This window comes from Ruditapes philippinarum, unplaced genomic scaffold, assembly GCF_026571515.1.
Source record: "Ruditapes philippinarum isolate M1 unplaced genomic scaffold, ASM2657151v2 ctg4763_1_1_1_1, whole genome shotgun sequence".
In the NCBI taxonomy this organism is placed as follows: Eukaryota; Metazoa; Mollusca; class Bivalvia; order Venerida; family Veneridae; genus Ruditapes; species Ruditapes philippinarum.
The window spans coordinates 1-65,189 of NW_026852532.1; the positions used below are offsets into that span (position 1 = coordinate 1).

At 29.2% G+C, this 65,189-nt stretch overlaps 1 protein-coding gene across 1 annotated transcript; it reads right to left on the reverse strand.

Moving 5' to 3' along the window:
• Positions 1-461: 461 nt before the first annotated feature.
• LOC132716320 (orexin receptor type 2-like) lies at positions 462-24,063 on the reverse strand (the record flags this gene model as incomplete). The annotated part of the gene is made up of 7 exons (XM_060699571.1): positions 23,788-24,063; positions 18,788-19,233; positions 7,866-7,987; positions 3,474-3,597; positions 2,947-3,149; positions 2,418-2,544; positions 462-539 (listed from the first exon to the last, which is right to left on the reverse strand). Coding segments are annotated over exons 2-7 (936 nt in total), but the record flags the coding sequence as incomplete, so codon positions are not given.
• Positions 24,064-65,189: the final 41,126 nt, after the last annotated feature.

Here is a 65,189-nt window from a genome sequence, read left to right on the forward strand (position 1 = left end):
GGGGCATGGGTTTTTTTTATAGCAAACGCACCATAAAATGCAAACAAAACCAAAGATTTAAACATTAATTATCTTTTTTTTAGATTCAATTGACTCTTCATTATCTAAATTGTGTCTTTCCTGTTTGCGTATCTTTGCACTATCAACAAATGTATATCCTTAAAATTGACCCTGGTGTTGCTTTAAGTTTGTCACACATTATGTTAGCCAAATCATCTATAGTACCCTATTTCGGCGCCATTTGACCTAAATTGTGTCGTTACGCCGTAAAACCAAACAAGCAGGCATGTAGAATTTCCGTTACAAAATATGTAAACAGTTGCCATTATTTATTTTCACAAATTATTGAATATTAGGTATTCTTACTTCATAGATTTAGGTTTCAAACTGAAGGTAACAATATATCTTTAACTAATGGAATATACAAAACATTTAACACTTTTTATATATGACAAACTTACCCTTTTCATCTCACAAACCTCGTCGTTAAAAATATGGCAACCACGAAGATCAAAAACAGAGTTGAGGCTACCTTTAAACTTAAACAAAAACGAACAAAATCTAAATAAAAATACTAAAATGCTATACGATAAGGGTAAAAACCTATGATAGGGTGTGTTATAAACAGAATATTGTTAATATTCATATCCAAATACCTATGGAAGGATGGTGGAAGCGGGTGACACATGCGCGAAATCATTAGTTTATCAACTAATAATGGCAATCAAAATGTGTGAATGTAATAGCTTTAGAGCAATTAAACATAAGAAGAAGCAAGATAAATAAATGATCTAAAATGCTAGCCTTTAACTTGGTAAAATGCAGTTTGAATCTCAGTAGTAGTAAGTTTTCAGACCTTTCGTCTGAGCTTGACAGTAGGCTTTCTTTAAACTAATCATGTGACCTTTATTGATATTACAAATTGATTTTATTTACGTTTTCATCAGTATAATTCAATAGCACTAACTTGACATGTTTAAAAAAGCAGACAAACATATCAAGCGTATCCTTTTTATACGCTATAAAGTTTAATATATATAATCTAAACTGTTCTGTTCTGCTTCTATTATTCACATTGATTTATTGATTTGATTGTTCGTGAAAGCATCTCTGAAGATCTTCAGTATCACAATATACTTATGTTACAAACTTTAAGCAAATCTGAATCCACAGTCAGAATACTGGGGTATTATACATTATCCCACTGATTTATTTTTCTGCTTCATCCAAGGGAAAATTTGATTCTGAATGAATTATGTAATTATGTGCAACTATTCGTCATCTACATGTATTTGTATGCATGAGCAACTTGAAGTCGTGTAAATCGACACGGTTTTTAAAAAAACGTGTTGTGATCGGTTGCAAAACTGACCCTTGCTTTCTTCTAATGCAAATGTAAAAAAAAAGATCGTACAATAAATAAGACTGAAAAACTAATATTGAAACACAAAAATATCTGTATGCTTTGGCTATCAACACAAGCTTTAAGACATCGAATATATAAAATATACTGTTTCTTATGTTTGAAGATTTCTACCAACAGTAAAACACATAATCATCACGTATTTTATCTTTATAACATTTTAGCTTTGCTTTAGACAACAAGATAAATAGCAAATCTTGAGACATGTTTAGTTCTGCAAGCTGTTATTAAAAAGTATCTAGCTTCCAAAAAAACACTTAAAACAACTGCAGAAATGATCTAGTTACATAGAATATCACTATCTTTCTATCTACATATTTTGCCTTGTGTGTGCATGATATCAGTTTTAGATAATTTTGTGTGTAACTAACTAAATTTTGAATTACCTAATAATGCAGAATATTTCTGAATTATCCCTTTCGTTTCTAATCATTCTCTGATATAGCGAGTGTTTGTCTCAAGTACGATGTTCATTAAAAGCTGCATGACTCCAGATAAGCCAAACTTTTTACATGATAATCAAACTTAAGGGAAACTTTGCTTACATTTTAAAAAAAAGTATAAACGATTCAATTTTCATGTTACGATCCATTAAAGACTGATTTTGCAGTATTTATCATCATATTTCTACTGGATGACTGACGCAGTTGGTGCCATTTCTGCATATCTTTAACCTCTTTTGTTAATTGGCGTGGATTTTAAGTGCCGATTGGAATGTGTAAATTGCTTTTTGTCCAGTTCACAATAATTTACTTTAATTCTATTTTCAAAATTTTCATTATGCATGGAAGCATGCTGTTTTAACATGTACAAATCTTCTATTTTAGCCATATCTGCCATTATTTATGGATAAAAACAATAATATTTCAAAACAAATTTTTGACAACTTAATTTTCGACCAACACAAAACTAAATGTTATTTGTTAGATGAAAAGGATTTTCTACATGTTCTAAAGGCATTATAGGCATACTAATACAATATATATTGACCAACCTGTTTCTTTGTTTTATCATCCTCAGAAAATTTCACTTTGAGGACTGGGGTGCTTTCACTTGCAGTAAAACGTAAAGGTGTACCGTAAGGCGAGCTCTTACTTTGGCTTGGAGAAGCCCTATACGACCTGAAAAGGGTAGTTTAAAATCTTCTGTGGTAAAACCTCTTATCTCGTTACAAGTCTTTTATCGAAAGCATTGTAATTAAATGATTTAAATGGTATATAGCATAAATACAGGCGTGCGAAAACGAAATAGTAAACTTCTTACGTAGAATAAATTGCATTGATATTTTATATAAAAGCAATACAATTGGAAAGTCTTATTCTACCTGAAAAAGGTTTATTTGTAAAACTATCTTATACAAAATGTCGTGGTCAATATCATTTTAGTACTGTGTAAACAAGTCAACTGATTTCGTTGAAGAAATTACTGTTATTCTGTTAAATAAAAATGAAATACAATTGGTTATTATTTTCGCCCATGAGTTATAAGTTTGTAAGGAAGTAAATGATTAGTAAAGAACTTACGTAGGAGCTCTAAGTTCACATCGATGGCGAGACATAAACCAAAGTTCTCTACATATTCGATAGTAGGCGAATGACATTATAAGAACAGGCAGAAGCAATATTAAACAGAACATGTACACTTCATACAACTGACTAACAATTTTATTCTTAAACCATTTAACACACCACGTGGCATTCCGGTGAATCCCAACAGTCAGGTGAACCTGAAATTAAATAATGACAATCTTATGTTACTGTAATTATTTAATTATTAACGCTCTTGTGCAATGAAATGATTCTTAAATATGACAAAATAAAATGTATAAATAGTGTAATAAATGATTAAAAAGAATTCGCCTGTGTCATTTCCTTTATTTCATATTTATCGTCAATTATATATTTGCAGTATACTTGAACTATTGCTTGGATTGTTGATAAAATTTTTTAAAAAAGCTTGAAATTCAATTGCTTAAATATGTGAGTTGTATTTTATAAAGAAAGTTTAGACAAGTGAAGAAACCAAATATCAAGTAATAAAAGCTGATTACCCTTCCGATTAAAATAGGGATAGCTAAAATAAATGACGCCAACCAGAGACAAATGATTGCCCGTCTTGCTCTACTTGCTGTACACACATATTTCGATCTTAGTGGGTGAACTATTGCGTAATATCTGAATAAAACACATAATATCTCATAAAAAATGTGCGAACAAATGTCCCACACTACGGGAAAAAAATAAAACATTAAACACTGTAATAACAAACAAACGTTTAATTTATGTAATTCAATTATACCTCTACCAGTTTCACAATATCATCCGGAGGATAATGAAAATATTAATATGGAAACATGTCAATGACGTCAACGTTATATCATTAGTTATAAAGATTTTTGACAGGTTATATGGCCCTATATAAAATGTTGTTTAGAAATATGACCCGGGCCGCTAGGCGATGGCTATATTGCAAACAACCGTTTATATACGGTCATATAACATATACGAAATATTAATAACGAATTTATAATACAGCAAGCATCATTCATTTTTTGGAAAATTAGAGAGATTTTTTCATAAGTGACAACAGCAGTGTATATAAAACTATATTAACATCAAGATTGTCCAATGAAAAGTGACGTTACAAACGTGCAGTATTGTAATAATATTTTCATTATCCTCCTGATGATATTGTGAAACCGATAGAGGTCTAATTACATTACATATAAAATAGAATATAATTTGTTAAAGTGTGTATTTTTTGTTTAATAATGTAATGTTACATGAACATATTTCAGAGCTTTCAATTTTTATCAGCTTTCTTAGCACACCTTTTTAATTTAAACTTTCGGAAGTAACAGAAACTCATTTCAGTTTAATTATGATATTACACAAATGGTAATTTTTCAGATATTTTCTAATATATCAATTTGAATTCATTCTATTGAGCTCAGACTTTTATTAATGCAAAGGTCGTCGACTTTAAATCAAATGCTCATCGCTGTCGTGGGTTCGAACTCTATCAGGGAATTTAGGTTCTTTCATTTGAGACAGTATCCGCACCGGTGTGTTACGAAGGTGCCCGTTTGTGCCTGAAAAATCGCTATAATGACGATGTCGCAAAAACTTCCAACAGAACAAACAAATAAAATTAATGATTTAATCAATAACAGAATTTATTTTTCTAGACAAAAGTGTTTTAATATATTTATATATTTTTTTATTTTAACAAAAAAATAATTTGTTTAAGCGGAACAAATCGTTTTATATGTTTTATTTGTTTTGTCGAGCCGCTTGTTATCACAACATTAAACAAAAAATAATTGTCACGATGTTTGTAACAGAAAAACTGTTTTAAAATCATTACAAGATTATAAAAGGCATACATTTAAAATCCCTGGTGTGCTTTTACTGCATGATGAAATGTACATTCCGTTGCTTTGAATTAAAAAGCATTTAGGATGGGTATGATTGATATTGAAACAAAAAAGCAAAAAAAAATGTTTTTTTCCCTTAAAATAAACATGTAAACTGAATAATGATTAAAATTATATTGTGGATACACAAAAGAGCATATTTATTTTAAAACGTTTTAAATTTCGAAAGTCTTTGAACACTGTTAAGTGTTGAAAATTTAGTACCACTGAAACTGATTCTGTGGGCGTGAGGGATGTTGCTCTTTTCATTATCCCTCATGTGCCGAAGCCATGTTCATGTAATTTTCTTGTTAATATCTGCCATATGTTGCGGTTCAGATCGGAATATCTGTCCCGAGGGGACCCGCCCATTCGGCGGTAACGAGGCTTGCCGAGTTACGGTCCACAGGCGGGTTCCCGAGGGACGGGTATTCCACTCTGAACCGCAAACATACTAGTATGTCTGATATTTTTCTTGTATATTCTACCATATTCCATCATATTGTAAATTCTTCCACTTGATGAAACATTTTTTCAATGCGTCTGAAAGAAATAGTTGTACAATATCGTCTTTGTAATAATGCAACAAAAATATCCTTATCATAAACCCGCGGACAAGAACGAACTTATTATGTCGCTTCTTTATGTCATGTGCAAGAACGAACGTTATTATGTAAGAACGAACATATCTATATCATGTGCCAGAACGGACTTTATTATGCCATGTGCCATAACTCCACTGAGGTTTATAAGCCTAAAAACATAAATTTTAATTTTTCACATAGATAAACATTATTATAAAAAACAGAAATACAAATAAAATATAACCAAGAAATATCCAAGACATACATTGAAAATCATATGTTTGTGCTATGCTCAGTCCGATTTGGGTGAAAAGCGTTTAAACGCTTTTCAATTTTGGGTCATTTTTCACTATTATAATAATTATTCTGGAAAAACGGAGCGAGCTAATGATCTGATATTTTGCACATAAGTTATTAGTATAGATCTACATCAAATAGAGTAATAATCTGAAAAAATTATTTCCAGTCCCGTCATGTCAAAAAAACCTCAGTTGAGTCCCTTTATATTGTCATATGCCAGAACGAACTTTATTATGCTACATGTAAGAAATATAAGTCTTTATTAACTATGTATGAAATAATGGTGAAATTTAGAGCCTTTTATTTGAACAGTCTCGATAACAATTAAAACACAGCTAAAGTGTTGAAACTGAATTACACATAATTTATTTTAGTAACCACAGCAAATGTGCAAAATATATATCTACTAATGGAAACAAGTAATAAGTCTTAAAAACATTGGTTCATTTATGAATCATTTGCACGCAGTAAATTTATTAGATATTAAATTGCTTTTGCTTCTTGCGGGCATACTTTTAAGATCGAGTTTCGTCTACGTAATTGATATCTTATAAATATTTGTGGAATTAAACGTTCTTATTTCACTTGGAAAGTTTAAAGGAGGATCGAGAAATGTTGTAAGTACGTTTCTCTTCGTCTTAAATCTTAATTTAGTGGGAAGAATATGACATCGAAAATACAATTTCAGTGGCAACTTCGGAAAACAAATACGCACAAGATTTTCAGTCAAAATAAATATATTTGAAACATCATAACAATGATTTCATATAAAATCTGGAGATAGTGTGATCCCTCAGAAGCACTTATCACAAAATAACACACGAATTGCAGACTCGGTTTTACTGAGTCTGTACATAAGGGATAATAAAAATAGTGCAACATCTCTCCCCCTAGCACCGGCTTAAGCAGTACACAATTTTCAACACTTAAAAGTTTTGGAATCAATTATTCTGGAGGACCAGAAAAATAGAACAACACTGAAGTGAAGTACGGGGCATTGTTTTACATATGCCACACATAACTTGACGCCTTGTTGCGAAGTATAAAATCAGGATAAAGTTTGATCCCTCGGTATCTCTAATCACAACAAATTTACATGAGAATTGCATACTCGGTTTGATTGAGTCCGCACATGAGGGATTATGAAAAAGTGCACGATTCCTCGCGTCCCCTAGCACCGACATGAGCGATACTCTATTTTCAAAACTTAAAAGTGTTAGAATCGATGATCCCGAAGGACCGAAAAAAATATTAAAGTCAGATCTAAAATATAATATGAATTGATATTAATATGATACATTTTAAAAGCCATTGATTTGTAGATATAGGAAAATGAGACTTAAAGTTATGATGGAAAGGAATTGTTATGTAAAATTTTCACAAAGGTTCAGTTTAAATAATTTTGTGTCATCGCAATCGATGTATGATAAATCCGCTGTCATGTGAAGAAATATTAATAGGTTATTAAAATATTCTGCAAGATTTACGTCTAACGTGTGTGTCCGCGTGAGAGATGTTGCACTTTTCCACAGTCTCTCATGACCCTAGTCAGCAATTTTCATAGTATAATGGTGTTTTCAATGCTTCTAGGACCCTTATACAGATTTTTCTTTACATATCCTATGACTTTAATCTGAAGGATTTTAATTTCGCTGAATTTGTTTCACAATAGCGATAGACTCTTACATAAAAGGAAATTGCTTCTCCAAGCCTTTGTTTATGTGTGTTTATCGTGAATATTCATCCTGATTTAAAGGCTCCTCTGACGTGCACTTATATATACCTTTTTAGAATATTATGTATACAAATTTCAAACAGATTGTAAAAGAATGGTTAAGTTATTATCAATGTATTCCATTAAATTGTATAACGTTTTATCTGTTATCAACGTAAAAATTTGAACTAAAATTACTTTTGATATCAAATAGTGTTTTTTACACAATGACTGTATTTCTAGCTGGAACAAAATATTGTTGGATACATTTTGGAAAATATTGGTTGTTTAGTTATACATTTATGATGTATAACTAATCAACTTTCGTTTGAATAAATCCTTTCTTTCAGCACATTAACATCATAAAATGTTTCTACGTGAACATTCTTTACTTTATGTTCATTGAAAGAGAATGAAAAATTTACTTACCTTTCAAGACTCATGAATGTTAGCGTAGCGACTGAGCATATTGCAGATACATTCTGTATGTAGTGAATTAATTTACATAAGACCTCCCCAAAACGCCAGATGAAGGAAAAGAAAGCAGCCAGCTACAATGAAGAGAAAAACTTGTTGAATATCTTGAAAACAACAACCATATATGAGCCGTGCCACGACAAAACCAACATAATGGGTTGGCGACCAACATGGATCCAGACCAGCCTGCGCATCCGCGCAGTCTGATCAGGATCCATGCTGTTCGCTTTCAGTTTCTCTGCTTGTTATAGAGTTGGTAAGCGAACAGCATGGATCCTGATCAGACTGCGCGGATGCGCAGGCTGGTCTGGATCCATGCTGATCGCACTCGCATTATGTTGGTTTTGTCGTGGTTGGTTTTGTCGTGACGCGGCTCATATATAGTTTTATAATATTTCATTACAACTATTATTTACATGTTACATGAATCATACAAAACAAATATTCATAAAAATATAACGCAAAAGGATCGGGCTTCAAGTAATAACAACGTTAGCAAAAACGGTACCTTTCATGCAGTTATTTATTTCATTATTTTAGCAACCCTTTCTTTAACCCATCTTGCAAAGATAAATACCAGAAATACCATAACAAGTACTTGTTGCTGTTGGTGTAGTAAAATTATTTTTAGAATTGGTTGTCAAGCAAAGATCTATATATAGTGTTATATGTAATCAAACATTTATGATAGATAAAAAAATGTTACGTTATAAATGATCAAGATCTGAATTATACGACATTTATGGCCATAATGCGAAAAAAACTAATACGTAATTGATATCTACAATACCATTAATCAAATATTTACTCGTGGTAGACAATAAAAACACATTAATTTTATGTAGATGTCATTTGTGTTAAATCACAGAATTTTTTTTTAAATAACATGGAAATTTTGTAAAATATTTATTTTGGAATTAGGATAATATAATAAATTGAAAGTATTCATTTTCCACACGGACTGCCAGAATTTGAACATTTTAAAAAGGAAATTTCTACGTTTAAATTTAAACAGATTTTAATCATCATTATTATTTTGGATTTTAAGTCTCAGTAACACAAGAACGTATAGGTCATATGGCGACTTTCTAGTTTCAGGATCGGGAACCTGAGTAGAACCACCAACGTTCTGTAAGCTGGCTGGGGTGGTTGCCTCGAAAAATATCTCGTATCTTAAAGATTTGACTAAGTGTACGGTATTGATAAAACGAAACTAAGTTGGTCTTGTTTTATTGTATAGGAAAGCATCTTAACATTTCCATACGATGTCGTATATGCTATGGTGACTTGGCGTAATTCTTACATGACATTTTTTTCATTTATTAACGCATAGAATATTGTTGAGAAATTTTGAGAAGAGTGACAAAATCAAGAAAGAGACGGTTAAATGTTTCTACATTAACTTGAGATGTTTGTAATGAAGTTGAAGTCTACACAAATAAAAAGAAGAAAAAATGGGTACAAATATCAGCCAAAGTTAATTCTGTTTCTATGTCACCGCTCCTGTTGATACGATTTTATGGCACATTTAGCTAATTATGGCTAATTTAGAATAAAAGTTTGCTAAGGAAAAAATTAAAGACGTTTTTTTTTAAAAATGATTGTCTTTAGGTCTTCTTCTTATGAGTTAACCACTACTGTAAGACATTTACATTTTTACAAGTTCTTTATAGTTTCTAGTCGGTATGTTGGCTTTGAAAATTTGTTTGAAAAAGATACGGACGTAATTGAGGAATGACTTCTTAAGTTTTGGCATTCATAGACGCATATAGGAGCAGTGTTTCTGAACAATATAGATTAATGTAAACTGATTTGCGTGTATTCATTTTAAGGTTGTGTACGTCAGATTGATATACAAAGCAAATAAATTCTAGCCAAGCACTGCTGAGTATTATCCACTATATTAATATCAAAGGTTGGCTGCATTTAAGTATGTTTCATATTCGCCATATGAATTCAGTGGGAAGTCTGTAACTTATGGCTTACAGTATGAATACTGTATAAGCTGTTTATTTATATATTTGTAAACCACTGCGAGTATATTTTTGTAAACATCAAATGTATACCAATTATAATATTGAAATAAAGCACTGATAATTCTCGATATTTTAAACTACTAACGGGTTTCGAAGGTCGTTTCATCGAATATTATCGTCTAAGGCAATAATGGTATAAAATATTTATATGTATAACTCTCTTCTTATCATTTGCTTTAACATACACACCATTATTAGCTTTTAAAAGCTTCTAATGGTAAAATGTATTGTTGAGAAATATGAAAGAATAAATGTGTTAAGACATAAAACATATAATGCTTTTAGTTTAGTGAGCTAGTAAAGAACATACACGTGGTTCATTAAACATGTTCTATAATAACACAACGAAGAAAATGTCTATTATCATTACCGTATATATATAATTTACTTTTCTTTCTTCTTGTTCTACATGTGAAAATCAGAACAACATTTTTAACAATTAAACATTTCTAACAAATACAAATTACAGCTATAGTAAAAACATTATGCTAAAGTCTTTCACAAACATTTTAATAAGGGACTGAGAATGACAATTGGTGCTCCTTCATCAATTAAGATGGTTATGTTTTATAGATGAGGCAAACATGTAATTGTCTCATGAATCAAACACATTGCAAGATTTTCTTCAACATGGACTATTACTTTTATCCATCTATAAATTTCACCACAGTGTTTTCAAACAACTACCAAATAATTTTCGACACAGTGTCACAGATACAGGGAACACAAATAACTGATTTGTACCCTTAACTAACATATAATTCAAACATTTGTCAAAAGCAGTTGTCATCCACAAAAACTGTTGCAGAAATGTACATGTGCACTAATTTGAACGTAACACACTATGGTCAGGTAGAACATCATTAATATGAAATGTACTGGACCTGCCGAATAAATTCACTTAAGCCAGCACTATATAATAAAGAAGATTTTATCTAAGAGACTAACTTAATTCCGTACAACTAGGTGTTTTAGAGTGCATTCACCAAGTGCTAAGAGAGTACCCCTGGTGCTGACGGCAAATGTATCTATATAGTTTATATAAGGGATAAATAAGAGCATGTCCGCAACATTTTCGGACCGCAACATATACAATTAGCACAATTCCAGCATTTATTCCTGTAGACTACCTACAATAAACTAATCACAATGGAGAATGTAATACCACATGATAAAAAATGGATGACAGAAAAAGAGGCGCCTATGTCGAACGCTGTCAGCTATTGAATTTTTTCTGGTTACCTATACATAGAAATACCATTTTCATGTGAGTTCGAAACCACTTTGTATGTCCCTATGGAGAAAATAATATTAAGAGTACACTGTATTTATCTTTACGAAGAAACAATAGCGCTATTATCCAGGAACGAGTTTTTAGAAAAATATCTTTTAAATTTTAACATGAAATGAAAGCAAATTTTATTAATTATATTATTTGTTTCTGGTGCCAGGTGAACAGCGATTGTACCGACAGAACATTGCCTTACATTTGCTCAGTCGGAAAAGTGCAATATCGTAATGTTTTACCTAATGATATAAAGTATTTTTTACTTGGCATATGTTTGGTATATGTTTTTTTTAAACTGCAAAACTTACACCCAGCTTGTATTGAACATGCCTGATTTTAACTTACAAAAACATGATAATTACGAAAATGGCTAATCAATTATGATTAGACTGGTTTACAGTATAGCAATAGGATAATGTTTTTTCTTATTCCTGTAAATTCAGCACCAGACATAAAGCGCGCGAGGTTTTCCGGAGTTAATATCAGCATGCATTGTTTGATTTGAATGTTTGTGAGTTTTGCACGCATAAACTTTTGTTGTCTTGACCGTGTGCATGCATATAAAACATGAAAAGAAAATCTATAAGCTGAAAATACTTTTCTACTTTTATAATTTGTACTGTTTGAACGGTCGTTCCCTTAAACACACAGTCATATATAGATTTGTGAAATTATATACATACACATACAAAATGCATTTCAAAAACACTTGACAACAAAAAAAGAAATACATTTATTTACTTTAATTGTTCTTAAGCGTACAATATATATGCCTACAAAATTGAAATGTATAATGCAGGTTAATCATGAATAATTGAGATTATTTGTTCAGAATATATACTCTCGTACATTTTACTTTAAAAACATTCGAACATGATTAAGCATAATTTCTTGCTTTGCTTAAGGTTATTTGTGATGTCATATTTTGTCAGTTGAACCAATTAGACATAATAAATGAATATCTAAAATAAATCATCTTTTTATTTTTAAAAATTTCATAATTTTCATGTAAAAATTCATTTATACCTACTTATCTTATTAAAAAACAGTTACTTTGTCGATGTTTTAATATATTTAAATACTTATTTCGAAAACAAAAGAAATAATACATACAATGTAATTATTTCTTATTCATGAAATTTATTATCTTATTTTCAAAAAAGACCAGTTTTATTTTTCTTATTTATCCTAAAAAATCACTATATTTTAATAACTGCAACATTTTCGTGTCATGTACCATGTAGTTCAATAGCCACTCAGTACCCCGTTCAAATATCATATGACAACAATAGGAAGGGGAAGGAAATTATCAGTACAAACACAATTGAAAATGTCTCAATATTCTTCTGCCGACAAATATACGTTTTTTATGAAATGAACCCAAGTTCACATGACATTATGGTTCCTGAATAGTTCATGAGAATTTTGTAAGACAAATGCAATATACCACATTTCATATAGAAGTCTGAGCAAGAAGAAATAAATCATATGCCACGATATAAAAGGCCAATTATTCCACGGAATGCTTTTATTCTTATTTCTTTATTTCTGAAAGGTTTGGGGTTTTAATATTTTTTTTGCTCTGATGTAGTTTCTAATATGCTACTTTTTGGCAAAATGCACATCTTTTGCTTTTTGCCTCAATTGCTTCTTGAAAATAAGTACTTTAATAGGTGGTAAATATTTTGTATGAAATGCAAGATATAACTTTCTTTACATTTTACTACTTTTATGACACATAATTTCACAGAAAGCGTTTGTTTCATCTTACAATGATCATCTAACATGCTCTTAAACCATTATTAAGATGTTATAAAACTCATGTTTACATTTCTATAGAAGAACATTTCTTCGTGTCTAGAACCTAAATGCCCTTACAGGAAATATCAATCATTCTTGTTTAGAAATTGCTATTTAAATTCTAAATGTCAGACAGTATTATTCTTTTGTGATTAACAATTGCCAAGTGATAATCAAGACGTGTTCCTCTACAAAAAATTAAATAACATTAACATGGTATCTTAAAAGTTTGAAAACCTTCAAGTACTCGTACATTTATGGCAAAGAAGATATTTAATACAAATCGATACTTTCATCGTCTATTTTCTATTTTGTAGAATTTTGTATTGAATGTTTTCACAGCGAAATGTCACCTTATACAATTTCGGGCTATCATTTAATTTTTTGGTGGTAATTAGATTCGTGTTGCGGTTTCATGTTTCCTTATTTATTTTTTATATCAAGAAAGAGACTGATTTAGATATTTTCCCTACCCCATTGTGAAAAGATAATTTATTTGAAATTAAATATAGTAAAAATTGTAAACATTCGGGAACAATATATCTGACAATGTAAACAGATTGATGGAAAAGTCAATTTAAGACGATTAAAAAATAATAAAACATTTTTATCAGCTAGCAGTCTGGAAAAAGTATAAAAGTATGCATTTTTTCTACGCTCATTGTTTTCCTCAAAGCTGTTAGAAAAATATCAAAAACAAACATTCAAAATAACAATAACCTCTTATTGAACCATCTTCTTTGATTGAATATATACATTGCCTACCTGACGAATATGTACAACAAATCACTGCTGTAATATGATATATTCTAGTTCAAAGTCATTCAGTTAATAAGGTCAGATATACTAAAGTGTATACAGATCGTTTTGGCGAATATGTAGCCTCGTAAAATAAAGCATTAATTATTATTATTATTATTATAATAATTAATTATTATTATCATTATCATCATTATTGTTATAATTATTATTATTATCAGTATTATTATTATTATTATTATTATCATTATTATTATTATTATTATTATTATTATTATTATTATTATTATTATTATTATTACTATTATTATTATTATTATTAAGTACTTTTAAAACGTACACCTGTATTAAAATAAGACGTAAACGAAATTCAATAAAAAACATTTAATGAATTATACATGTATCAGTTCTATCCCATGGCCTAAAATAATTTGACGAGAGCTGTCTATAAGTGACAAATTTAAATTAATTAAAGACAGTGAAACTTTGCCGAGACCTACTTTAAAAATCTTTATCTGACAAATATGGTATAGGCAATATTTACAACTGGGACATTATTATAAACAAAGTAAACTATGTTCGTTAAATTATTATCCATTACCCAAACATATGCGGGTGTAATCGGACTTTGTCGTTATGAGGTAACTGTTGTTTGTTTAAATCCAAAAATGTTTTGTATTTATATGCAATAATGGGACAAAAACAACAAGAACATATTGTATAGTATTTTTATCATTTCTTTATTTGGCAATACACTTACATATGATAATGAAAATGCAAATATACGTTCAGCATCCTTTGTAAGTCATTGCTCGGTTTATAGGATCCTGAACAGGTGAAGGGGGCATTGAGAATACCGGACCGCTGAGAAAACCGGACAAAACCCTCGGTCCGAAAGCCGTCCGGTTTTCTCAACTTTCACTGTATATTATTTTATTTTTATAACACATAATAGTTAAAGGTATTCAAAGATGTTTAACAGTGAGAATAAACATGACTATCAAATAACATCAGATAGATTTAATTACATTAAATTTCACTTTTGAGCAGCTTACGGGTCTAGTCTGCATGTTGTTTTTTTATTCTGGAGTCCTTGAATGACCATTGACATTCCTGTTGGTACCCGAAAGGACTTGGTAATGTGTTGTAGACAAATAATGACAGACGCAATGACATCACACATTACTGTCAACTTCTTTTCGGTCGTTTTGGGGGAAGCTGATGAACGACAAAATGGTTTGTATTTTCTTGATAAGTACACCCAGCTGTATCAGTTGTGTTGTGTATATATATATATATACAAGTTCTGATCATTCGGAATAACTTTAATCTATGAGGCATGTATTTCTAACAAAATCAATTGACAATACTAAGTGATTAATTCATCAAGTATATCACAAAATGAATTATGCATTGTAAGCATTATATTCGTATTAATAAAAACGTTAATTACTTAAGTCTTATGTTTGATTACTGTGTGTAATTCTATTGCAGCCAAGCGCCGTTATGGAAACTATTTGACAGTGTAGAAAAAAAATTCAGTAACCGTGAAAAGAGTTGCATTCATTCTTCATTCAATCAAAATGTGTTGGTGTCTAAACAACCGCAATGACTAGGTTGACACGATGGTGTATGACTATAATGATATAATAAATGTTTTTGTTCCAAAACATGCGTTGATAAAGTCATTAAGTATATTAATGCAATTGTGCCATCATCACCATGCTTTATTTTCTTTATTTAGAGTCATTAACTAACTTACATTGTAATGTTCCGTTTCTTATCTCAATATTGTGTAAAAGAAATTACAGTTTATGTATAAGACTTATGGTGTTAGACGCTCAATGCAGAATATATTTCATTTTCAGTGACGACACAGAGTTTCAATAGGGCGTAGATTCAAACCTCAGAAAAGGCATTTTTTTTCTTCATTTATTTTTACTTTCTGTTTGGCCAGATTTTGAATAATTTTCTTATTTTTTTATATAAAATCTGAAAAATTAAAGTTTTATTTATTGTGCGAAATTGGATAGGGTAACAACTTAAAATGATTATAATTTAAAATCGGCATGGTTAACTTCCTTTATATATTTCACAAATGTTTAGATTTGTATAGATATAATCATTATTAAATAATATGTTGATGCCCCTAATTTATATCACAAATCTAACAGGTTTTCGAACCCCACCCTCTACTCATTTGATGTAAAAAAAACAATTGCATGTCTCAATAAACCAATTAAATCTTTTCCATAGACATTTGCCATTGGTTTTATTTGAAGTTATTTAAAAGCTATGGTTCTTTATTAGTGATTTTAACTAAGCAAAATATGAATCTAGCAAAACTTTTTCTTCAGATAATGAAAACGTATTCTTTATTGTTGTTGTTATAATTGTTGTATAAAATGATACAAAAGTTATATTTCAATTGTCAAAATTTTTCAAACAAGAAGGTAAACTTTTGTAATTTTTTCTTTTCATGTCCAAAATATAATACAGTTCATCAATTCTAAGTTTGAAATGCTTTTTGAAAATGTGTTAATTATAAATCTAATACCTTTAACTGATATTCACAATGCTTATGCAAGGTCATATTTCTAGAACTGCACTTGCACACAGAGACAGTGATCAATGATCTCATAAAATTTTCAATGAGAGTGAAGATTAATATAACTAGTAAATTATCACTAAAATGAACATTACAATTTGTGATTGTTGTGTTAATTGTCCCAGTTTTAGAAGTGGGAACATCATTTATTTTAATATCTAAACAGTTTACGGTACCTGCAATTATAAACAGCAATTATTAGTTAAAAAACAGAATCTGTTTTCCCTAAATAATGTGCAAGATCGATTTAATGTTTATCACAAACCCGAAAAATATGCGTAGAATTATATGACATTAAATAAAAGACCAATTGAATTCATTAAATAAAAACACAAATACATGTATATACAAATGCTATTGATTTTAGTGTATTAAATGTAAAGAAAACACTTTCACAAATAGTTTATCAAATTCTCAATTATTTCATCCCTAACGTTACCGTTTTCCCATTTTGTTTTTGAATGCACATTTAACATTTCGAACAAGTGTTATTTTTCAGGTTGGTCTTGTCTGAAAACGTTGTTTTGTTTTTGCGCTCGTATAACGGATTAAACCAGACATTGATGAAGTATCAGTCTAAAAATAATGGACATTTGCGTCCTAAGCCTATACCAAAACAAAACATTAATGTTGATTAATTAAATAAGGCCAGTATGATGTTGTATCAGATTGCGTAAGCAAGTAATCTTTCTACTTTATTTTTGTTTGTACTCTTAAATGGGAGCCTGGTGAACTATGACAATTTATCAATACTACATTAATAATTGCAGCCGTGTGTTTAGCATAATCTCTTATCAATGATGCCCAGATCTCTTAAAGATAATCTCATAACCCTTAGAAAAAGACAGGCATATATGTGGAATTAATATAGAAAGCATTATCGACAAAACTGCTGTATATATTGGATGGCATACATTTGTACTTATAAATCATTCAAATCAGCTGTGGTGTTTTTTGATTGGTTTGTGATAGTATGCAGCTATTCAATTTTCTTAAGTATAAACTAAGAAAACATTTTCCCCGGGACAAATGCCTATATTACTTTGCATTCTGGTCATGTTTTAAAATAAATTTTCATATGTTTTTAAAATCTAAAATTTCATACGTTTCACACGCTAATTTGGTTTTTTTCTCTGAAAAAAAAAAAAAACAAACAAAAAAAAACAAAAAGAAAAAAAAAAAAAACAAATTAAAAACAACAATATAGTTTTAGAAAAAAAAATTAAAATATTATTTTCAAGGACTTTCTGACTTTCACAAATTATAAGGAATATGTTTTGTAAGAGGAAAAATATTTTGGTAAATGAAAATAAAATTGTGACATAACAAATACTGAGAAGCTGTAACCTTGATAATCATTTCAATTTTAGGACTTATTTTGTGGAAAGGGACATACGCCTGTAAAGAAACAAGAATGTCAATATATTAAGAAATTTATATATAAAATACACAGTGTTTATAGCAATGACAAATACGAGAATGTTTAGTCATTTCCGGTAATGTGCGTATTAAAGTTTAAGATATGTGAGCAGATAAACGTACAAAAGACTACTTTGCATGTTTATTTGAACAAAAACAACACGCTCATATATATATAAATTTATATGTAAGCTGATTATTTTTTTTATATAAAAACTAGTTTCTATAGGCCATTGCTATAATATCCAATTGATCGAATGGTTGTTAATGGAAAATGCTTATTTCAATGTCTTCAATATATCCGTGAACCGGTCTGGAAGTGAATCAAAGAGACGTATTGGTAATTTTAACACGGAAGTGCATCAATTTACTTGACATTTTGGACAACATTGCCAGCGAATGCATTCTTGTCTAAAGATAGATTCACTTTATATTGACGGTTCTTTCTGGCGCATATCTTTGTATATTAGATTTGTAAAACTTAATCAATAACAGTGAAACATGAAAAGTGACATCAGTGCTGTATTTTTTGGATATTTTAGTTTTGCTTTAAGTTCTTGACTTATGTTTCACTCAATGTATTCTTACATAACCAGTCCTGTATAATTGTGTATTTCCATACGTCAGCAACAAAATTAGCAAATTATAACATGTATATACTTATCCTCATGAAATCTTTACAATGGCCTTTTAATTTTAACAGTATCATTTAAATAGGTTTGCTGTTTTCTGCAAAGTCACAATTTTGTCGAAAAATTGTGTTTCTTTGATGTTTTTTGGTTTATTTGTTTTTTGTCTTTTTTTGCGTCCCACGGAGCGAAAAAAACGACCAGGCACAAATCAGCCATCTAAAGTTTTTAACTTAGATCCTTAGATTTAAAGATTATATTTATACCGTATAATAAAAGTATAGTTTTGCCAAATGTTATTCAAATTACAATACAAGAAAGAAAGCGAATCTTACCTTGACTGGTACACAAACAAGTAGAAGTAGAAGATCAGCAGAGGCTAGACTAAGTAGAAATGTGTTTGTTATTGTCATCATTTGCTCGTAACGACTGACAGAAAATATGACCAGAACATTTCCAGCGATTCCCAGCAGCAATGTCGAGCCATATGCTAGTGATACCGGAACAAGTTCCTCAATTGGAGGGCTGTTGATTATTTCATAATCATATACCGGTGTTGTCGTTATGTTTATGCTTCCTGTGGTATTTACTATCCCAGTTAAAATGTCTGTTTCCATTTCCAAATTTATCAGATCAAACGCTTTATATCACTAGAACAAATATCTGTCAAAGTAGTGATTGGAACATTTCATGTTTTTTTCTTGAAAATACCGTTGTTGTTTTAAAGGAATATACTATGTTTATTTGAACACAAGTAATTGCCCACTTGGTAGAAAGATAACTGCAAATGTATGAAGTATTAAATCAGAGCTATTTAATAGTATGTTTATCAAACGCTTCTTTAAGTAATCTCTTTAAAAAAATATCATAAAAAGTACCGATGAACACGAAAACATTGCAAATAAGAACACACTGTTTGTATAAAAGGCTGTCTTTTATTTCTTGTCATGTGTCTTTATTTGTGATTATATATGCACGATTTTGAATGTTTATTTAACCGTTTTAAATCATGATTTATTTATTGAATGATAAGGGTAATCTAGTCATCATTAATTGTGTAAAGAATATGAATTCAAAGCAAACTTCACTCTAAACTGAAACAACAGTGACATTTTTTTTCTCAAATTTTAACCATAATTGCAATTAAAATTTATGCCAAATTTCAGACTAAAATATGAAGTATCTCATGTAACAGTCAAATGAATGAATGAATGAATGAATGAATGAATGAATGAATGAATAAATGAATGAATAAATGAATGAATGAATGAAACATAGTTCCGCATACGTATTTTATAATTGTTGTATGTAGTTACGTTGTATTAAAAATTAAGCAATCATTTTAAAGACATTTTCTACAGTTTTATGAAAATTAATCCTTTCATAGAATTTTCTAAATTTTTTGTATGATAAGTAAAATTTAATGGCGAATTCAAAAATAAAAAGAAAAATATATGTTGACGTGTTGGATTTCTTGTAAAATGGCAGTTTCCATGGTAACAGTATATCTCAAAACTGTCAAAATAGCCAAACTGTGTTATAACAAATAGAAAATGTATAAGATAGCTAAATACACACAACAAGCATTGTTTTATGCAAAGATAACCTTATCCAATGATTCTGTATGAAACAAATGATAATCTGAACATATTTCTTTAAAAAATGAGTTTTCCATGTTCCTTAACCGAACAAAAAATGAAAAAAATAAACATGAATTCTGTGAATAATTAAAGATATTGAAAAATTTCTTTCATAGGATTTTCTATTTTTTTTTGTATGTTGTGTAAAATTAAATGACGAATTCAAAAAGAAAAAGAAAAATATATGTTGACGTGTTGGATTTTTTGAAAAATGGCAGTTTCCATGGTAACCGTATACCTCAAAATTGTCAAAATAGCCAAACTGTGTTATAAAAATGTATAAAACAGCTTATTACACATACAATAAACATAATTTTATACAAAGCTTGCTTTATCTTAGGGTTCTGTATAAAACAAACGATAATTGGAACATATTTCTTTAAAAAATGAGTTTTTCATGCTTTTTAACTAAACAAAAAATGAGAAAAATAAACATGAATTCTGTAAAAATTAAAGCTATCAAGAAATTTCTTTCATAGAATTTTCTACATTATTGATATATCAAGTAACATTTAATGGTGGATTCAAAAATAGAAATAAAAACATATGTTGACGTGTTAGTTTTTTGTAAACGGGCAGTTTCCATGGTTACCGTATATGCCAACTGTCAAAATTTCTTAAGAAATATCAGTGTTATACTAAATGTATTGTCAAATATACAACAAAAACATGTTGTAATAAAAATTTCTTTTTCTTATGATGTTATATTAAGTAAATGATACTGAATATGTTTTTAAAACATTTTAAGGGCCATATTATTTTTTCACTCTACTTACATACCCGAACAGTAAGCAAGTATTCAGAAATTTACAAAGAAAATAATGAAATTCGGAACATTTCTTAGATATTAATTTTGTTTTTTATTCAACACTTTTAAAATATATCATTTTAAACTTCTTTGCCCAGTTGTCTGCCAGTAATCAAGTGGCGACGCACTTTCGTCACTATACCACAAGTGGGTGGGGTAACGCGCGCAGAATCATTATCAATGATGTCGTACTAGTGCTAGGAGAAATCTTTTATCTGATGTTGTCTAAACGACCTCTTATTCTTTTGAACCGATCTCCTCCTGAACATTTAGAAATATCTACTCTGTATTTTTTACTCATTATTTGCTTATAGTCGAAATTTAAACACTTATCCGAATATTATTCAACTTGACCCTCTTTTTGGAGAGTAATTATCCGTGATTATCTTTCTTGGAAGCGCATAACGATGCACACAGAAAACTACAGAAAACGTCTTTAACATATTTTTCTCTCTATAGTCATTTATTTAATGTTTGGATGTTATGATAACTGCAAGCATCTAACGAGGAGTTAAAGTTTTTACCCATCATATACAAGTAAAAACCAAATAAATATCAGGCATCCCTGACAATAAAGTGTATTTTTCAAGGTAGGATACTGTATCTCAGTTAGGATTGCAATATCTTATATTAGTTTTAGAAAATTATAAATTGTCATATCGAATACAATCATGCATCTACATTATAAGATACTATTACACGTTATGAAAATATATACGAAACTGCTATCAAAGAGGAAGAAATCAAAGAAAATTTGCATAAGCAAAACAAGTCAACATTTTGGGATTCTTAACTCCGTTTCTTTAACTCATTTAAATGAAATTTATTGCCGGTTTAACGATATTCCCTTCAATTTAACCTGGAAGCACAACAAATGCTATTTAAATTGAATTGTCCTTTAACAATAGCAGATGAAACTTAGACTTTCCGTTCTTTATAATCAAACAATTGCTTTCAATATAAAATCAAATCTAATTTTTTTATTCTAATTTGAGCTTTTTACACACGATGAATTGAAAAGATGGCATATCCATCTAATCATTTTTTTCAACTCAGAATCATTTCAATGTTAAGAAATCTTGTATATTTTACTTGCATCACGCCATTTGGGTGGAGGTATTTTGATCAAAAGAATTTGAAAAATTTATTTCGTATTTGTTTGTTTGTAGTGGAATTCAGTAATGAAATTCAGTTATATACCAAGCTTTTTAAACCTGCTGTACAATTATATTTTTATATTGTAGTTCTAAAAACTACTTTTAATGTTTATTATTTCATGAAAATAAAAAACACTTTAATTTGAACAACATCTCTGTTCGAATTGCAATGGAATTAAAGCACAAAATTAATGTTCATTCTTTTATAAAATGCAAGATGTTTGTGTCGACATTCTATCTTTGAATTATAAAATTCTGTAATTTATAACTAATATAGACAATATTAAAGTTAATAACATAGTCTGAGTTAAAATATCTTTTAAAAGACATGTCGAAGGATTTATATGTCTCACTTGACATTAATCTTTTAATGGACGAGGTAGTTGTACTTCATCTTGAACAAAACCATTATTTATTTCGTATATTAAGCAAAAATCAAACCTTCGTTCTTACTTTTTTGAAAGAATGACTTAAACCATTAAAGTTATATGCATTATAAAGTATACAATTTCTTGCAAATATACTTTAGTCCTTATAAGATTAATATCAAAGGTGAGAACAAGATTAATAGCATGTCTATCAATTTATTTCTTTAAATGAATTTGTTTTTGAATTGTGTGATTATTATTGCCTTATATAAAAGAAATCTAAATATGACATACAATAAAAATTATTTAGTCCTTAATTCTTATGCATACGTAAGTCACTATTATTCTACCCTCGTCTGTGCACAAAACACAAATCTAACGTCACAAATATCATAACAATAGGTTATTGGGCTTTATTCCTTCAATTAAAAATTGAGAAATAAACCAATTATTGCTTGTTTCGAAAATGTTTTATTAACTTAAATAGTTCATTTGCATTTTTCGGTTGATTTCAATTATTTTACTTCAAGATGAGTACTTTTTCATTTATGTTCTTCACTGTGATCGAATAAATCAGTCAGATAATTTCCCTCCATCTGTGATGTTTTATCTTCATTATATGTATCTAATTTTATTGTTTAAACATACTCAGGTTCTATTAAAAATACATTTCTACAAGCAAATTGCTTTTATGTCATTAACAGCTTATTAACTTTCAAGAAAAGCAATAATGATGTAATTTAAAGTCTCAACTAATTAGAACTTAATGTAAAGTCGTGCAATAAAGGGACACGTAATAGATACATATGTAGACTTATTTTCCTAATGACAAATCAATACCAGCTTTTATTTCTAAAATGAATTTGCATTGTCTTATTAAATTTAAACTTAAGCACATAAAAATGACGTTTCTATGTTTTTGTTTATTTAAGACTATGAAATGAACTTGATTATGGGGAATTTAAGTAGTAATAGTTTGTGTTTGTCCAACATGTATGGTGTTTGCAGCTGAAATTAGATTGTCCCAAAATTAAAAGTGGTTCCGTCATAAGTAAATATACATTTTATACAATTTGATTTTATACAATTAAATATTTCAACAAAATAGACAATTTATACAGCAGAAAAATAAAAGTTTAGTCATTGGTTTGAAATATTGTATTTACCTAAAAATATAAAATAAAAATAAAAAGTTAGTTTTCTTTTTTTCTTAATTTAAATTTTAAATGGATTGTTGAATTCCAATTTGCAATGATAGTTTTAAGTAACGCTCGAATATTAATCCGATCGTTTCTTTGAATTTTTATTTTGTTTTCAAATTTTAAAAGTTAATTACGGAGAATAACAATCTAAAGTATTTACCTTAATGAAGAATATGAATCTTGATATTCTTTTCATAGATTTCAGTGAATTTAAATGTCTTAGTCAAGTAAAATATCAAATTTTATTTTATTTCTATGAACAATTAACATCCAATGATTCACTTTATCCAAGTTTATTTTCTCCAGAATAAACAAATCCTTTCAATATATTTGAATAACAAACTTTCCTTTTTGATATTGTTTTAATATAGAACGTTTTTGCATTATGTTAACAGATATGTCTTCATATATGAGGACGTTTTCGCACACTGACGTCTTGCATGTAATGCCATTCAGATATACATATTTATTGGAGATTTGATACGACCTAGCGCTGAAATAATTTCCGAGACAACGTTTACCATCAGAGCTGTTACTCCGACTAAGCTATTGATTTCAAATATATATCTTGTTCTGATTAACAATTTATTTCTTCGTTACTGAGCACTGTTTTTGTCTCCAGAGAAATGTCTAAAACTAGCCTTGTAAAATGTGTGGCAATATCAAATTACTGACGAGAGCAAATTTTGAAAGATTTTTTATTGCAATTCTTAGTCTAATCAGGTATCTAGTGGTGAATCTGTTATCACATTACATTTAGTATTTCATAACCAAAGAAACATTAAATTATATTTCGCTCACATTACATCGTTAATAAGAGCAACTATATCATTGAGCAATATCACATTCCCAGTTGCATTGCATGTATTGTAAGAGTTGGTAAATGTTTTATGAGAATTGCTTCGCTCCTTCACTTTTGAAGAATATAAGATCTTAAAGGGCCAAACAGAACGTAGAAAGGTAATACTATCTTGACTTGCAATTTAAAACTGGTACAAAATAAGTTGTTATATATGAGTATATCATCATACATTTCTTGAAATTTGAAATTAGTTTATAAAAAGACAATTCAATTACATGTCAAACTTTGTTTTGTATCAAATATTTTTACTTGAATATAACAAAGCGTTTCTTAATAGTACTATATTCACATCAAACACACTAATACATGATGTAACATATCAGATATAATCAATACAGATATAACATTTTATATAAAAAACGAACACTATTTAGATAATTTCATTTTGTCGTAATTCTAAATAATTTGCAATCATAGTGTCTCAATGACTTTTAAACACCAGTTAGATAAAAAAAAAATAAAAACCTAAACGGATTCAAATCTGAAGTTTAAGTAAAAGAAAGAGCACCGAAACTAGAGGCTATCTGATTTGTATGAGGAAGATGCCCCCGAGTAAAAATCAGATTGCCGAGTGTTTTGATATTTTTTCTCTCTTGTGCCATAGGATAAATTAAAATTACGTTCCCTGTCGTCACAATTTTTAACCCCAGAAAAAAGTAACCAATGCACGAGTAGCTGAATATGTTTTTTCTATCGTTATCTCTTTCCCTGTCGTCGCAATAAGTAAACCTCAGAAAAATGAGCCAATCAACGAGCATGCTCTAGACAAACATTGAGTGCCGGTAACTAATACCTGCACTCCAATTAACGCACTATTGGTAAACTATTTAACTCTGACACGTTTTCAGTAGTGAAGTCTGTAAACTATGATACAACTACATAGTTGTATTTTTCAAAATTTTAATGTATTGAGTTTTGCTCTTTAAACCGAGTTTGATATAATTTAGAATGAAAAATTGACCGGCTCAAATCGGTCCCCCCTTTCAAAGTGGTGTAAAGAATGATGCATGTTGTGTGTTTTTTTTTATTGAACGAAATGTCAAGATTTCATACCATGCATTACTCGGTGTATGATAAATAAAGATTGGCCGTTACTTGCAATTTTAACTGGATTAGATCATACTGCGTTTAATTGATGTAATTGGCAGGGTAATTTCCTGGAAATATTGGCAGGTTAATGTTTTAATAGACATTTATTCCATTTAACTTTATCTTTTATCCTAAGTCAGCAGTAGGCCAATTAAACAATAAAGACAGTCATTGCTACATGATCATGTTTGTACTCGTATCTATTGGCACTTCGGTAAATTACATATCTCTGTAAAACATAAGTCATCTTTTATTTATACAAATAATGTAAGTGAAATAAAGATGAGCACCAATCAATAGTCTTATTAGGAAATTGTCATGTTTCTGTGTTTTGTATTTAATGAGGTCTTGGTTTATAAAGTATAAAGAAGTAATACCAACGAATAACCGATGGTGTAAGCTATTGTAGACATAAATTCATTATAAACGCTGCTCATTAGAATGTATCTTAACTTGACATGGTATAAGAATATGATTACAGAAACAGTTAAATGAGAACATTTTAGTGCATAAACCGTAGCTTGTTTCTGAGTTATCTTATCTAAAAAAAATTTTTTCTCTTAGAATGTTTTTGTTTTGATTTTCTAAGGTCTTGGAGTATATTTATTTACTGCATATGTTATTGTAAGAAAACAGTATCATTTGAAGCTGTCTAAGGAATTGTTTATACAATTACATAAAGAGCATTAGCTTATTAACATGAAACAATAAATAACGTTATTCATGTCTTAATTACTCAATCATAAACATTTTGTAAGTAAAAGAAAGTTTACAAACTGATAACATTATTATCGACGACAACATACAAATATACGGGACAAATACACAAACAAATTCCATTGCATCCTATTCAGTTGTATTCTGCTTTGATAGATCAGCAATATGTAGACATTTGTTTGTACAAAAAACACGACATTTTATCTCGAATTCTGTTATACTAAGTCTACTCTGGACATTTTTGTTATTATACATTTTTACAAAACAATTCAAATTAACAAAAAACAAGTCTGATTATTATTGTAATAAATCATTGTTATCATTTATAATATTGCAAATTCAGGTAAATATTCTCGATATCGAAAGTTATTATTCAGTAAGCTTTTAATTCAATTTGTATAGAATCCACCTTAAAACATGTTGTATTAAATGATTATGTCAAATACTTGTACATGAATTATTCTCTGTGCAAACAGCCGGATTCTTTATATCAAAAGCAGTTGCTGAAGTCAGTGTTGTTTTTTCTCCATTTTACCTAGTTCATTTTTCTTACTAAACATGTCCATGGTGTTTTGTCTTGTTGTCTATCAAATCAACGAGTTCATTTGTAGTGCTCGTTATCTGATAACCGCAGGCATCTCATTCATATTGCTCACATGATTTAATTCATTTTTTCTATGTTGTGTATCTCATTAATGCGATGAGGGCTTTGCATCAAAGTAATCCATGCAAATTGTTTATATCTTGTGAGACACTTTTAGTTCTTGACTTCGACTTTTATAATTCTTCTATAAGCGACCTCAAAACCAAAAAAGTAGATTTAATTTACAAAGAAATTATATCTCACAAAATCATAAAACAAAATCATAATGCAAAAATGATTGTATCAAAAGTAATATTCTGATTTGTCTTAAAAAAAGACGAAAATCAAGGTCAGCAGCAATTTAAATTAATACATTTGACCTAATTTGAAAAAAGACGAAATTCCTTTAAATATTGTTTTTATATTGGTATTTAAGCTATCGTTACTTAATATTGCTCGTTAACTTCCTAACTAATTATTTCTATTTGTTAACCATAAATTTCTGTAAAGTACTGTTTCACAATAATTGCAACAACAAATAAACAAAAATTGTCTCCATATACTACTTTGAAAATGTGCCTATTTTAGTTTAAAATTTTTTCAATCAACTTCCAAATTTGTATGTATAAAATCGGAACTGTTTTACATTGTTGTTGTACTAAATTAACATCAAAATTAAATATTATTCCAATTATATTGAACTTTCGTGAATTATTCTTAATATACGGGCATTATCTAATAAATTGTATACCTCAATGATTACTTTTCGATTTGGATTGATGTTCTATTAAATCAAATCATAAAAGAGAAATATTCAATTCATATTAATATAGAAACACCGCGAAATAAGCATGTGTCGCTGTCCAATACAGGGTGTGTTCAAACTGATATATCAGATAAATTCAGTGCAAAGTAGATTGATAATTTTGTTCTATAATATGTTTATTGTTCTACAATTTCAAAAGGAGCGTAAACATTTGAAATAAATTGAAATTTTGAATGGAAATCTTTGTGTTCCTTCAATACATTTTAATGTTATTGAACTAATGCTATGCGTGCAAGACATCTGCATCATAATTCCCATATTTCAAAAATAATTTTATAGATTAGCTTTAATCTGCCATGATGGGAATTTCAAATTCAAAATAAATAAATGGCTGTTTTGTGCAAAAAAAGACACAATGAGAAATTTTGTTCAAGGAGTGTCGTCTTAAGGGAAGTGCAGAGAACATAAGGATGAGGCAATAATCTTGAACAACAACACACTTTATTTATCAAATTATATAGCTAAAAGTAACAAGGTGAAGAGACGATGTTCATATTGTATTTGATAGATATCTGAATAAGGTTAATTAGTCTTAGGCGCATGAAAATATTTGGTATATCCTTTTTAACCGATATATTTGAAGAACAATTGACATTATAATTCTATCATATACACTGCTATATTTTAGAATTAATTTTAGTATGGAATCATTTTATTTAATATATATTTTACCTATAGAGTTGTCTGTTTTTTTTTATAAAAGTCATTTATTCAAACTAATGTTTAAAACATTACTTAAACAAAACTGATTGTTACTAGTTTAGTTTTCTCCTGTACGCATACGTCTAATAACAGAAATAATCAAGACGAATATCTTCATTGATAAGGGGTTTTCTTGTGGTAATGTCTAATGACTAAACCCAAAGTTGAAACGACATCAAATTGATGACCTAATATGCAGTTATACATGTCACGATCAATTAAAGTCAAATAAGATACTCTTTAATTATTGTTTTTGCTAAATAACATAGGTAGTAAATATTAAAATAAATTGAAACTTACATTGTTTCATACATCAAGGGTATATATATTACTAGTATATGGAAGCTGTATGTAACCAACCAAATCTCGTGAAGCGCTTTCGCCGTGTTGGATAATTATAGTTTATCATTATTATCTTATTTTATATTTACAGAATGGTTTTGTAAGTGAATTACATGAAGCCTTTCATCGTTTTAAGTATCTAACTGTATTGGTAATTTATTATGTCATAAAACGGCTTAACTCATTCAAACTAACATTCTGCCAGTTACAGTGTAAATGCAATTAAAAATAAAATTATTGAATTATCGTACCTGGTATTCATTGAATTGATTGTTGATCACAATTTATTTTAAGTTTAAGCATCAGGGTCAATTTAATAAAATAGTGAGAAATAAAATCAATTAAGGACGTCATAACGGCACATTTGAAAATGTTGCATGCTCGGTGTGACTGCACCTGTTCAAGGACGGTACTGCCAATTGCAAACCCCGCCCCTAGCACTGACCTAAGCAGAATTCAAACTTTAACATGCAATTGTAAAGTTATGCATTTATAAACAGCCACAGGATGTGTTCATACGGCGCAGTGAGTGGTACGCTTCCAGTATTCGTCGCATTTGGAATCACAGCAAATGAATCTAAACTTATTAAATGACATTAACAAATCATGACTTTAAAAACAATTAATGTCAAGCGTTAAACCACCTTCATATTTGTACGATTTAAACTTCTATGGCTTCACTAGCATTGTTTCAGCTTAGATGACAAGGTATAGTTGCATGGACACTTGTAAACGTAAAATTATAATAAGGTTAATTATGGTTCGTGTGACATTCTGTTTTAACCTACGATTATATGTTTAATAATGCGCCACAGTTATAATAAATATCCTGCTTCGCTTTAGTGTTAGAATTATACCATGTTCTATCCAGATTGGAATCAATGCAGGTATTAAAGCATTATTGTACAGACAATCATGTTGAGTGTACTTCATAATTTATTATTAAACATCAAATTGATGTTATTTGTAAGAATGTTTACTTGATTTAATATTGTCATCCTCCTTTGTTATTTTTTTCTTCAAACAATACTATTAACAGGCAATAGATAATAAACAAAATATTTTTTATTGCTTTTACCATTTGCTAACACATTATTTATTGAGTCCTGAATAAGCATTTAATTTACTTGATACCAGCATGATTCGTTAGAAAGTAGGACTAAGCTGTTCAACTTTCAGATGATTCGGTCATGTTAGCTATTTTTCTATTATAGTGAATTATTAATTTTAGGAAAAGTACGAACATTAAGTTGTGCATTTATGAAACCATACAAGATATTGACATCTAATAAGTCATAAGAAAAAATGAATGACATCCGATCAGAAAATGTCAATTGTACACATATTTAACAGTGTAAATAACAAATTCGTTCATATCAATTCGAATTTCATCGTAGAGGAGGTGGGCGGGTCCGGACTAGCAATTTGTCACCCAATATTTTTGCAGAAATTATGTAAAATAAAAAATTCTGTCACTTGCGGAGAAGTTGTTATGACCCCCGATATATAAGCAACATGTGTTAAAATGGCTAACAATTTCGCTTATAATATTGTGGGAGGCTATTAGGGGGTCTTGTTATGTAAATACTACACTCCTTTGCTGATCCTTTTTTAATATTTCGACCTTTCATAATAGCTTTATTTGTACTCGTGCGAAACGTGTTTATTGCATAACAGTTTTTTTTAAAGATCCTGTAACACAATTTTTATGGTTATATATCTTGAATAATGCTCAAATGAAGATTCGTCAATATTGTAAGTTCCACATTTAGATAATAACCAAATTTAAAGTTCACACTAATAAAGTGAGATAATTAGAAATTAATTTTCTACAAAGTCTAAGTCAAATTTTTCAATCTAAATGCATATATTGTAATGATTACATGTAATGTGGACAAATATTTGCAGTACATCTTTTACATATTCTTTATAAATTTTGTGGTAATAATCTTAATTACGACATACAGGATCTTTGTCATTGTCTTGTTAAAGGTATAGCCTTATCTATTTTAAACTATGTAGCACATCATTAACGAATTCAAATTAAGATTTGAGAGGTAAACATTGCTTAAATACATTGATTTGCGTATAAGTATGCTTGGTCGTTCAAAAGCATACCGTTTTAATCCGGTCTCAAATAATATTCGTAATTATAATTTGCATCTGGGAAAGCTCCTTTTTTATTTTGTCTCTCAAACAGTTCTCATTATTTTTATTTTTCTCATGCGAGTGATAAATTTGTCGCTCGTTTCATTAATATATCACAGCAAACATATAATAAAATGTTTAAAGCGTGAACGATAAAATTTTCAAGCATAATTTGATGTTAAAAAAACACAAACAAAATTAAACAGAGCATTAAAATCAATTAAATCTTGCTTATAATATTTTGAGTTATTGATGAATAATTTTATAGATTGAGCAATCTGTTATATAAGTAGAAAAGCTTCCAGTTTCCGTTTCTTTTCTTGTTGTTTTTGTCTTTCGTTTTTTGCTGTTGTTGTTTTTGCGTGTTTTTCTTTTTTTGTTTTTCTTTTTTTGGGGGGGGGGGGAGGATCGTATTTATTTTCTTAGTTATTTATTTATTGTTTGTTTGTTTGTTTGCTTAGTTTTCTGCTTTTTTTGGTAGGGGTGCACAAAATAATCTGTTATAATTATAACAATATAATTAATGTATAACGAAAACGTAAATAAAAAAATGTACCCCATAAGACAAAAAAGATTTATGCATAATTATGACAAAGTTCATTAATATGTTATGACCATATGCTTAAGATTTTTTATAAAAAGAAAGTCACTGAAATGAGGGTTAATTCACTGAAATTTTCAGAAATGAAGATGAGCATGGAATAAGAATGTTCAAGTTGTTTAACTTTATTATCTACAAAAGACACATTTTTTCATACGTATTTCAAATATTTATAAAAAAAATAAAAAAAAAAATCATTTTGATATTACTCTAATAAATTTAAACAAAAGTAGAGTTTAAGTGATTTTTAAGAATATTTATGAGATGAGTTAAAATATTTTGTTCTGACTACAGAAGGTATTTACATTGTATAAAGTGAGATGCCATATTGGATCATGTATCTCAAACTCATAATTATTTCTTGTTTGTTTGTTTTGTTCTGTTTTGTTTTATTATTTGGTCACGTTTGATCTGAAATACTATCAACATTCTAAGTACATGTACCAATGCAGATTATAAATGTTTGATTTTCGTAATAAAAGCCACTGAAAGATGGAAATCTGCACAAATAAGATATAAAAACATTATTCCCGAGCGCCTGATAATATCGTGAAATTTATATTTCGATGTGTTGATACTACTTCACGCCCAGGAAGTATTTACTCACAAACATAAACAAGCTATCAGTACGAATGTCACCCTTTTATCAAAATTCGCAAATTTTGCGAGATTCGACAACATGTAAAATTGTTACATAGGCCTTGACACATCTATTTACGATTGTCGTCCCTTTATTTAATCAATCAACATAAAAGTCTTGAATTCACTCAATACTTGATACAATAGCTCTTTTCTAGACGACTGAAAATGAAGCAATGTCCTGTATTTATTCATCAGTCCAGAAAAAATACCATAAAAATACAAATTGTCTTCAATTGATTCGTTACTGAACAGATAAAAAATAAAACACATTAATGCGAAACACGCTTCAAATACATCATTAGTATAATATAGTCATAATCTTATTAAAATTAGCAAATCCCGAGATTCGACAGCATGTACAAATACATATTGTTAACATTTACTTTTTCCTATAAATGACCATGTTTGATATAATCATAGGCCTGATTATTCTTTCTCATTGCGCGAGATGAACGATACACATGAAATGTAATAAAGAAAGCATAAAGTTATTTCCTATATACTATATTCTACTATTTGATGTCTTTACATTATAATGTCATTGCTGAATTTTGAAAATACATAATTCCAAAATAACGATGATGTGCATATTTTTAACAGTGAATGGTGCACGCAATGATCATTACTCTGATAAAGATAGCTGCATTACATTTAAATATATTCACGGACGATATCTATATGTCACGGAATATAGACATTCTGTTTTTCAACTTTTTCGAATATCGACTATCAAATTGCGAAAAAACACAATTAAACCGTTTCATTATATAAGTATATATACTGCTCGACTTTTACTAAGCACCATAAGTTAATTTTTATATTATCACAATTATGAAACAGATTTAGATACTGTTCCATCATAGTGTATTTAAAACACCTTTCAAAGACTTTTACACACCAATGAAATAAATAAAAAGAAGTTAATAGATCAATATATGCGGATTAACGACAAAGCTGTATTTTCAAATATTTAATGTATTGAGTTTTGCTGCACTTTACAAGGTAAAAAAACACCTGTACTGCAGTAAACCAAAATATAAGTCAAATACACGAGTTGATATAATTAAGAATTGAAATTGATCTGATCAAGTCGGTCCCCCTTTAAAAGTGGTGTAAACGATGATGCATGTTGTGTGTTTTTTATATTGAACGAGATGTCAAGATTCTTTTCCATGCATTACACTGTGTATTATAAATAAAGATTGCCCGTTACTTGCAATTTAAATGGATTAGATCATACTGTGTTTAACTGATGTAATTGGCAGGGTAATATCCTGGAAATATTGGTAGATTGATGTTTTAATCGAAATTTGTTCCATTAAACTTTATCTTTAACCCTAAATGAACAGTAGGTTACTTAAACAATAAAGACAGTAGACAGTCATTGCTATTTACTCGTATCTGTTGACACTTAACTGTAAATTATATAGCCCTGTCAAACACATAAGTCGTTTTGATTTATACAAATAATGTCAGTGAAATAAAAATGAGCACCAGTCAATAGTCTTATTAGGAAATTCTTATGTTTTGGTGTTTTGTATTTAACGAGTTCTTGGGTAATAACGTATTGATTTTCTAAGGTCTTGCATAGTGTATTGGAATTTTTTATTTACTCCATATATTATTGTAAGAAAACAATATCATGTGTAGCTGTATTAAGGCTTGTTTATACAATTACATAAAGAGTATTAGCTTATTGACATGAAACAATAAATAGCGATATTCATGTCTTAATTACTCAATCATAAACATTTTGTAAGTAAAAGAAAGTTTACAAACTGATAACATTATTATCGATGACAACATACAAATATACGGGACAAATACACAAACAAATTCCATTGCATCCTATTCAGTTGTATTCTGCTTTGATAGATCAGCAATATGTATACATTTGTTTGTACAAATAAACACGACATCTCGAATTCTGTTATACTTAGTCTACTTTGGACATTTTTGTTATTAAATACTTTTTACCCAAATACCATAAATATGCAAATGAATAGATAATAAGTATGTTTGTTATTGTACTATTGTGGTTATTCAGTAAGTTTTAAATTCAAATTGTATAGAATGCACATTGAGTCATGTTTTATTTAATAATTACGTCATATACTATTCGCTGTGTGAAACAGTCGGATTCTTCATATCAAAAGCTGTTGCTTATGTCAGTGTTTTTGCTCCATTGTTTCTCCTTGTTCATTTTTTATATTCAACGCGGCCGTGGTGTTTTGTCGTTGCCTATCAAATCAACGAGTTCATTTTCAGTGCTCATTATATGATAACCGCAGGCAACTCGTTCATATTGCTCACATGATTTAATTCTTTTTTTTTTCTATGTTGTGTACCTCATTAATGCGATCAGGACTTTGTATCAAAGCAATCCATGAAAACTGCTGATTATTTGTAAGACACTTTAAGTTTTATTTTTATTTCGACTTTATTCTTCTTCTATAAGCTTCCTCAAAACCAAAGTTAAGTTAATTTACAAAGAAATTATGTCTCACAAAATAACAGAATAAAATCATAATGCAAAAATGATAGAATCAATAAAAAGATTCTGTTTCGTCGTAAAACAGACGAAAATGGGTAATTTCAAGGTAGTGGCAAATACTTTTTTTTGAAAACACCTGATTTATCTTAAAAAGACGAAATTCCTTTAAATATTGTTTTTATATTGGTATTTAAGCTATCGTTACTTAATATTGCTCGTTAACTTCCTAACTAATTATTTCTATTTTTTAACCATAAATTTCTGTAAAGTACTGTTTCACAATAATTGCAACAACAAATAAACAAAAATTGTCTCCATATACTACTTTGAAAATGTGTCTATTTTAGTTTAAAATCTTTTCAATCAACTTCCAAATTTGTATGTATAAAATCGGAACTGTTTTACATTGTTGTTATACTAAATTAACATCAAAATTAAATATTATTCCAATTATATTGAACTTTCGTGACTTATTCTTAATGTACGGGCATTATCTACTAAATTGTATACCTCAATGATTACTTTTCGATTTGGATTGATGTTCTATTAAATCAAATCATAAAAGAAAAATATACAATTCATATTAATTTAGAGACACCGCAAAATAAGCATGTGTTGCTGCCCAATATTTGGTGTATTTAAAATTATATATAAGATAAAGTCAGTGAATAATAGATTGATAATTTTGTTCTTTAATATTATTATTGATCTACAATTTCAAAAGGAGAGAAAACCTTTGAAATAAATTGAAACATTGAATGGAAATCTTTTTGTTCCTTCAATACAATTAAATGGTATTGAACAAATGCTATTCGCCCCAAGATATCTGTATCATAATTCCCATATTTCAAAAATAATTCTATAAATTAGCTTTCAACTGCGCTGATGGGAAATTTCAAATTTAAATGAAACAAATAGCTGTTTTGTGCAAAAAAGAAAGACACATTGAGAAATTTTGTTCAAGGAGTGTCGTCTTAGGGGAAGTGCAGATAACTTAAAGATGAGGCAATCATCTTGAACAACAACAAACTTTATTGATCAAATTATATAGCTTAGAGTAACAAAGTGAACCTAGATTTTCAAATTTCAACATAAAAAAAAAATAATTTGTATTATAACAATAGAGAAGATGTTCATATTGTATTTGATAAATATCTGAATAAGATTAATTAGTCTTATGCTCATAAAATATTCGGTAAATTCTTGTAACCGGAAATATTTGAAGAAATATTTACATTATACTGATATTATTTACGCTGCTTTACCATAAAATTAACTTAAGTATGGAATCCTTTTATTTAATACATGCATATATTTTACGTATAGAGGTGTCTGATTTCATAGTAGCCATTTATTAACTAATTCAAAATAATGTTTAAAACATAGCTTAAATAAAACGGATATTTACCAGCTTAGTGTTCTCGTGCACGCATGTGTGTAATAAAGGAAATAATCAAGACAAATATCTTCATAGACAAAGGGTTTTCTTGTGATAATGTCTCATAAAATGATTGAACAAGTTCAGTGTAAACAACGTCTATACTGAAAGAGGCTTTGTCAAAACTAGGTACGACTATACCCCAAGTTGAAACATTAAAATTTTGACTATTGCTGTTGGTAAATAACATAGGTAAGAAATATAAAATAAATAGAAACTTACATTGTTTCACATATCAAGGGAATAATATATCTAGTATATGTAAGCTATAAGTAGCCATCCAAATCTCGTCAAGCGCTTTCGCCGTGTTGGAAATTTATAGTTTATCATTATTTTCTTATATTTACAGAATGGTTTTGTAAGTAAATTACGTGAAGTTTCTCATCGTTTTATTTAGCTAACTGATTTCCTCTGCCATAAAACGGCTTATATCATTCATACTTACATTTTGAAAGTTACAGTATGAATGCATTAGAAATAAAATTATTAAATGATCGTAATTGGTCTTCACTATATTGATTGTTGATTACAATTTATTGTTGTATCTTAGTTTAAGCATTAGGGTCAATTAAATAAAGTAGTGAGAAATAAAATTCCTTAAGAACGTCAAAACGCACATTTTAAAATGTTACAGGTCCGGTGTGACGGCGCCTGTTCATGGGTTGTACTGCAAAGTGCAAGCCCCAACCCCTAGCACCGACTAGGAAAATTCAACATTTAACATGCAATTGTAAAATCCGGCATTTAAAAACATTGGCAGGTGTGTCAATACGGCTTAAAGAGTGGTACGCTTTCGGTATTCGTCGCAATTGGACTCACAACAAATGAATCTAAAAGTATTAAATGACATTGACAAATCATGACTTAAAAAAAATTAATGTATCATTTTTCTCAAGCGTTAAAGCACCTTTTTTATTTGTAATATTTCAACTCAAGTGGCTTTTCTAGCAGGCATTCTTTTACCTTAGATGACATGGACACTTGTAAACGTAAAATTGTACTTAGGTTTTATTTTGGTTCGTGTGACATTCTATTTGAAGCTACAATTATATGTTCAATATTGCGCCACAGTTATAATAAATATCCTGCTTCGCTTTAGTGTTAGCCATGTTCTATCGAGATTGCAATTAACGCAATATTGTACAGGTAATTTTTTTGAGTGAACTTCATAATAGTTTTATTAAACATCTACTTGATGTTATTTGTGAGAATGTCGGTAAACTTTACTTGAATTTAACATTGTCATCCTCATTTGTTCTTTTTTCAAACAACATGATTAAAAGGCAATACAATAATAAAAATAAAGTACTTTATGTTTCTACCATTTACTCACACATTATTTATTATTTATTTGGCCCGGAAAGCATTTTATTTGCTTGATACCAGCATCATTCGTTAGAAAGTAGGTGTTAGATTGTTAACTAAGCTGTTTAACTTTCAGGGGATTCGGCCATGATAGTTATTTTTCTTTTATAATGAATTATTAATTTCAGGAAAAATACGAAAACTTAGTTGTGTCTTGATAAAACCATACATGATATTGACATCTAATAGGCCATAAGAAACATAAATGACATCCGAACAAAATGTAAATTTTACGCATATTTAACATTGTAAACAACAAATTTGTTCATACCAATTCGATTTGCATCGTAGAGGGGACGGGCGGGTCCGGACTGGCAATTTGTCTCACTATGTTGTTGAAGAAATTATGTAAGATAATAAGTCTTTCACTTGCGGAGAAATTTGTTATGACCGCCGATATAAAACCAACATGTGTTAAAATGGCTAACAGTACCGTTCATGATATCGTTGGAGGCTGTGAGGGAGTCTTGTAATGTAAACACTTTACTCCCTTGCTGATCCTTTTTTAATATTTCGACCTCTCATAATAGCTTTATTTTAACGCGTGCGAAACGTGTTTATTGCATAATTGTTTTATTTAAAGATCTTGTAATACACTTTTTAATGCTTTTATATCTTAAATATAATGCTCAAATGAAGATTTGTCAATATTGTAAGTTCCAAAAAGCATTATTTGTTAAGATAATAAAAAAAATTACATTTCATGATAATAAAGGGAGGTAATTAGAAATCTATTTTCTACAAAGCCTAAGTCAAATTTTTCAATAAGAAATAAATGCATATATTTTAATGATTGCATATACTATGGACAAATATTTGCAGTACATATTTTACATATTCTTTCTTGTTTGAAAATTGTTTTAGAAGCATCATTATATGCATATGTTAAATTTTACTTAAGTGTGTAACAACCTTAATTACAACATACAGGATCTTTAACTTGTCTTTGTCTGGTAAAAAGTATATCCTTTTCTGTTTTAAACTATGTAACAAATCATTTACGAATTCAAATTAAGATTTGAGAGGCAAACATTGCTTAAATGCATTGATTTTGGTATAAATATGTTTGGTTGTTCAAAAGCAAACCGTTTTCATCCAATCTCAAAGAATATTCGTTATTATTTTTTCATGTGGGAAAGCTCCTTTTTTATTTTGTATCACAAACTCACATCTTCGTCAGTTCTCATTATTTTTATTATTCTCGTGCGAGTGATAAATTTGTTGCTCGTTTCGCAAACAATAAAGAGTTTATAGCGTGAACGATAAAATGTTCAAGCATTTTTTGATGTTTAAAAACACAAACAAAATTAAACAGAGTGCTGAAATTAATTAAATCTTGTTTATAGGATTTTGAGTTATTGATGAATAATTTTATAGCTTGATCTGTTATAAAAGAATGAATAGCTTCCACTTATTGGTTTCTTTTGTTGTTGTTTTTGTCTTTTTTATGATGTTGTTGTTGTTTTCTTTTTGTGTGTGTTTTTTGTTGTTTTGTTTTTTGGGGGGAGGGGTCGTATTTATTTTCTTTTATGGTTTGTTTATTTAATTATCTATTTATGTATTTAATGTTTTGTGTTTGCTTGTTTGATTGCTTGTTTGTTTTTCATTCTTTTTAGTGGGGGTGCACAAAATAGTCCGTTATATAACAATATAACTGATGTTAATGAAAACGTATATTAAAAGAATATACCCCGTAAAACAAATAAGGTTTATTCATAATTATTACAAAGTTCATGAGTACAATATGACAATGCGTAACATTTTTCGTAAAAAGAATGTCACTTAAATGGGGGTTAATTAACTGAAACTTTCAGAAATGAAGATAAGGATGGAATAAGAATGTTCATGTTATTTAATGTTATGGTCTACAATGGGCACATTTTCCATACGTATTTCAAATATTATTTATAAAAAAAAACAATAAAAATGGAATCGAATGGATATTTTTCTTATATTTTTTTAACAAAATAGAGTTTTAAATGATTTTATGAATATTAATGTGATGAGTAATAATATTGTGTATTATACATTGTAAAGAGAGAGATATCGGATCATGTATCTCAAACTCATCATTATTTCGTGTTTGTTTTGTTTTATTTTATTATTTGGTCACGTATGATCCGAAATACTATAAACATTGACATGATTGATATTTGGTGTTGTTGTATTTGGTATTTACATTATTTGGTGTTACAGGCCTTCCCTTATGTACCAATGCACATTAAAAATGTTGTAATTTCGAAATAAAAGCAATTGAAAAATGAAAATCTGCACAAATTAAATAGAAAAAAAACATTATTCATAAGCGCCTGATTATAGTCGTGGAATTTATATTTCGATGTGTTGATAATGCTTCACTTCTAGGAAATATTTGCTCACAAACATAAAAAAGCTATCAGTACGAATTGAAAACAGGAATGTTTGACAAACAATTATATACGTAATCTGTATTAACACTTTTTCATGGTTTCTGTTTTAATGACATTTTCCCTTCCAAAGTATGATGTTTGCATTAAATGTACATTCTTAATAATGATATAACAACTATTATGCGGTGTACGAAGATACATGCTATATTCGCATTTATCTTGTCATCAAACTAGTAGTCTATTGAGTTGCATCCCTAATTTTTGAAAAAAAATTTTTGGGAACCAATTACTCTATTTATTGTAATTGAAATAGTAATTTTAGATATATGTGCGATCGAAAGCGATATTTTAGCAAAAGGCATTATCAAATAAATCTTAATTTCAAAGCGTAATAGAATTTAAAAAGAAAACATGAAAGAAGAATAACACTTCCTTAATTGAGTAGAAGAACAGAATGTCTTTACCCCATGTACTGGTACAATGTACAGTGATCCGATAAAAATAAGTTAACACTAACATAGTCAATTATAACAAATTTGACCCTGCAAAAAGCTGGGTTTTTTGTAGTTCCAGCACAAAATTAAAAATATTGTTGGAATATACTCCTATGTCTATACCCCTTTGTTAAGTAAATATTATCATTATTAGCTCGGTTTTTTCTAAAAAGGTAGAGGTATTGTTATAGTCCTGGCGGAGTTGCCGTTGCCGCCCGCAAACTTGTACCTGGTTCACAACTTTTAAGTTATTGGTGTATTGTCTTCATACTTGGCCACAACAACCCTTGGGACAGGGCCTTTCAGTAGACCACACTAACCTTCACCTTCATCCATAAATGACATTGACCGTCATGGTAAAAAGTGCACATTTTGCTTGTTCTTGCTATTATTGGCTGTAATTTTGTTATTTTGAATGAATTGTCTTCAAACTTGAACATAATAATCTTCAATGATAGCTCTTTAAAATAACCAGACAGACCTTGGCCTTCACTCATAAATGATCTTGACTTTGAATGTCAAATTATTGAATTTTTTTTTTGGCTGTAACTGGCTGTAATTTTGCTATTATTGAATGGATGGACTTCATATTATAACACAACATTTTTAAGGACAAGACCTTCATGTTTATTAAACTCAAATTGACTTGGGTCTTTAATGACCTTGACCTTGAAGGTTAAATAACTGAATTTTTACAGATTTGTGAATCTATATATATATTACCGATCTAAAGGACAGAACGGTGAATTGTGAACATTCTAATTTCATAAATACTTTACACGCATGTTGAAAAATCGTTTTTCACAAAAGGATGACTACATTGACAATTAAATATGTATTTTCGTGGCAGGAAACATCAGCTGTTATAAAATTGCATGTTCAATTTTCCATTTATTATCTTTATAATTTTAGGTTGATTGCAAATGTTTGCAAATTGCGAATGTTTCTTAATTCAAAACATCACTATTTTCAATGTTTAAATGTTGAATTCTGCTACAGCAAATTTATATTTTGTTGTCTTATTGATATATATTTAAAGTTGAATTGATATTTAAATATACATCTTGGAAGGTGTATTTATCTGCCCTGTTCATTGAAATGTAATGTTCATTTAAAAACCTGTTACGCAATTTTGTATGGTTTAATATAATAAATCCTATGCTCGAATGAAGATTTATCAATGTTGTAAGTTTCAAAAGGCATTATTTGTAAACATATTACCGAATAATTTAACATTTCCCTTTTTAATAAAGGTAGGTAATTAGAAATCTAATTTCGATAAAGTCTAGTCAGCATTGATTTTAGCGTTAAATTACAATGTATATAAACATTTACTGCTATATTTAACATAGTCTTGGATGTTTGGAAATTGATATAGAAGAATAATAATATACATATATAAAATTTCATTTTATAATAACTGTTATTACATCCTTAATTACAACATACAGGATATTTAATGATATTTATATCGTTTAATATATATTTCATTTTATTCTTATTTTTATCTTCTTAACCTTACAAGATAGGCAGGCCTTTTAATACATTTTGTCTCAAATCTGTATATTGTGGTGTCTGTTTACTGTTAACATTAGGTTTCTAAAGGTCATATAAGATCAGCCATCTTTTGGTCTTTGCATTTTTGAAAATGTAGTTGAATTATAGTTTGATTGTGATTTAGAAAATTGTAAAACTTCAAAATACTACTTTGGTTACATTTTGCTTACTTTATCAAGCGTATTTCACATCTAGTGTTGTTTTCTGCGGTTAATAAGCATCTTATTTATAATAACATTGTGTTAAACATATATTCCAACTTTCTAACGAAACAAAAAATCATTTAATTTCTGAGGTGCCTAACCAATAATGTGGGATTATGTAAAATTATATGATTAATAAATAAAATTATTTAGTAATAAAATGTATTTCTCAAAATTACTTGAAAATGACATGAAACGTTCTATCCAAATACACGTTTATTTACTGACTCAGCAAATTTTTAATATTATTCTGTGGACATTATCATACTATGTTCTATATATTACAGTTCATGACTACATTGACCTTGACATATTTATTTACGACTGTCGTTTCTTTATTGAAATCAATCAACATTAAAGTCTTGAATTTACTCATTACTTGATGCTATAGTTCTTTTTTTGACGACTGAAAATGTAACAATGTCGTGTATAACTTCATCAGTCTTGTAAAAAAAAATAGAAAAAAAACATAAAAATTCAAATTGTCTTCAATTGATTCATTACTGAACAAGTAAAAAATACAACATTAATGCGAAACACGTTTCAAATATATTATGGGCATAATATAGTCACTATCTTATCAAAATTCGCCAATATCATGATTCGAAAGCATGTAAAAAAACATATTGTTAACATTTATTTTTCCTATATCTATAAATGACATGTTCGATATAACCACAGGTCTGATTGTTCTTTTTCATTGCGCGAGATTCACGATACACATGTAATGCAATGAAGAAAGCATAAAGGAATATACTTAATACTATATACCGCTATTTGACGTCTTGACTTATAATATTGCTGAATTTTGAAAATACATAATTCAATTAAAACAAAAAAAAAACTGAAATGAAAATGATGAACATATTTTTTAACAATGAACGGTGCACATAATTATCATTACACTGATAAAGAAAGCTACATTATATTTAAAAATTTAAAAATATTCACGTACAATATTTATATGTCAGAGAATATAGACATTATTTAAAAAAAAAACAAACCAAAAAACACAATTAAACTCATTACATAATTATATAGTTGTATACCATATATCCAGAAAGTTATTACATATTGTTAGTTATACATGTATATAACTTATCATAAATTGCATAATTTATTTATTTAATTATTTATAGATATACTGTATGCCTTTTTTACTTCAAAACATACAATTGACATAAATACCACGCTTAAAAATTGGTATACAATGCTACTAGTATATTCCTTTTTCTAAATGATAGGAAAGACAAACGGAATTCCGAAAGAACACCCAAATCGGCATATCGATTTTTTTTTACTCGTCAAGTACTGACGTAAAAAGTTTCCCCGAATCTCTTTTCAGTGTTGTTATATTTTTCTGGTCCTTCGGGATCATCGTTTCTAACATTTTTCAGTGTTGAAAATTGAGTACCGCTCAGGTCGGTGCTAGGAGACGTGAGGAATATTGCACTTTTTTCATAATCCCTCATGTAGAGACTCAATTAAACCGAGTCTGCAATTTTCATGATTAAAGCAGCACGCCTCCAGATTCATGTTAAATTTCATGAAAATTTTGATAATATATTTGACAGTAAAATATTGTGAGGTGAACAAATAAAGTTATTTACATATTGCAATTGGCACTAACAATCCATGCAAATAACCAAAAAGAGGTCAAAATGTGCAAAAAAAAAAAACCCTTACTGCGTTAGTAATGCAGTAGAAATATGGTGATAAAATACTGCAAAATCAGTCTTAAATCGCAAATAACATGTAATCTTTAACATTGATCTTGATTGTTTTTACCTTTCTTGAAATATTAGTACATTTTCTGAATTCTCATATTCTTGAAATATTTTGGCTCATCTGGAGGCGTGCAGCTTTAAAGCTTCCCAGGTACAATGTATCACACTTTTCCAGATTCTTTTATAGCATTGTTGAATATGCTGTAAGCTCGATTTGTTTGAGCCTATTAAAATACGTTCATGCCCGCTATCAACGAATTAAGGGGAACTCGACATTTAACAATTGAATGTTCTTATCATTCAATGAAATTCCTAATATGTCCCAAAGTAAACAAATATAAGTGCCCGAAATGTAAAGATCATGAGCAAAACATATTTTAACTAAAAATGTGTCCATAAGATACGGGTGCCCCTACACTCTACTGTTTTGTCAATCTTTTGACTCAATGTCAAATATTTTTGGGCTACATGTGCCACAAGTTGAAAACTAGAAATCTTTAACTAAGTAAAAAGCAAGAACTTTACAAATACTGAATAAATCCACAAGCAAATCCCAAAGGTTCATACTACATGCGCTGACCAACATTCTTGTATACTTTCAGGCCTACAGGTCAAAAACCTTTTGAGCTATGCATGAACAAATTAAAAATTGCAAATTTATACTAAGTCACGGGGTATAACTCTAACAAAACTGAAAAAAATCCAAATGCGTAAGGAAAACTTAGGCAAAACAATAAAACCTAAGGGAGGGGATGTGAAATGGAAATGTAATGGTAATTGTGACACCTTTCGTTGACGACAAATAACAAACTATGACACAACAAGCGTCATCTCAATTAACAAAACAAAATATTATAAACAAGATCAACAAGGAAAGGCGGTGTTCAATGAACGCAAACACATACATCATAAGTGTCACAAGGTCATTTGTCCTTACTATTATTATATCCTATATGATATATAGTGCATTTCTTATAATTATATAATTGCTAGTCAATCCACTCTTCATCTAATTTTTACCCTCATATCCTTATTATCATTCCTCATATATCATGCACTAACAATAGCAACTTAACTATGGTGACGGGTCTCAATTTTTCGCTCATAATTTACCGCCACGCATGCGCAAGGCAGACTTGAAATAAAGTAGCTTTTGTTGAAGTTAAAACCTTACTCCTGTCTTTGTGATTATTTTATTATGCCCAAAAAAGTTGGGGGCATATAGCGTTGCACTTGTCCGAATGTTCGTCTGTCTGTCTGTACGTCCCGAAATCTTGTGAACGCAACTCCTCTTAAACCGGATAGCAGATTTTGCTTAAACTTCCAGGGATGAACAACCTTAATGTGTAGATGGTAGTAAAGGAAGGAATTTTCGCTGCGACCAAATTCAACAGAATTATGACCCTTTGTTGATTTTTTCATTATATACCATATAGAAATTTTGTGAACGCAACTCCTCTGAAACCGGATGGCAGATTTTGCTTTAACTTCCAGGGATGACAACCTTAATGTGTAGATGAAAGTAAAGGAAGGAATTTTTGCTGCGACCAAATTTAACATAATTATGGCCCTTTGTTGATTTTTTCACTATATATCATATATATGTTGTCAGTGGGGGCATCCGTGTCCTTTGGACACAGTTCTAGTTATTTTGCTGTCTCTGTGTGTTTTTGCAGGTAATTTACTTATATAATTGTATTGATATAATTACATTCATTCTTCATTTTCTAAATCATCGTTTGTTTCATGATTTTGACGGTTTTGTTGATTTATGGAATGCAATCCAGATTTGAAATACAGTTGTAGACGTGAAAACCTTAGTCCTGTCTTTGTGATTACTTTATTATCTTGCTGTCTCTGTGTGTCTTTAACATAAAAAAGAACTATACAAAACCCTTCGACCAATATAGAAGGTAACATAAGGAACACAGGGGGGTGTCGCCTTGGAACGGTTAGAAGGGCAAAAACACTACTGTGACGTTTAAACTGGTTAGAGGTACCCCAATATGTTGCTTTGAGTCTAAACAATGTAAATAAAATGAATCCCCACTAAGCGAAATTCTAACATTTACTTTGGATCCAAAAAAGTTCAATAAATGAAATACTTGAAAACTCTTGTAAATATACTAGGATAATAAAGGAGAGTTAAAGACCATAACAAATGAATTCAATGCTTTAAAGGAAGTCTGAGCGACAAGAAATTCACCGGACGAAACAAGACAGAAGACAAAAAAAAGTAAGACAATGCAGTTCTAATGGATTTAAGATTTGCCCATGATAGAGTATCCCACTTTGTCCGTCAGATGCATTCAAAAGCATAGAGTGTAGTGTCTAGTTGTGAAAGGGTTGAAGTATGTTTTGAAAATAGTCGAGAATTAATCTCTTAAAGGGCACGTTTGATAATTTCGGTTAAAAAAAGAAAATTACCATGATCCAAGATTTTAAGGACGCGGAATTTAAACGAAATGCTCGTTTGTTTTAAATAAGGAGAAACAAACGAAAATACATTAATGCTATATTGACTTTTTATTTATGGAAGCTAGATTACCTATCTTTACCCGACAATGTACGCACATCTACAATGTGAAGTTGAAATCAAATAACACAAGGGAAACAACTGTCATTTAAAAAAAGAATGTTGTGTAATTATGCCTAAATCTGTTAAATAACTTCGGTCTATATCTTCTTAAAAAAGCTTTAAACATGACTCAAGAACAAATAACCTAAATATATTATAATTCACAACCTTAACAACGCATAATGTACGAATATATAAATAACACATGGGTTTAAGGGTAACAGTTACAATATCATCCCGAGGAAAATACTGTTTCCGAGGTGTTATCCTGAACAAATACTGTGATGATCTGAAATTGTCAACTAACTCTTATTGTTATAAAATTAAGCCAATAGTAATAGTAACAATAAACTGCCCTTACCTTGCAAGTTGTAGGTGTACTGTAGGCCTATTTGAGAATTTATTTATTTTTTTATTCTGTAATCAAGTGATGATATCTACCAGTCAAAAACATACAATAATCTGTGTTTTATTTAGAAAACAAAACACAAACCCATTCATACGGTTATGATATGTGAAATCAAATCATTCTTATCCAGAATGTTTATTGTATGGTTTTTGACAAAGTGCATTTACAAAATAACGATGATATCCTATGTCTGTCAACCATATTTGTAATGATTCACTGATTAAAATTGTTAAATAATCCTTTGTTCATGCTTTAATTGTCTGCATTTTCCAGTTTAACACCTAATTAATCACATTGCAATTACTTCCGTTGCAAACGGATGTTTACTTATGACTATCCAACTAAAAGTAAATTTTATACGCGAAAAGCACTCCAAGGTGCAAACAACTAAATTGTATGGGTGTTATAGTCACTCTGGTGATGCCCTTTCGTGTTGAACTTCGCAAATAAGAATGAATTGAGAAAAAAATGGCGGTCATTTTATTTCATTTTATTTAGAAAATATGCCACGTGACCAGTTCAAATTTCTTAGTTACGTGGTTCACTTGCATTAACAGTAAGAATAACTCCCAAAGGCATATCGGAAATAAACATTACGAAAAAAGTGAGGGGTAATAATATTTACTATGCAAAGAGCAAGATGATAAGAAAGGATTCACGTACAATAGCAGATTTTTGTATCGAAGTTCACTAGAAAGATTTTGATATTAGATTAACAATAAACTAAGCTAACTGATTTTATAGGAATAATCAAGTATATCTTACTTCAATAATGAATGTTTGCAATATTCAGTTTGCCTTGAGCTTCGTATCTATACGTGCATCAATATATGTTCAATTATTAAAATAAGTTTTTATTGATTTCTTGTAAAGTTATTCTATCTTCAACGCACAATCCTCTTGAAACATAATTTAAAATGAATATGAATTTCTATTCAAAGCATTTAAAAGGTTACTCTTGTTTGCATACTTTTATTCTTAAAGTGATTCCGCTTTGTAAATAAACATTATAAACTTCAAAACAGTTTACGTTCAAATTGTTCTGTTTGCGTTTTATTTGATAAGGTATGTTCTTCTTTTGTATGATACAAGGATGGCTTTTTAAAAAATGATGGATTATTTACCCTGATCACTTTGCAATTACTTACATACTTTACTGATTGGTTTCGTGGTTGCATTGAAACCATTCATTAAAAATGCATTTTCAAAGTAAGTTGTAACTTCATAAGCTTTACATGTAAATGAAAGGCTTTTGTTGAATTCTGCTTAAGCCGGTGCTTGGGGCGTGGACCTAAAATCCGTTCTTTGGGGGTCCTTTATTTCTCTGTTTTATGGTCTGCTCTTAAGAATTATTTAGTTCTATCATTAATATACATTATTAACACAAATGCGTATTTCCCCCATACCTACCAAGCACAAATCTTTATTATTCATCTAAGACACTTAAATATTTTCTCTTCGAATGCAATTAAAAAATCTGCGAGACAAAACAAAGCGCACAAATGAACTTAAAGTCGCTTAGTCAGAGTCAGAAAAAAGGATTTATTACGTTATCAAAATAGTTAAAATAGAACAATTAAATGTACTTTGACTCTAACTAAAAGGAAGATGTTTTATATTAAAAAGATTTCTCCAATTATAATGTTGAGAAAAAATGTATTTTCTATTTTATTAATACAAAATATCCGTATCATCTAAATTTACTCTTTTTTTTATCTTTGTGTTATTTCTACCAAAATCGTATGGCTTGCTCTTTGTTTCGTCAAAATTTATGTTTTGGTCGGCACAAAAAGGGACACGTAATATACATGTAAATGAAGATGAATCTTTCATGTAAGGAAAGGAAGCTATCAAGCTAGCTTACGAAACTCAGCTTGTTCTACACATATGCCCGCTTGTGCCTGAAATAAAAGGAGGGATCTGAGATATCCCTTCTTAATAATGGTTGGAAAACCTTATGATCATTACATTGTCAGTGTGACTTAAAATCTCAAAATCCCCCTCCCCCCAAAAAATGAACTGGTCGTTTTTGAGACGTAAATATTCTAATATGTAAGCCTCCATATACCATCAAACAAATAGAGCTAAAAAATTTATTGACATAAAGCATGTTTTCATTTTCGATGATGTAATAATCTGTAAGTAGTCACATGCTCTATATGTTTTATTGCGTGACGCACGTCACTGTTTTTGTTTATTTTTCTTAGCTTCAATAATTTAGTATCTTGAGAGTTATAACAGACAAAATAATAACTATCTACATCTCGCCAAACAAAAGAAAACATTATTCATCTTATTTGCAAACGATTTTGAATTTTCAAATGAAATTCGAAACAATTCGGAAGCAAAATATTTTTTTTTTAATTTACCGAAAAAAAAACAAACAAACAAACAAACAAAAACAGGAGATATATTCAAATACATAAGTGATAAGTTGAATAATAATTATCCTAAAACGTATACTTGTTTGAAAAATAGGTAGAGCAATAAAAGTTTCAGAAAAGTGGCATAATTTTGTCCAATTTTGGGTAACTGAGCTTGATTGTGTGGTCTTTCATATGTTTTTAAAGGGCATCAAACTGAAGCTGTTAAAATATTTTTATACAAGTTGTACTCGTAACAGTTGTTACATAGAACAAAGTATTTTATTTAACATATGTACATTGATTGTAAACAGAATAAAATGTTTCATGCAGCTATAATAAGATGGGTTTAACCAGTTTAGCAATGATTGCTTGCATGCGCCATTTGCTCCATATAAAATGTAACATATATTTTAGAAGTATTTTCTCTAAATCAAAATATATTTAGCAGCAGATGCATAGCTTTATATTCTTACATGGAATAAGTTTAAGATTGCATATGCATGAACATACAAAGCCTGAGTCAAATAAACAAAATAATATGCAGACAATTATACATTTAACTAAAGTTTAAACATTTGTATTTCCAACTCTATTCACAAACATACAAAGATACATATAAGCATTATACAATGATAAAAAGGGATAAGATCTGAGACTATAAAATGCTTTTGAGGTTCTTTTCCTAACACTTGAGTTTATATATTTACATAAACGGCGTTTTTTAAAAATATTTTTGAAATTTTAGTAAAGACATTTCAAAATAATAATGTTATCTTAGGGGTTGTTTCATTAACCGGATATATTTAATTCGAACGACGTTATTTTGGTAAATAGAGAACATGTTATTGATACAATACAGAAAATGAAAAGGAAGAGACAGAGTGGGTGTTAGATTGATAGATAATCATGCTAATAAATGTACAGTGTGGAAAGCTTACATGCAATTAGGCAACAAAAATTATATTGGTAGTAATGAAGACTAATTAAAGAATCTAGTCGGCAAGTAAATGATTGAGCAGATGAGTTCACCATAAACTGTATTTGTAAAAGATAAGATCAAGATATATTGTTTTTTATTCATATTTTATATAAAACACAAATATCATATACACCGGTATGGTGGAGACCCAGGTTATATGCGAACACCAACTATGATCATTATAATTGAATGTTGTTGTTTTTTTTCATATAGAGATAAACATTAGGATTTATACACTTGCTAGCGCGGACAATGACACGCAAACAATTAAAAAGTTTACAGCATTATATAGATTCCAATACTATCCAGACAATTAATTTAACTTACTTGAACATAACATACCGTAAGTACCATTTTGTTGAAGAAAACATCTCAAAGTAAGACATTAGAAAAAAATGTTGTCTTTCCAATATGATGTAATGAGTTATATTATGTGATAAAATGAGTTATATTATTAATATTTCATGCTAATTTTGTTTGTTTATGTCGTTAATATGTTTGCCAAGTTACCACATTAAAAGCCAGAACTGCAACAAAATAAATTTCTGTAACACTACAGCACAAATGCATTTTATAAGGACATATTGTACAACATGTAACTAAATGTAAATGGGTAATAAAGTTAGATATATAATTAGCCTAAACGTTATAACAGTATTAAGAAAAACAAAATGAAAATTATAAGACATGATGTGTTACATTATGCATATTTCTTTATAGTAGAAATCTGGCTTGTTTAAATGATATGTTTGCCAAGCAACCACATTTTGAAGCCATAACTGCGACAAAATAAATTTCTGTAACACTACAGCACGAATGCATTTTATAAGGTCAAATTGTACCACAAAGTACTGACTGTAAAAATGTTAATGAAGTTAGAAATATAATTGGCGTATACGTTATGACAGAAATATAAAAACAAAATTAAAATTATAATCTAGTATTCGTCATTTTCCTATTACCGACTTAAGCACGGACATGAAATGGTAAAGGTTTGCATTAAAAAAACATTTGTAAGTCTTTTAACTTTAAAAATATACAGTCGATATGATAATATTATATGTCATTTATTAAATAATTTGCTTTTTAATAGGAATACTCGATTTGCTAAATATATATTTTTTCTTTCTTCGAATTTGTTGACAAATAATCAATAAGTATCAGTTCCTACCCTTAAAATTAATTTTTTTCATTGCAAAATGTTCGTTGATGTTACTAGTCTCTGGAAACATTATCGACATTATAAAGTGTTTTTTTTTATTATGTCAGTATGAAGTGTCAAGAGAAAAACATATATGTATATGTAATCATTACGAAGAAATACTTGTCATGATTATGGCTCATTGCGTATAGTGCCTTTCTATTATTTAGCACTAAACATAACTTGGCACGGAAGTCTTAAAAATTGAGAAAAATGATAATGTTATCTTTGCACGCAAAGTAACAGGACTTGTATTGTACCAGTGATTTGACACATTTCCCGTAATTTAGGTCAGACACGAAATTATGTAATATCTATTTTCTACTTCATTCATACAAAAATAATGATAACTTGTAATCAATTTTGTTAGGTTAGTTGCCCTTTTAAATGTCATAAAATGAAGATTTCTTCAGAACTTTATATGACTTTAACTTACATGTGTATTCACCATGATTAATCAGTACGTATAATCAAACATTATTTCTAGAGCGTCTAATCGTGTCTGATTAACAGGTTTATCCGGTACATGTTTGTGCGTGTATGTTTGAGAAGTTTATTTTGAACTTCTCGTGCATTTTAGATTTTTAACGTTAGCACAGAATCGTTGAACCGAAGAAATACACTACTTGTAAGAGCATGCAAACAAATACTGAAATGAAAAGTAATATGATTGACATGTGACGTAAAGAAGTCTGACAACTGGCTGAGTTAAATAGGTGTTGAACAATAAACAACTATAACGATTCTTCTTGCTTGGAAAGACTTTTGTAATGCGAGTACTAAATTGTATTTCATTTCAAGCTATATACATTAATTGGATTGAAATGTTTTCCTGTTTCATAAAATTGCTGTTGTAGAAAATCAATGCAAGGTTTAACCTTGATGATCAAATAAATATAGGATATTTATAGATGTACATACAGAATGTAACCATAGGGAAATCGTAATTATGTGCTTTTAAAAGTTAATTTCCTTTAGTCAATTAACTGAATTAATATTACTAAGCCTTGTTGTCGTTCATTATTTATCAATTCAGATTTATGCAATGCTTCTTACATAAAATATAGCACAAAATTTAAAGAATGTCTCTCCTGAACTACAAATGCTAGAGCTTAGATATTCGGTATGAAACATTGTCTAATGGGTTACTAATACTTTTTCATTTGGTTAAAACTGGCCCTGCTATGAGGGACATGTCTTTTTTCCTGAAATATATAAGGTAAAACCCTAATCTTCTCCTGAAACCACAAAGTTCATATTTTTAGCATGAAACGTTGTCTAGTATAATAAAATTATAGCTCTAACAATGTGTCCATTCCAGGGTTATAGTTTCTTCCTTTTAAGTGCAAGATTGAATTATCGACCGCCGCTTTCGAACTATAGGCTTGGGGCAAAACGAAATAAGCAATGACTTCCATAGTAATCATTGACTTTCTGTAGCACCAATGATTTCCGTAGCCAACCATTGACATTCTTCAGTAATCAGTGACTTCCTTCGCAACCATTGACTTTCTTCAGCAGCAAAGTTTATAGCAACCAATGACTTTGATAGCGATATTTACTTTCCATTGCAGTCATTGAATGTCATAGCAAGCAGTGATTTCCATTTACCTAGATTTGGGTCTTTTATCTGCTTTTCGTTTACAGTTTACAATATTAGTTGTTCCTTGTCATTTAGAGTCTTTATAGTCAGATGAGCGATATATTAGCCATTATTGTCCCCGTGCGTTAAAACTTTGTATAGTGACATTTACAATAGAGAAACTGCCTTTAAATCTTTGATGTTTGAATGCTGCGGGTCACCCGATTAATAGGTAATTTTCAAGTAGAAAATTATAGAAATCTATAAATATATATAAATAAGAATATTAATAAGTATGAGGAAGTGTCATGTTTCGTTCTTAACCTAGATCTTCTGATTTTATGCCTCTTTTATCAAAACTGATTATCCATAAATGTGTATACATATAAAAAAAACAACCTTGTCCAAAATGGCATGAATATCCCATGTAACATTATCTACTTGTCGTTGACGATATTAAATAATCATTTTCTTACTGAAGTAATTGATTATAATTATTTTCTTAAAAAGGTTACAGTGAAAAGCAAAATAAGACATTTAGTTTGCAAAATATATGTGCTTTTGCTTGTTGATATGTGTTCTCATATTTAAGGTGAATACGTTGGTATTTTCTTAACTATAATTATTACATTAAATCATTCAAACCTAATTGATATAAAGATGTGAAATATACATAACATGTTTTGTTATACCTAACATGTTGATCAAAGTTGCAAAACGTCATAAATCAAGAGGAATTTCCTCTGTCATGCTGAAGTTAATAAAAACAGTTTATTATTGAATCTTATTAGTACATGTAAACGTTCCGGTTTATTTATCATCAAGATAATTTTGGCCAAAACAAGGCACTTTCTGTTATTTTGTAAAGTAATTTATTCCTTTATTATTTATCTAGCCAACAAAAAGTCTATGTGCATAACAAGATAAATGTATATCTGTCATATAATTACTTAAAACGGTAACTTATGTAGTAATATTATCAGGTAGATCTCATTAAGGTAAATTGGTATCATAAATTTCGAATATTTCTGTTAAATAGTATGCTTTCATAATTTTCAATTCTTAAAAGAAAACATGCATAGCTTGCCCTTCCCCATTTATATTTATAAACCAAGCATGCAGAAATAGAACTTCTAAACAACATAAGCCTTGTCATTATATTCAGCATGTCTGTATAAGATGACATATTTCTAATTAACAAAAAAGATCAGAAATGCCTGTTTCTTTTCCAAGTCAATATTTACTAGCCTGATGTTTTTCAATGCGGATTATCTTGTCAACATTTGTCTCTCTGTCAACCGTTTGTTATTTCCCTAGACTATAATTTTTCTCTGTATTCAGACATATTATATTTTGACATCAATATAATCCCTTCACTATAAGAGAACAGACATCAATGTGTCTCTTGGTAACTGATTTATTATGAAAGACATTAATTTTGCAGGGAGGAATTTAACTACGCGGTGACAAGCATCTTTTCTTATGAAATAACTATAAATCTAATTTTGAAGTTTGAGACAAATATTTTTATTGGTGGTTCTATCGTTAAGATATCCATTGCATTTACCAAGAATATTATTTTGAACTACACAATTTAATGTTAATGTAGAGAGATAAATTGGAAATTACAACCAGTACAGTAATCACGATCATTTGTTTAAATGACCCTTCGGGTGCACATGCAAACCGATTTGTTTCAGTCTCAAAATTTTACAATTCTATTGAAAAAGTTTAAGCAACTATTATAAAAATGTACTTTTTGGTAATTAAAATAACCCAGCTATATCCTGATTACTCATACAATTTTCAACTACTTATCCTAACTCATTTTAAGAAATGTATTTATATATGGAAAAAATAAATTACATGAACGGTCTCAATAAAACAAACCCTTTTTGAATTTGTCGTTTTGGGCTTTCTTTACGGAGTTTGTTGGGTTTTCTTTTCTGTTTTAACAATGAGGTAAAACATAAGATAAATTAGCATCAACATGAAAAACATTGCAATAAATATGCACCATCACAATAGATCTCTTAGCACTTCAAAATGACTTGCGGTAATATTAATATAAACAAGCAAATTTATAAAATTGATATCTATTGAGGATTCTTAGTATTATGCATCTTAGGGCAAACTGAACAGAGAGAAACAGAATTCCCCATAAAAATTCTACAAAATTAACAGTCTTAAGCAAAAGGACATCGATTCTACGGTTGATTATACTACCAACAGTTAAACAATTTCGTATTAATGTAGTATTAACATATATTTATGTGATTAACTTATATTCCATTAAATGACGAATAAGTATCTAGATTCCAAATAGCTTAATGGTGCTCAAACACTTCCTGAAAATTTAATAACAATTTAAATATTTTCGTTAAATTGAGTTTGTATGATAGATGTAAACACGAGCAATACGGTAAGTATACGGACCAAATTATCTTATAGTAAATCAATTTTTAAATGAAATAAATTAGCATATACAACTGTAAATACGTTAGATAATAATCCTTATTAAAAATAGTTCGAGGACATTATTTTTCAAGAACATTCTAGAAACTGACAATCTATCTGCCTTCTGAAAGATTGCTTTCGTGTGTCGTCAATATGTTTCGATAAAATAACGCATATATTAGGTTATTGTATTGATATTTAGTATACCCGAGACATTTGCTAAACTACTAGTATTATATTGTTTTGAAATAAGCAGATTACATTTCAAATTCATTATTATAAAATAACAGACTTTTTCCTTTTTCAGAGAACAAAGATCTTTTTCATTTTAAAAGCTTTATGTGTCGTGTCTGAAATGCTTTGTAAGTTATTGTAAAGTAATTCGTCATACTAATCAACAATATTATTCAAATAGTTTTACGCTATATCTTATCGTTAAACAAACGTTTTCGTTAAAAACTTTTGTAAACAGTAAATTATCAATGTACTTTGACAAAATATCTCGCAATATTTCTTTCAATTGGACGAGGGACTATGTTTAACTTCTCCAAATCTTTTCTGGTCCTACAATTCCTACTTATTTTTATGAACATAAGTGTCTTAAACGCTGTTGAAAAAAATACAAATATTTTATTGATATAATCATCACAGGATAATATTCAGACAACAATGTAACTGTCCCATATTGAAATCTTGCAGTAACGAAACATAAAATTAAGATACCTTAATAGGAAACTGAACCATTATTAATTTACAAAGAGATAAGATCTTTCAGGTATATTCATATAAAATTCCTGACAAAAATGGTACTTTTCTAAATTACGAAGAACAATCTTAAGTAATAGAAAATGCATGTTTTAGAAAACGCGATACTGGAAGGAAACTGGGAAATACCAACTTCGAAATCATTGATTCCATCACGTATGTTTTAAGATTAAATAGCGCTGAAGCCGGTGCGAGAGGACGCGATAGATATGACTCTTAAGCATTGTCACACATTAACAGACCAATTAAAGCAAGTTTGCAATTTTCATATAATACTCTTGTTTTCATTGCTTCTAAAGGATCATTCCTTTTCCAGATTTTATACTTCATAACAGGTGTCAAGTGCCATCCGACAGCCGTAGTTCACTTCGGTTCAGGGTCATTAATTCCACTACTTTATTGTTGATGATAGAATACCGCTAAAGTTGGCGCTAAGGGAAATGCTCGATGTTGCACTCATACATTATCTCTCATGAATAGACAGGTTTTCAAACTTGTAAAGTTCATGCAAATAATAAATAAGTCTGTAACAAAATGCATAACTAAATGCTACCTTCCTGTCACGCACATAGATCTATCGTATTTACATCAAAACAACTGGATTTTAGGAAAGAAAAATTCAAATATTGTATGTATTTAGTAATAAACCAACTGAATAGAAAATGAATACGGTCAAACAGGATAATTAAGTTGACAATATATCAGTTAAAGATAGCTTTGAAACTTCGTTTGGTTCATAAAAGAAATTAAATCATAGACATCTTCGAAAGCGTAATTTAAGTTTTATTTTAATTTTATTTGTTTAAACTTTGTAAATTATACATAAGGGAAATAGGCCTAATGACAATAATCTTCATTAATTTCATCTTGTTTTTCATTTGTTTAATTGACAGTTATGTTTTGAGAAATGTTTTTGAGAAATGTTTTTTTTTAATTTTAATGATTTACAAGTCTAATACTGTATAGGATTATAAGCCTTTCACAAGAACGTTGTTACCTCATCTATTACTCTGCCCTGACTCCTTCAATTCATGTAGATATATTTGTCGTTTTAAACTCAAATTGAGATGACATAAGATACACGTAACATGTAAAGAGTGATTATTCATTAAACAATATACATTAAATCATTCGTTTATAACTGAAAAAAGATACAATAGTTTTAAAATAGAACGTACACATTCAGTATGGGAAATCCATCAATAACTAAGAAATTGATGGCTTATTTCGTAACTTTAATATTTACATCAGTGTATATAATTCAACAATAGATAAGCAATGAGTGTTATGAAAACAAAAGAAACGAAGATATAATTCTACAAAAAAACTATGTCTGCACATTTCTGCATTTCTTATATCATAAACTTATTATGCACGTCCTTTTTTAAAACTATTTATGAATCTTTTCATCTCTCAAGAACAAAACAAATAAGCATGAATAGGTTAATTTACCATTATTTATAGAAGTAAAGATCTTACAGAAATATGTCTATACATTTACAGACTACAAAACTAATGTCTTTCTGTTTTGATTATATTCCAGTGATAATATTTTAGGAAGATCTATTTTAATATTAATACAATAAAAATAATTAGAATACTTGATTTTATATATAAACTTTAAAATATCAACTGATTTATACATGTTTACGATGAAGCAACAAAAAGCATTACCAAATGCTTTCTCCGTCCTTGTTTCATGTATTCAGTAAAGCAATAAAACGATTAAATGTTTGTTTCTTTTTTTATCAGGTGGTATTGTATAAATTAAAACTTTTTTTATGGCATTTAAGACAACACCTTGACAAAAGAAAAGGGAATTAGAGAGGTTTTTTTGTTATTATCAACCACGTGAATAAGGAGATGTGTCTGCAATATTTACAATTTGTTTGTTTGGAAAACTGTTTTCTAATTTTCATTATTTTTAATACAAATCAAATTTAACCTGAAAAACATTAATATTATCAAAAAGATGAAGATGAAGTGTTTAAAACGAAAAATAAAGAAATTCAATTGTTAATGGCAGCAACTTCATTATATTATTAAAGCTTATTTATTTGTTATCTTTATTTATAATGGAAACTATTAAAAAGGCATTCACCTTTCCATTTACGTTTTCCTTGACAAAAGATCATTAGATATAGCTTCAAAACTTTAACTCCATTTTAGAGGCAAATATAATTATGTATATTTTGGTCATAATCTCAAATGTAAGTGAACTATTTAAACGTTGTAATTATGTAGTGTTTTTCAAAGATAAAAAAAAATGTATGCTGTTTTGTTGCAAGATAAACTCAAAGAATTTCAGTACCAATTATGTCTTATTTTGGATGTTCTGGATTTTCAGATAGCGAAAAAAATTATTGTGAACAACTTAAACTCTATCAGGTGATATTGTATCTCAGGTATCTATATGCAAGTAAGTTATCACTTCATGGAAGATCCAGACTTTTCCTTCAAAGTTGACATTCTTTCTGTACATAGAACTGTCAATTTGATAAAAAACCACATTACATAAATAGCCACATTACATGTAAATTTGTGTCTCTATTAACTTCGTTAAAGTTTTTAAAGTATAAAACGCCAACAATAAACATTGTATAGAGATGATGTGAATGGATTATGTTTAACTTATAGTTTAATTGTTTAATCCATGTATGCAACATTTGAATAATATAATAATAATAACATATAAAAAATACAAAAGTTTTGAACTTTTATGCATTCCACATAATGCTTACAATGCAAATAAGTAGTTCAAAACATTTTATAAACCTTTCAAAGTCACGGGAAATATAAAGTTTCGTTCGTGTCATCCTTACGCGTTCCTTTAAAATTACTTTCAGAAATATCTGTGAAATGGGTTCTTAAACAAAGTGGGTATTATTTGTTTCAAGAGTTTTAGACAAAACTAAAGTACGTATATGACCAAAACATTAATCGGCATTTTATCTAAGATTTTAACATGCACGTTTTGTTGTTGTCCTAAAACATGAATACACTTTTTCTTTGTATTTTTCGGATTTTAAGTCACACCGACATTATAAAGATCATCCAGTGACTTTCTAGTTTTTCTGGAAGACCTCAGATTCCTTTCTGTATTATTTCTAAAGGCTATGACAAAAATAGAACCCAAAGCAGTGACGGGCAAGTGATGTGAAGTCGGCGTCCTTAACCACTCGGTTAAAGAAGCCCCGTAATTATGGGACCACCGACCTTAAGTAAGCTAGTCGGATAGTTTCTTAACTGGCCTGATCGGAATTCGAACCCAAATTGGTAAAAGGCAAGCGATTTGAAGTCAACGTTTAGTGAAATAGAAATAAAAACATTTCCTTAGTGCTATAATAACAAAAACCGGTAAAACAATACATTAAAAAGTTTAAAATGTATTATAAAAAGGTTTGAAAATTGCAACAGTTAGTCGCTACCGTTTTTAATTGCAGAACAGCAACGAGAAGTTATTCGCCACTCCTTGCAATAATGTTTTACTTCTTCTGTTTTTTTTATTATTATCCATTCTTTACGGTCATTTTTCATTGTATCTTTGTATCAATTGGACATTACTCATAAAAAATAACTTTCGCATTTTCTCCTACAGAATTCATTTAACAACATTGTATAGCTTAAGATTTTCAAGATCTTAGAAATGAAATAATTTGCATACTCAGTTTTTGAAATTTGGCACAAAGTATTTGTATAATTGAAAATTGTCTGCTTCTGATTTACTATTTAGCAGATTTTTTAAATATCGTTTCCCGAATTTAGGTAATGTCATGAAAATTCACAAATATATTATACACCTTTTGATCAATCTGAGACTTCGAAATACGGTAGTAATAAATATGTCATTTGTATGCATAAAATGGCTCTTCAATTTATACAATATATAAAAGACTATAACTTACATCACCATACAAGCCACTAACATAAATATTATAGTAAGGTACTAAGCATTTCTGTGTTTGATTTAAAACGCCTTCATTTTATTAATATATCTAAAACGTTGACGGTTTCTTTTCAATTTTCGGAAGTTCCTATAAAGACAGGAAAGCGAAAATGTGGTAATAAAGTAAATGACCGACGTATTGACGTTTCAATTGACCGATCGTCTCCACATCACAAAAGTGTAAATCATCATCATCATCATCATCATAATAATAATAATAACTGTCTAGCAACATTTCATATCATCGAAGCTCCATTTAGCATCGGGAACAACTACATCGTATTAAACGATTATTAGGGATCTATGATTAAATGTACGGAGCTGAAACCTAAACACATCCCGACTATAAATTATGCCCTTCATTACAAACTTTGAAATGTCTGTTTAAGTGTGTGCTTGCTATCAGAAAACAATTTGAAGATATTCAAACGGGATTTACTCTGAAAGAATCAAATGTATTAAAGTTAAAATCTGGATGTTATTAAAATGTGTAATATAAAAATAGACAATCAGCTGCGAAAATTTTGCGATGCTAAATATGTATTGCTGATGTTCATAAACGAAAGGGAGATTTGTTCTCTTTGAAGCTCTCTTGTAAAACTTGTCTGTTAAGTTAATGAATAACTTTTAGAAAACTTGATGTTATTGCTGATGATGATGACATTTGTCAGTATTTGTTGTTCTTCTGACACAATTGAGTTAGGTTGTTTAAATTTTATCATAAGCTTTGTGCCATAGTTATTTTATTCAGCAAACGTTTTTGCATGCACTGATTATCATTTTCGTCCTAAATGTCGAGTGTACTGGTCATTTACTCACTTACTGTAATCCATAGGTAAACCTAATATACCTTATTTAGCATCGAGGTAAATTTTTTGCACATCTTTAATGTGTTGACAATGTCACATGGATAAAAGCTTTAGTTAATATAATAAAAACAATATACATATGATAAAATATATAAACATACTTATTATTTGGTATTGCATGCCACGCATTTCAATTGTTTGAGTTTGAAAATGAAAGCAACTGAAAGATAAAAACTTATACATATAATAGAAAAACATTTTTCCAAAGCGCCTGATAATAGATGTGAAATTTATATTTCAATGTTTGAAAATTACTTACCGTCTAGGAAATATTTTTCACAAATATAATCAAATAAACAAATAAATGAATATATAAATAACAAACAATTATATGCGTAACCTATATTCATTTGTTTTCACTGCTTCTGTTTTTCATAACATACTTTTGTTAAAAATTATGACATTTACATTAAATGTACATTCTACTCACATTAGTATAACAACTATTATGCGATGTATCTAGGCATTCTATTTCCGCATTCATCTTGTCATCAAACATTTTAGTTTTACATTTAACGCGTGCTTTGATTGGGAGATGGTAGCGAGTAATGAATATCTTTATAGTAATCCAAAACTTGTGTAATGAGTTGCATCCCAAATTATATTAAATGATTTTAGAAACCAATTGTACAATCAATAAGAAATTAAATGTTAAATTGAAATGTATTTCTGATCGAAAGAGATATAGTCAATGGCACTATAAATAAATGTTCATTTCAAAGCGATAGAATATTTAAATATAAAACTTAAAAGATGAATAAAACCTCCTCTATCAAATAGAAAAAATGACATTTTCCCATGTAGTGATACAACAATGCACATGGGCAATCCCGTTTAATCACTTAATACTTTTTTATGGTTACATTATATTTAATGGTGTTGTTTGGAAAGAATGGCGTTATTTAAATTTTGTAGTATGTGTGATATTCCCTAACTGCTTCATGTTCTTAATAAGTGATTTTTTTTATTTAAAGTGATATTTTTTAAATGGTTAAACTATTTTATTTTCTTATTATTTTATCTCAAAAAAATAAATAGATTTGTTTTACGTCAATGACTGTCTTTCAAACTGCATGATTTCTTGTATTTGATATACCATCGTTTAATACATTTACAACAATTACAAAATCGATTAAAAAGTAAAACGGTTAAACTATAGTGATATAACTAATCAATTGCCTTTGTAAGCACTTATGTTTTGACATACTTCAATGTGCCATGAAAACATTCGATCAAAGATGCTACACATAGCTAGTACTTTAAGCTGCTTTTCATATATAAGTTTTACATCAATACAATGTTTACCATCAAAAGGTTTTCAAATGAGAAATGTGAGAAGCGTATCATATCTGCCTCATTATAATCAAAGGCCCATTAATGAGGCAATTCAATCGTAGCAAATACACTCTTACATAAATAACCGACCTACAGGACAAATCAAAATGCATGTACAGTTTATCATTTATTACCTGTATAATCTCAGGTTGAAGACAAATAGCAGATGTTTCTAACTTTAAAACTTTAACATTTTCATGGTTTATATATTTAATTCTGCTTCAATCTGTGCCGGGTAGCATGTACTGTAACTTGCACTTACAAAATCCGTTAATGAAAGCTCAATCTAACCGAGTCTGTCTAAACTTATCTAATTTAGCTACATTGTTTTCCATTTGATAGACAAAGGCATATTTTGAGAAGCAAATTTACAATTTGTTGTCTTATTGATAAATTATAAGTTAAAGTAACGTTGAGAAACACATATTTGAAGGTGTATTAATCTGCCCTGTTAAAATGTAACAAATATGACACAGATCGAATATCTTTAATTGTTTAATGTCATTTATATAGTTAATATATATATTTAATAATACAGTTTTTTTAATCTACTTTTCTATACGGATATACCTCGAATATGCATATTTCAAACGCTATATATTTTGGTGTCCTAGTACAGTTAACAATACGTTACTACTATAATGGTCATATAGATGAGCCATATTTCACTTCGTTTGCGTTTTGGAAAATGTAGTAAAATTATAGTGTTATTGTGATTTAGAAAATTGTATGGAAATTTCGGAAGACATATTGCTTACAAGCCGTTTTTCCACATCTAGTGTTGTTTTGGGTTATAAACATCTTATTTTTAATTATATTAAAAACATATTGCAACTTTCTAACATTTTAAAGAAAAAAATAATTTATTTTCTCAGATGCCTTACAACAAAATGGCCTTATGGATGATATTAATTATAATAATGATAGATTATGTTTTTAGCCGCTAGATAAAAAACTAGATACACTTGAAAAACTATTTAATGATACAAAGTTATACTCAAAATCACTTGAAATTACATGAAATGATTTATTTGTTTACATAATTATTGACTGGCTCCGCAAATTCTTAATATTATTCTGTGGACATTATCATACTATATTCTATATATTACTGTTCAAAGTTACATAGACTTTAGCATATTTATTTACGACTGTCGTTCCTTCACTTCATTTTATTAATCAACATAAAAGTATGGAATTAACTCAATACTTGATGCAATATCTTTTTTCTAGACGACTAAAAATGTGACAATGTCGTGTATAACTTTATCAGTCTTGCAAAAAAGTTTCAGAGAAAAAAACCCATAAAAATACAAATTGTCTTTAACTGAATCATTTATGAACAAATAAGAAAAATCAAAATAAATGCGAAACACGTTTAATATATATTTATAAGCCATATACTGGTATTTGATGCGTTTACTTTATTATCAAAATGTCATTACTTGTATTTTGAAAAATAAATAATTTAGAAAAATCTATGAAATTGATGTTAATATCTTCATAACTGTGAATGGCGCATGCACAAATCATAATAACATTAAACAATATTTATGTACATTATTTATATGTCATAGAATATCAACATTTCGATTTTTTCGAGAATCGACTGTCAAAAAATGAAAACAAAACAGAATTATAACCGTTTATACATTTATTGTCATAGAACTGTTTCATCATATATTATTAGTTATAAAGATATTTGACAGGTTATATGGCCCTATATGAACGGTTATTTCTAATATAACCCTAGCCTAGCGGCTCTGGTTATATTGAAAACAACCGTTCATACAGGGCCATATAACCTGTCAAGAATCTTTATTTAACAAATAAAACATGGGCTTGAGGGCAATATGCAAGTTTACGGACTGGTTGGTCAGACTGAGGAAGGTATATGGCCCGAATCGCAGCTGAATCATTTCCTTCATTTTGACAGTATCGTCTGTTTGTGTCGTCGTGAAATTCGCACGTCGTGAATGTTACGTTAAAACGGTCTTCATAAGAATTATGGACCGCCCCCGGTCTGTATGCGGTTTATGGACCGGATGACGTCATATTAAATATAGAAGAGCATATGCAAATGAGGTATAATATTGTATTTTATTGTTATAATTCATAAATATACAAACCCTTATTTCATGAAACGTAAATAAAGCCGTTATGATTGATTTTAGTCGACTTATGTACTCATTTACAGGCGGTTACTTATTTAAAAGTAAGGCGCCTTTATTTTTTATTTTCAAACATAAAAATTGAATAAATATCATACTTAAAAGTTGTTATATATTCCTACGAGTATATTCCTGTAGGTTAGAAAAAGTATTTCCACAAATCGGTATATCATTGTTCTCGATTTGACCGAGCCTATTCACGTTTGTGATAAAAACAATTTGCCGTCCATGCCCTAAGAATTTAATGTTCGTTTCATTCCATAAAATGCGGCAAATGTCCCAAAGTAAAAGAATCATGTGCCCAAAAACTGACAACAATGGGTAACACTATAATGAATAGAATCATGAAGACGCTTTCTAACAATTAATAAACCACAAAACATACACAGGACATACATCTTAAAGAACACTAAAGGGTGTCACCTTGGAACAATTAGCAGAGCAAATACACTACTGCGGTGTTTAAACTGGATAAAGATGCATTAAACCTCACTCTTAACCCCAGAATGTTCCTATGAGACGAAACAGTGTAAATAAAATAAATCTCCGACACGAAAAAGTCTAATATTTACTATGGTTACAAAAAGTTAAATAAATGCAATACTGAAATGCTCTTGTAAATACATATAAAATGAAATCTAATAACCATAACAAATGCCTTAAAGGAAAAACAGCCTCCGGAATAAGTTTGCAAATCCGGAATTTTCGCAAACTCAACTACCCTTTTTAACATAGTTTCAATACA